The sequence below is a fragment of the Dendrobium catenatum genome, unplaced genomic scaffold (assembly GCF_001605985.2).
Source record: "Dendrobium catenatum unplaced genomic scaffold, ASM160598v2 fragScaff_scaffold_1579, whole genome shotgun sequence".
Lineage (NCBI taxonomy): Eukaryota > Viridiplantae > Streptophyta > Magnoliopsida > Asparagales > Orchidaceae > Dendrobium > Dendrobium catenatum.
In genome coordinates this window covers 854,091-926,179 of record NW_021320041.1, presented here as the reverse complement: position 1 = coordinate 926,179, position 72,089 = coordinate 854,091, and the positions used below count along the sequence as shown (strand labels likewise).

The window sequence follows — 72,089 nt, the reverse complement described above, 5'->3', positions numbered from 1 at the left end:
ATCTATATATATCACATTATTTATAATAATATACCCCAAAAATGTTACAAACTTTAGCTGGAATTCTCATTTTAAAAATTTAACATTTTACTGATATTTCCTTGAGATCTCTAATGCTAACCTTAAATGCATTCCATGAGCTTCATCAATCCATAAATACATTAAGATATCATCAATAAACATAATAATGAATTGATCTAAATATTTCCTAAACATATAATTCATCAAGTCCATAAATATTATCAGTGCATTGTTAACCCATTAGACAACCAAAAACTCAGTGATTGTACCTATATTAAAGGATTTATTCACCACATCTTCCACCTTCACCAATAATTGATGGTAACCAGATCTTAAATCTATCTTTAAAAATACTAATGTGCCTTCAAACTAATTAAACAAGTCATCAATACTAGGCAACTGATGTTTTTTCTTAATTCTCACCTTATTTACTTCTTTGTAATTGATGCACATCATCATTAAACCATCCTTCTTCTTCACAAATAATATTAGTGCACCCCAACGAGAGACACTTTGTAAAATGAATACTTTGTTCAATAACTCCTATAATTAGACTTTTAATTCTTTCATTTCCGTCGGAACCGTCATATAAGGAGCCTTTACAATTGAAGAAGTAACAAGCATTACTACAATACAAAACTCCACCTCCCTTTCAAGATGTAAACTTACCAATTCTTTAGGAAACAAATATAGGAATTCATGTATTACTAGAACATTATCAACACTTGTAGTAGATTTACTTCCATCTTTCACATAAGTAAGAAACATAGAATTCATTTTTACTCCATCATATAATGATAATACGCCTTTGATTCCCTAAAAATAAAAATTTTCTCCCCCATCATATAGGACTACTATCTTCTTACTACAATCATTATGGCCCCATATCAACTCAACAAATCTATTCCTATAATAATATTAAATTTTGTTAAAGACAACACAATCAATTCATATTCATATTTCCTACCTGAGATTTTAACCTCACATATACAAACTTGACTAGCAACTAGAAAAATCTTCAATAGGTAATAAAAAAGATAGACTAGAGGACAAAGGAGAAAGATCAAATTTATAAAATCTAGAAATTTTTAGATAGAAAATATTGTTTGTCTCTTTAATCAAATAGAACTGTACAAGACTACAGAGAAATTAAAGTCATGACTATCACAACATTTAACGCATCCTTTACATCAAGTTGAGTTTGGTTATAGATTATAGGTAAGGATGGACCAGCCTTAATAATAGTATTGAACTCTCTTTGAGTTCCTCTCTAAACTACCTCCCAACAAGTTGACCACTATTCTTACTTGAGGATCTTTCAACAACAACTCTTGACAAGGTTGCCCCTTGGTATCTCTAATTTTCTCTAATAATAAAACTACCTTCCTATATTGTCTAAGGACACTGAGCTATCTTTTGTCCAAATTGGATGTACTTTAAACACTACCAATATATAGATAACAGTGGCCATAATGTCTTCTTCCACATAAACCATATACTGGGGCATTACTCAGATATATAAAAAGGTTTCCTAAGGAAATACAAAATTGCTCCTCCTAAAATCACCTACACCAAGCATGCTCTTCTTTCCTCTAACACCACTCTTAGATGGTTCTTCTCTAAATATCTTCTTTCTTGCATCCCAATGTTGTTGAGTTCATTCACCAAATTATTCTCTATGAATTTAGATCTCTCAATGGGATAAGAATAATCTCGAATACAAAAGGGAATTAAGGGATATCTCAAGGTATCCCTCAAACTTTTCAAAAAATGAGAACACTTTTCCTTAGAGGTATTAACCAATTGAGGAGAAACCTAGCAAGAATAACAAACTCAACCTCATATTATATCACTTTTATGATTCCTAGCACAAAATATAAAACATTGCATATGTTTCTTGGTAGACAGTGGCACAAACCAATCTTTGAACATCTCCAAGGACTTTTTCAAAGAGCTTTAGCATTTGGTTTACTCTAGAACTTTTTCTCTCTACTATCCCAACCACCAGCATTCAACTTCATCATCAAACAAAAAAACTCTGAATGCACTATTTAATTCTTCGTACATTGATGTTATCAAATAATTTTTATAACTCGTTAATGACTCCTCAACTACCTGGGGATCAACCACACCTTAGAAATAAGGAGGCTTCAACCTCAATAATAATTTCCTGTGGCTATCTACTTCATCACCTCTCAATATAGACATCTTAGTATGTGATTTTCCTATCAGCTTGGTAACTAACTTGGCAAATTTCACATTAAGTATGATGTCATTGCTATTAATTTACATTATACTATTGGAACTTCATTGAAACTCTATTCATCAACTACTTACAGGTCCTCAAGGTCCATATCTTTTCAACACTTCCACCTATCACATATACACAAGGTTTATCGAATCACAACTAAAATATAGCTTGGTATGAATAACATAACTTTAAATTCTCCCAAATCTCCCTCAAATATATATAAATTATCTCTATTAGCTTTGGTTATAATTCAATTCTTCAAAACTATTTCTTTGATACCATCTACTATCATGCCTCAAAAATCTAATTAGAATAATTATTCTTATTCCTAATTAATCTCATTATCAATAAGTAAACCCAGGGCCAACTAAATCATTCAATTACAAGAAAATATAAATAACTCATATTTCATCGAAAGTGACCATACATAATAATCTAATATATCTTTCTCTTCGTATCAAATTCACTATGGAAGAGGAGGAGACACTAACAGTGATTAGCAGACAATCACATATCAACCTCCACCATCTTGGCTATGAAAATATTTTTAATGATTTTTATGATAACTTCCTTCTTCCAAATTTAAAAAAAAAAATTCTCCTAACTTAGTAATTCAGTATAATGTGCTCAACTTTAATGTTCAGAGATAATTAAGGGCTATAAGTTCCTCAAGAATGTTGTGGCCCTTGAATACATCAAGGAGGCCTTCGAGAAAGGGAGAAAAAAGAGGAAGTCAGCTCCAGGTGAGGGGGCTATCAAGTTAGCTTTGTTTGTTGAGTTGGACAAAAGGGAGAAGAAAAGGAAAGAGAAGAACAAGGGTACACCTTACAATAAGATAAGAATTGAGAAGGGGAGGCAACTCATCCCAAGTTATCATCCACAAGTAATGTGTCGATACCAAGAAGTAGCGGCCTCTACCCACCAAGAAGATAAAGGAGATGGATCCTCTCCCTATGGCCAGGAGCATCACCATTGAGGAGGAATTGAACAACAAAAGGGTTTAGGTGGAGAACCCCCTGACACTCACCATATTGGGCACAAGCTATAGAGGGATCGTAGTAGGTGAGCAACATTGACGAACTTTTATCAATCTATTGAGAGCCTCATTAAAACTTAGAGAGATTTGAGGAGGAAGTGAGGACTTGTCAATTCTAATAATGATGCTTCAAGCAGAGTTGCAATAGCTTATTACAGAACCTAGAAGATCACATAGAGAGACTCCTAATCATTGAGTTCATGCACTCGATGATGAACGCCATGGGACAAGCTTATTAGAGTAGCTTCTTCCTTGGTTTACACCATCCATGTAGGCTAAGGAATGTTAAAAGTATGAAGCAAATCTATTAGGAGGTTAAGAAATGTGTGAAGAGAAAGCATTCTACAAAAATAGCCACACTAGACAGGGTGAATAAGTAGAAAAAAAAAATATGCCTTGATGAGGGAACAATATTATGGTGAGATGGATATAGAGAGGGTGCTAAAGAACTTGATGCTTGAGGCTAATGAATGGGCTGAGGTGAAATTCATTTAGTTAGAACTTATGACCAAGGATGTGGAGGACAAGTTTCTCAACTTGCAATGAACTCCTAGGTGAGCGCTTCAAATTCTAGATTAAGTACTATCTGAAGAAGCTTAACTCTAAAGGTGTAGTTTCCTAAAGGTTTAATAACCCCAACACCTTCTTTGAGTAGTTCTCTACAATAGAGGAAAGCAATGGCATTAGTAGGATTGGTGATTGAGTTATAATCAACCTTCCATAATTTTATTTCTTATTTTTAACATATCAACTATAGAGGACTCGTGCTCCTCTTACTATAAATATTGTCGCAAAGAGGGGAGTTGGCCTATAAGGCTATTCAAATAGATACTCATTGTTTCCTTTATTGTGTGACTACTAAGAATCATCATCTATATGGGACTTGACCGCTTCTCATTGTGGATCTTATCATAAAGAGAGGAGTTGACTTATACTAGTTGGGTGGTTTATTATAGGAACTTGGTGCATAAGTTTTTGACTTTGGGGTACTTGTGATACATATCAGTTAGCTATGTTATTATTAGTATTATTATTATTATTATTATAATTATTATTATTATTATTATTATTATTATTATTATTATTATTATTATTATTATTATTATTATTATTATTATTATTATATATTTATTTATTAGAAATTTTATCCTTCTTATATTTCTTTTTCTCGTTTTTGTTTCCTTAGCTAGCTGCAAAGATATGTTGGAATTTTTAGGTCTACTCTACAAATAATAAGAAATGGACCTCACTTCAGCAGCAACTTTCCTTATCCTGGTGGTTTTGCTCACTTGAATGTCTTTATGCCTAGGGCCCTAAACTCTCCCATAAGGAGAAGTCGAATTCTCCTTTTAGCATGAGTCTAGATGAGAACTTAGTTGTTTCTTATCTTAATCTATCACACTCAATTATTAAGGATTCAAGTTTTAAATGTTAGTGAATGTTAGTTCTTAGCATATTTAAAGCTCATCCAGATATTACGATGGGATGCATATGCGCCTTAGGTGATTCTCGATCCATTAACTTATCGAGGCAAGTTCCTCGATTATTGGGCGACTATCCTATATGGGCAAGTCCTTATCCTTGACCATAAGGAATTAGAGATCTCCAATTATAAAAATCTCAATTTTCGTTACTCAAGCATGTGTAATGGGGTCACTCATATAGAACAACGAAGATGATATAAAGGTGGGAGACTTTATTAATTCCTTAAAAGAGGATAAAAGTACAAGTGGAAGGACTTACCTTGTGGATATAAAATTTTCAAGTTATCGATGCTCCACATCCTTGGAACTTCCTTTCCATAGTGAGTTTGCAACTTATAGGTATGAAGGCCAACTTGTAGTTTGACAATATAGTCCTCATGAGGTCACCAATTTGCCTAGGATAGAGTGGCAAGTTTCAACATCTATCTTCTTTAAGGAAAATTCATCGAGCTTGAAGGTTTTTTCATTAACATTCATGTTATAGCACTTTTTTATTCTCCTTTTAACCTATTTTTATCTAAGGGTGTTTGTGCTCGAAGTTCCTCTAGTATATATGATGTAGTTTTCAATCCTTCCTAGTTAGTCATCTCCCATTCTCCTAGTTATCTATCTTCGAAATTAGTTATGGTAACTACTCATTGGCTGTGTCAGTCGAGTTCAATAGGTAATACTACTTCAATGACGTGGGAGAGAGAATTCTTTTTGCCTGATTGATGAGGAAGGAGTTGTCCTTAGTGTCCATATGACTAAATGGGGTGCCTCCACCCATGTGCCTTTTGCTCCTCCTACCTTCTTCTATAGAAGGTTGAGGACATGCTTATTGGCAGCTTCAATTTATTTATTTGGTATGCAAGTGGTGCATGTAGTGGAGAGAGGCGAACCTTATAAGTGATATAAATCCTTCTATAACTTGTTGGCAAACAACGAGCTATTATCGATGATAATAATGAGATGCACCTACATATGATATTTTTCATAAATAATTTTATAAAATAATGAGTGGCACACTATAACTTTTGTTGAATCTTTTTCATGGTTAAACTGATAATTTGAAAAGCCAATGATTTTTTTTCATGTTTCAGAATATAATTAACCAACATTTTAATTCATCAATTATGATAAATTGGATCAAATTTTGTAGTTTTTATTCTGCAGTTCCTCGACGTTATAGGAGCATGAAAGAGGTTCAAGAATTGGTTTTCTTTTGATAAGGGCTAAAAATGAATAATATATTTAAGCTTTTTGAGCTCATATTATTAGGTGGATATCAAAAGATATGAAAAATCTCCCTCAAAGTTGTACATATGACTTTCATCGTATATGACTTCCACATAATTCTATATGTATCCATGAGATCGAGTATGAATTTATAACATGGTGAAAAGGAGGTTAGAGTGTCAAACTCCCATTTTCTAGAGTGAGAAACTTCTTGTTTTTAAAAAAAAATTATATTTCCACCTTCTTGGTGGATTTTGGTCATAGCTACTATGGCAGCGGTAGCATCATCTAGTCACCGAAATCCTCCTATTGTGGCTTCATCCTGAACCCTAGGCAGTTTAAAATCTAAGTAAGGTGGTGGCCTCATTCAGAAAAGAAATGGTTTGAATGTTCCCTTGGTAATAAAACAAGCTTCATTTACTCTAATAAAAGTTTCTTGCCCTGTGGTTGATAAAGGCAAGGGTATAGAAATTGATAATGGTTTGGCATTTAAAACTACTTGTTCTGCTTATGGTATATCTTTTAGGGATAGACCTAATGGTTTTGAAGCACGTTCATCTATGAGTATGAAGCTTTTTGTAAATAAGTTAGGTAATTTGAATACCAAATCTGATATGTTGTCAAAGGAGATGTCGCTTGTGAAGGTTGATTGTGATAAGGCTTCAAGCATCAGTCTTAATGTTCACAAAGGAAAACTTGACTTGAATATAGTAGAAAAGCTGTGGATGATGGCATAATAGCTAAAGGAAGTGGAGTGTCAGGGGATAAAGCCACAATGAATACTTGGTCTAAGCACCCAAACATAAAGATTAATTTTTTCTATGAATGAATACTTTCTTTTAGAAGATGGAGTGGTAGTCAAATTGCATCAGCCTAGTGTTGCGGCTAATTAAAAGAAAAATTATAATTTTTTGTAGTTGTAAAAGTTTTTGGGAATGATATCCCTTTTCAAGTGATTACTAAGGAGCTAAGTCATTAATGGATGCAATTTGGGAAGTTCCACCTCACTATTCTTGGATTAAGTTGGGTATTATGCTCATTTTTTTGGTTGAAGCTATGGAGAATGTGTTATCAGGAGGTCCTTGGTATGTGACTGCCCACATAATAGGTATTGATAAGGGGTCTCCTAATTTTTCACCTATATCATTGAAAGGCTTGTCATATCTAATTTGGATTAAAATGCCACTTCTCCCTTTATAATGCTGGATTGAGATCAATGTGACAAGAATTGCTTATTTGGTAGGAATTCCTCTTTTGATTGATGGCAATATGTTTCAATGGGGAAAAAGAGAATATGCAAGAGTTTTTGTTCGTGTTTTGTTAGACAAACAACTTCCTTTGGGTGTTTGGGTAGATGGTTCATCGAGGCAGTTTTTTCAAAAGTTAGAATATGAAAAAAATTTCTACATTTTATTTTAAATGTTGAAAAATTGGTCATATGATCAATGAATGTAATTTGAATGAGAATGATGCTTGTGATATTGATTTAACAAAGTCTAAATTGGAAGATAGGAGTTTATAAAAAGATTTGTCGGAGGGGATGGATACTTGTTCCTCTTATTGTCCTTGGGTACATGTGAATTATGGGAAAAGAAGGAAGTTATTTACTTCTTATAATAGAGGAAGTCAGAAAAGAGTTTGGGAAAACAAAAAGGAAATTTTTTTAAGAGATGATTCGATTATTTCCATAAAATTGAAGTAGAGTGAGGATCCTTCTTGGGTATCTAGCTCAGATATACAGCAAGATAGATGATTTGTTACAAATGTAAATAATCTTGATATGCCCATGATAATTGAAGGTGAAGATTTTCAAGGGGGTGATTAGTGTGAAGTTGTTGAAGGTAGAGAAGAGCTGAACCCGAAGGACCCTATTTCTGGGAATTTTGAAGAAATAGTTACTACTTTCCATATGGAAACTGGTTTGAACTCTATCCCTTGTTCCAAAATATGTTTAATGTGTTAATTTGGAGTTATTGTGATAATGATGATATGGGAGAAGCTTTCAAAGATGAATCAAATTTGGGACTTAATTCTGATAACATGGCTATTTCTTTGAATTAGGATGGTTATGCTTCTGAGGCTAGTTCTGCTGGGGTTAAAGTTAAACTTCAGAAGGAACTAAAATTACTTTGACCAGTCAATTTGTTTCCTCATATTTGGAAAGCTGAAGTGGTTAACAAAGAAAGGGGTGCGGGTCCTTCTCCCTTCATTACTTAATGATGTCGATTGAATTTTAGAATTGTAGAGGGACAAATAAAAGGGAAGCCTCTCTATATTTTAAAAAAATTGTGAAAGATCATAATGTGTTATTTGTTGGGCTTGTGAAAACAAAAAATTATTCTATTGATAGGGTGGAAATTAATAGATTTATGGTTATGGATTGTGATTTTTTTTTCTTTTCCCATCGGATGGCTTATCTGGTGGCATTATGGTGCTTCAAAGAGCTAATCTGGCTTCTATTATTATTAAGGAGACTACTTCTCAAGTTGTAATTGGACAATTAAAGTTCATTAATAAAGTAGTTTGGTAAATATCTACCATTTATAGTAGTAGAAATGTTTATAAAAGGATGGATTTATGGAACAGTTTGGAATTATCATTTTCCAAATATATTCCTTCAGTGATTGGTGGGTACTTCAAATGTATTCTATCTTAAGAAGATAAAAGGGGATGAAAGAAGTTTGTCTTTTCTCAAGGGCCTAAGGAGATGAGGATGTTTATGAATAATAATGATTTTAATGAGGTGGGTCTTTTGGATCCTAAATTTACATGGTGAAACAATAAAAGTGAAAGTGCTCGTATTTTGTAGTGGCTTTATAGATGCTTGCTAAACACTAAAGCCTTATATGTGATTCATCTAGCTACTATTAGACATCTTCTGAGATTGGCTTCAGACCACTTTCCAATTAGTTTGGAGGTATTTCAGATGGATTTCTACTGGAATTGTTGCTAAGACATGGAAGAGCTTGATTAAAGGTGATTCTATCCATATTCTTAATATGAAGTTTATTAGGACTTTAAAAGCATTATTCTTTTGGAGTAAAGCTAAGCTTAAAAATCTCTCAGTTTTGAAAGATTATTTGAAAAAATAATTAAAATTGCAGTTTGAGGAAGCAGAAGGTTGGTTATAGGAGGAAAGGTTGTGGTTGTTGAGGGCAAAGATTCATGAGTTAATGACTTGCTCGCTCGTTTGAATACATGGTGGAGACAAAGGGCTAAAGCTAAGTGGATGGGAGAAGAAGACTCTTACACAAATTTTTTTTCACATTTTTTATAGTGCAAGAAGGAATGCTAATTGGATCAAGCAAATTAAAGATGGTAATGGGGTATTTGTTAAAGATCAGAAGATAATTAAAGGAATCTTCTTTGTTTTGTTCAAAGATAAGTGGAGGGTGTTGACCTCATTTTTATATGAGGTCACTAGGACCTACCCAGGTTTCTCTATAGTGACCTGATGACTAGGAGATGTCCACTCCTCAGCCATATAAGTCCCAGTCAAAACTAAACCCCACTCTAACCAAATCCAATTCTACCCTTCAATCTAATCCCCAGCCCAACTTTCAATCAATCATTAAATGATATCCAAAAAATTTCACTCACTCATTTGATCATCTTTGATGTGGATAACTTAAACTCAACCACTCAAGTCCAAAATCCAATCTAAACCCAACATTCCAAATCAAATCCTTGGGTTAAGGACCAAGGTCCTAAAACCCTTTATAGGCAATTTTTCTATCACCTTGGAAACCCAATCAATTTGCATCTGATTCAGAGTTTATTAAGTGCATATTGATATGACATGTCTTTAGTTCCAACCCTCCAAATTTGATCCTATTTGGAAGACTCCAGCCCCCAAAACTAGGGTAATCTCCAAAGGCTACAAAACATTCAAATATTTACGACCTATGCCATTGGACCTACCACCTAATGGATTCTGGCCTTGGGACCTTTTTAAACCTTCCAACCACACCTATGACCTCCATTAAGACCTATTGATCAATAGTTTACACTTTTCGGCCTCCAATTTGACCCAAGTGTTGACCAATAGTCAAAATGATCAAAATGCCCTTTAAGGGGTTTTTGGTCTTTTCCCCATAATTCCAACATGGCGTTCCCTCCTCAACCCTCAAAACCTATCCCAATAAGTCATGAATATCATTTAGGATCCATTAGACCCAAACCCTGACATTGGGTCAACCTAGTTGACTAAGCCAACCTAAGTTGACCCAAAAGCCCCTTATGAGTCAAAATAGTCATTTGTGTTGAAGTGACCTCCCCAAACCTTGAAACCACCCTAGTGCACTCCAAATATCAATCCAAACTTATGGATCCTTACCCAACCCCTGGGTCAACCTAGGTTGACTAAATCATTACCTAAGCTTTTTCTTCATTAAATTAGACTCCATATGCATTCAAATTCCACCAAATCTATATTGAACACATCCCTCTGCACATCCCTCTATGATGTGGACTTGATTGGACCCCTTGACCCAGTCAATAGTTGACAAAGAAAATTGAACTCAAGTTTGGTCAAACTTGACCCTTTTGGGTCAAATCACTTGAGATATCTAATTCAAACCATCCAGATCTCCAAAACCTTTCAAATGCATGACCTAAACATCTCCAAAACCCCTTTGAGTCAAATCATGTGGTTTTGACTTGATCAAACTTAGATCATGATTAAATCCTTGATCATGATTAAACCTCAATCAATTCAAGACACCCAACCTATATCAATTCTCAAATCAATGTTCAAATCATGGCCTAATCATATTCTAATCCTTGGATGATCAAACCCAGGTCAAGTTAAACAAGTCAATTCTTCAAGACTTGGTCAAACTTTCTTAAACTCCATCCCATTTCTTCAAGCCTAACTCCAAGGCATCAAACCCTCTTCAACTTAATACTCCAGTAGCTCAAAGCTCTCTCCAAGCCACCTCAGTATCCACATGGCATGGAGACTAATCAAATGGTCAAACCAAGCATTCAAATGGGCATTCATGGCCAAAATTTCCTTCCAACTCCAACTCCATGCTCCATAGCCCTTGGGGTTCACCTAACCAGCTTCCCACACTCCTCCCATGAAACCTCATCAACCTTGACTAGGTTGGTTGGTCAAGGAAGTCAACACATTCTAGAAAGCCCTTTTCATGATTAACCTCCTACCTCCATCCCATCTCTCTCTATCTTAGGCTACTAGAGGGTTTCTTTTTAAGTGCAAAAGCACTCCTTAAGCCCTCCAAATTGATCCCAAAGATAGGTTTAGCCTTAAGTAGCAATGGTCCCCCCCTCACCCCTAAACCATCCAATGGGAGAATGGCTCAACCCATGCTTTGGCTCAGCCTTCCAACCATCAGAGACACTTGCCTAGCATCCAGTTGAGAATTCATATGCATCAGGACCGCCCATTTAGCCCCATACCATTTGAATATGGTAAACTCTCCAAAATGACTATTATTCAACCTTCTGCATTCTCTCACTCCCTCTAGCCTCCCAGAGACTCATTCCACTTCGTTTGAACTCTCCTCACCGTCCTATTCCCTTCCTAAGTAAAACCCCACTGTTAAAGCCCCACCAGTGACCAAATCTTCGGTGAACTAGGGAGCCTTCCATCCAAAGCCTTAACAGCTCGATCTGGTGTGTTTTGGACTATGGATTCAAGAGTGAAAAAATATGTGGAATGTCTACAAGCTCAATTGTATCAAGACCTCAAAGATCCAACGGTAAAAATACTTAAAAACCTTAGCCCTAGGTCACTACACTTAGATTGAAATAACTTTATGTAAAGTGTGTTTTAAACTACATTTTTTGCTCCCCATTATTTCTGTTTATGTGTGGTAGCTAGGTTTAAGATTTCAAGTTAAGTGATCATTCTGATCTAGAGAATGAGGAGAAATAGTGATCCTAGGGTGTTTTTTTAGTCTTCGTTAGTTGTACTTTTTTGTACTATTATTCATGCGATCAATGGCCTAGATCTTGTTATTCCATAGTTTCGTTTGATGGCTCATTCATTACAGCGGTCAATGCCTCCAGCCAGCTCTATCTTAGCTATTGAATCAAATCACGGAAGATCTAATGACCTCCGAGCTCTACTAATTCAGATAAGTGGCTTGCACCATCGTGGCGTCGTGTCCCGCATTAATGGTCAATGATTGTCATGGAGAAATCATTGGCCATTAATGCTCATCAGTTAATATGGTTTTGAACTTGCGGTCTAGATGATGCCATGTAGCCCTACATTACAATGGAATTGATTTGATATTCTAGATCATGCCACGTGGCTCATCGTTACGCTAGATGCCGTCACCATTAATCTAATTAACATAATTATAATTTTGAAGGTTTTTAATTATAGAATTTTATAAAATTAATTTTAAAAAAATATAGATCCAAAAATTAAATATTTTATTTCAAAATTTTTATAATTTCATAAACCTTAATTTAAAATTAATTTTCAAATTAAAATATTTAATGTATTTTTCGTAATTTTATATAATTTAATTATTTTTAAATTAAGATTTTATTTCAATATTTTTAATAACTTAATCAACTTAATTAACTCAAATATTTAAATATTTCATTAATATTAAATTTAATCCAACCCCTTTTTTATATATATAAATCTTTGTTCATATGTCAAATTATTTTTAAATTAAAAAAATATTTTCCAAAATCATTTTAATACTATTTTGAAATTATTTTGGATTTATTTTTACAACTATTTTGAATTATCTCAAATTTTCTAAAAATTCTTAAATTAACCTATTTTCTATTATTAAAATTAATTTTAAAACTGTATTTATTAAATCTTGAGAGTTTTGAGAGATCCCTTGAAATTTAGACCTAGGTTAAACATTCTTGAGTAGAATTAGTGGGGATTAGTGATTAATCAATGGACAATTACCTTGCTAATTGCCCATTGATTAATCTACAAATTTATTAAACTCTATTTTGATTTGCATAATTAGGATGCACAAATACACTTAGCTAAGGCTCTCCTAGTTCTAAGGACTTGGATGTGATGTTTGCACATTTATTTGTGTTAAGTCCAAGGGTTAGTAGAACCTTGATTCAAACCTACTTAACTTAGTGACATCATTAAGGACAATAACTAAGGACTTGTGTAAGGAACTTAAGAAAATTTTAATAATTAGGATACATATTCTTTTGACTTGAAGTTTTAAACAAACAAACATAATGGAATTGCATATCAATAGAAAATTTCCTACTAATTTTTGAAGTCATTAAGCCCCTTAATTAATTTACTTAAATTTAAACCTTTAATTAAACATTAAAATTTCTAAAAATTTTAATAAATAAAAATTAAATCTAAAAAATACATATAATACCCCTAACTGAAAAAAATTAAACTCTTAATCGGAGAAAATTAAAACCCGTTTGATTTGACATCTAATTCAACCTTAATTTAATTTTAATTAAAAATTAATATTTTACTAATTTAATTAATTAAAATTAATTAAATATTCCAAAGAAAATCCCCAAATGTTTGGAAACATCCCGTTAAGTTATTTTGGACCTTTGGGGGTGATTCCAAGAGGTTTAAGGCTGATTTGGATCACAATCATTAAAATATCCTTAATTAAAACAATTTAAAAATTCAATAAATTCTCAAACTTCTAAAAATCATAACTAATTTTAAAAAATTCTAAATTAATCAAACTCAAAGGCATTAAACTCAAATCAAAATCCAATATTTTACAAAAATTTTAAACCTTCAAAAATCAGTCAAAGTCAAAAATCCAAAAATCTGGTCAAACTTAAATCAAAATCAAGTCAAAACATAAAAAATTCATAACTTTTTATAGGAAACTCCAAATTGAGCATACTAATAGTTTAATTACTCATTAAAATTCCTAATATTTTTAAAAAATTTTGAACTTTCAAAATTAACTTTAATTTTAAAAGTTAACTTCTTGTCCATTAATTAATGCTTTAAATCATTCTAATAACTCTAAAATATTCAACAATTCATTAAAATGCTAAAAATTCTAATTTAATTAATAAAACTACTTAACCAGCATCCTAATAAACAAAAACCACTCCAAAGATAAAGTTTATTGGATAGACTACTCAGAGGTATGGGGCTACATGTGCTGAGGAGGCCTGGTTCCTCGAGCCTGGTGGCACAACGTCACCGATGGATTCAATGGAGTATAAAACATCAAAATAAAATCACTTTTAATTGCTTAACTAAATTAAAATCTTTAATTCAACTACATCAATAAGGTTTTTAGGAAGGATTACTCCGGGCTACAGAGCTATGTGTCCTAAGAAGGCATGGTTCCTCGAGCCTTGTGACACAATACCACAAATTTGTTGATGGAAAACATAAATTAATTTAACTCTTAAAATCAATAATTAATTAATATTAATCAACCCCTAATTCATAACCAACTAAATCAACCCTGATTGCTACTAGGTAAACCATGCATACAAGGCTACTAACATAACCCCAAGCAAGGTGAAATAAATTTCACTGCCTTAGTGAGCAACAAAAGTGGAAATCATCTAATAATTAAAATACATCCAAATCAAGATTTAACACATTAATAATTAAACTTAAACATAAAGTTCTCCTTCAACTTTTAACAAACTTAAACATTATATAATCTTAACAAACAACCCAATTTAGGATCTACTCCAGCCACACGACCTTCTACACATAATTTAGATGATTTACTATGAAAAGCTAACTCTAGACCTAAACTAGGTCGATATTTACTTTTCTGCTGTGTGCCACTTTTTTTAAATTTCATTGCATGTTATGATTGAAATTTCTTTATGTGTTTGTTTACTTTTACTACACTATGTGGATTGATATAGTGGGCGATTAGATTACCCTTATGTTAGGAATGATTTTGATGCTCAATGAAATTTTTACAGGTGGCCACACTCACGTAGGGTAATAAATAAGGTTAAATAAATAAAAAACATAATTATTATAGGTGCTTCAGCTGCTTAGCCCCCCAAATAAAAAAAAAAAGAAGCGTGGTCAAGTGTTTTTACTTTTCTGTGCATATATATAACTACTTGGGAATTAATTTGATTATTAAATGCTTAGGATAACTCTGCATAAGAGTTTAAAATTTTCATTTTTATATTAATGTAATTTATTCAAGTATTGAGTTGTGAAAGTTGCACTTTGAGTTTATTATACATAGATCCAAAGTTGGATTCCAAAGAGGAAAGGATACCCCTAAGGGGGTTAGTCCTTTTCCATTTGGGAGCCCAAGTTTGGATTACTTTCATACCCAAAGTAAAAAGAATAACCTCCCCTTCAGGGGAAGAGTTTTCTTTTTTATTTGGGTATCCAACTATGAAGAATCCAAGGAGTCCAAAAAGGAGAAGAGATAGGAGCTGAAGGCAAAGAGTATCCCACTCAAAGGAACTTGCGTTTGTACTAGGATTACTGGATACTTTTAATTTCTACATTTTTGGGTTATAATAAGTAAAGTAGTTTACTTATATACATTTATTAATTAGTTTGATTATATTGATATATTTGAGTTGACTTACTTGCATATAGGACGGCTTGATTTTTGTAGTTTTTTTACGATTATGAACCATTTTTTTATTTAGCTTGGATACGTGGGGCTCATGAGGTTGTGTAAAAAAGTTTTCTACTCAAATTTTTTTAAAAAAATTAGGATAACGTAGAAACTCTAATGGCTTAAGAAGTAAGACCAAGATTGCCGGGAGTTTGCATAACATCTTTGTTGTAGTCTTATTTTTCTTTTATTAGGTACCTCCCTACCTGTAAGTTTTGGCAGACCACTTGGCCTATGAGGGTGCAGGTATATCAAGGGGAATATGTGCAATATACTATAGCAAAATCATTAATTACCGATGGCTTTTTTACGACGAAAAGTGATAATTTTCCAACGGTTTCAGAATTTACTAGCGGATTTCGGTGCTCTTTGGCTGCCGGTAAAACACACGCCAGAAAATTTTTTTCAGCGGTAAAATATTCTGGCGGCTTTTCGGCGCTCTTTAATTTTGCCACCGGACAATTAAAAAAATTCAAAAAAAATTCTTTGGCCACATGGGTGGCTGTCCGGCGCTCTTTGGCCGCCGCTGACCGCCTGCTGTCTGCTGATCGCCAAGCTGCCTAAGCACCCTGCCAGCCTACCCAGAAGAAATCCCACACTGCCAGTTGCATTCTTGCGCTGACCGACTGCCCGGACGCCGTGTTTTGCCTGCCGCTCGTCTCTCTGATGCCCACTGCCCGCTAGTCTACCCGCCTACCCGTGTGCAGTCGGTGGGATTCGAACTCTATTCAATTTAAATTCATATCAAACACTCAATCATTTTGCTGTAATCTTTTTTTGTTAAATCATTTAAATAAATAATTTTTTTAATATTTTATTTAAATTATTTAAAAGTAGCTGGAAACGTCGTCGGAAAATTGATTGCCGAAATCCATCGGAAAATAGACGGAAAGCCGCCGGAAAATTGACCACCGGAAAGCCGCCGAAAAATTCTGCCGGTAATGGGTGATTTTCCTATAGTGATCTCTAGGATAAAAACTATTTTTATGTCTTTTTAAAAAAATTGTTTCATTCCAATTTCAAGTATTAATTGAGTTGATCGGTATGCATTGCGTTAGAAACACACTTAAAAAGAGTCTAAATCTTAATTGCTTTTTTGTCTTTAGCATTTTCATCCAACATAAGTCAAGGGACCACTTAAGACAACAACTAGATGTTGAACCCAGCTCTCTAGAACCTTAATACAAGTGTCCCTACCACTCTTTCATAAAATGATCGGACTCATGGATTTAAAATTGACTAGGTGGTTAGCTGGCTCCCAAAACCAGGCTAGGGTAAGTCCATATTTTGTATTACATTAGTTAGGTTTGGGACACCATTATTTGGTGCCCACTTTAGATTTAGGATTTGGAGCATATTTTGAATTATAAGACCCCAACCTCTAGGAATACAATCCTAAACTTTTAATAAAACGTTCAACTCAAACTAAATCTTTTTTCAATCCAAAACTTAAAGTCCAACACATAGATTAGGTCGGGATACTTATGAATTATTTCATATTCTCCAAGTGTCTCCTACCCTTCTTCTGTTGACTCCAAAATAAGTGCTCCAATTTCAATCCATTCCTAGTTGAAATTTCAAAATCCAATTACTTTGATATCACTCGTAGAAAATCATTAAATAAAATGTTGTAGTTATTTTAATAAAGAGTATTCGTAGAAAATTTTGATTTTTATGATGTAATTAACTATGAAGGCTTGCACTTGTAGGAGATTTAGAACTCACATCTATTTTTAAAATCAAATTTCAAAACTTAATTGATATTTCTTTTGGGAAATCAAATTTATAATAATTGTCATCATCATGTTTGAATGATTGCTAACGGATGATATTTTCTTTCTCCGTGGAGATATATCATGTATTAATATAAATTAGAATATGAAATTAGCGATCACATATCTTGATTACCATAGTTCAATATTTGGCTAAACTTCATTTTGACCCTCTAGGGTCATATGTGGTCTTACCTTAAATTAGGCTATGATATTCAAGACAAAATCTACAATTTTGGATCTGAATCAGTTAAGGGATTTCATTTTCACCTTCTGAGGTAATAAATCACCCTTAATGGTTAATTCGATTTCAAAATTAAAATCTAAACTTAATCCCAAATTTCCCAAAAAAAATTTTCAAAATTCAAATTAGTCTTCTTTGAAAAAATTGAACCAATGACAATCGTTATCGTTATGTTTGAATAATTACTAATCAATGATATCTTATTCCTTATAGGAGATATATCCTTTGTTAATAAGGCTCTAGGCATGAAATTAATGATAATTAACCTAGAATATCATAGTTAGAAATTAAATCAAACTCTATTTTGACCTTTTGATGTCATACACAGTTCTTTCTTGAATCTAGTTATGATATTCAAGGTACGATTTGCAATTCTAAATTTGAACCCCTTTTTGAAATCTTATTTCCACCCCTCCAGGTGGTATGACTTTTCTAATGGGATGTTCGACCTTAGAATTTGAATCCAAAGTCAATTTCAAAATTCCAAAGAAAACTAACACTTTTTAAAACCCGCTTTCAAACTTCCACCAATAGAGGGAGAGGAAGTGTGTTCTACAAAGTTAGCTAAAAACTATGTATACTCTTAGAGATGGTGAAATATCATTTTTGGATAAGGATTTTTCTAAAGATGAACTTCAGTTGGTGGTTAATAAACTTGGGAGTAATGTTTCTGCAGACATTGATGGGATTACTCTCTTTTACTAAATATTATTAAGGAATCATTAGTGAAGATGTTTGGAAGGCCATTAATCAGTTCTTTTCATTTGGTAAGATGTCTCCCACTTGGAAAGAAACTCTCATTATTCTCATTTCAAAAATTAGTAATCCGGTTATTCCTTTGAATTATCGTCCAATTAGTTTTTGCTTGTCTATTTATAAATTGGTGGCAAATTTTTTTTAAATAAACTATAGATGGTTATTCATAAAATCATATTAGAGGAACAAGCGGCTTTTATTAAAGGCCAGTCTTTATCTGACCATATTTTGTTGGCTCAAGAAGTGTTCAATAAATTCATGTTTTCTAAAGCTAAGAAAGGATTGGTGGCTTTTAAGGTAGATATGGAGCAATCGTATGATAGCATTAGGTGGTCTACTTTAAGGTAAGATCTAGAGTATTTTAATTTTCCTTTAAAATTTTTTGAGCTTCTTTTGGAGTGTGTGGTGGATCCAAGATTTTCTATATTGGTGAATGGAAATAATTCTACTTGGATCGAAGCAAGGAATGGCTTTAGACAAGGATATCCCTTGTCTCCTTATTTGTTTATTATTTGCTCCCAGCTTTTGACAAATGCTTTTATACAAAAAGGAGGTAATCTTGGAATTAAAATTGATACTAATACCCCTAAGATTTTGCACTTACTATATGCATATGATATTCTTGTTTTTTATGAAGCTAATTATAAAAGTGTGAAAAAATTAAAAGATATTCTTTTTAACTACAACAAGTGGTCGAGACAAATTATTAATATGCAGAAATCTTTCGTTATATTTGGAAAATCTATTAACATGAAGAAGAAGAAAGCTATTTCTCACTTGTTGAAATTCAAAGTTGTGAAGGAGTTGAATTATTTTGGAGTAAAGATTACTTTGAGGAGGCTTGTTGTTTCATAATTTCACAATATGATGGAAAAAGCATGGAGTAAATTGAATTCTTGGTCTAACAAATTTATTTCATTAGAAGGAAGGATGGTTCTTGTTAAATTTGTTTTTCTTTCTCTTCCCATATTTTTGGCTACGTATTCTCTTGTACCTATGGGAATTTTAAATAAATTTGATAAAATGTGTAGATGTTTTATCTTGCATAAGAACAATGATAAATTTTGTCTTCAATATGTTGCTTAGGAGGTTTTATGCAAACCAAAAAACAAAGGTGGACATGGGTTTCATCTGCAGTTTCTAAAGCAGGCCCTCTTCGTACTATATTTGCTTGGAATCTTATAGGTAAACCCAACTCTCTTCTGAACCGTAACTTGATTGCAAAGTATGGTAGTGATATTTGGAATGCTGAAGTCAAGAGAGGATGTTCAGCCACTTGGAGAATTATTGTGAATGGTGCTCTGTCCCTTCGTCAGATTGTTAGATGTGAAGTTGCAAATGGAGAGTCTATAAATGTGCTAAAGGATGTCTAGATTCTTGATAGGAGTGTGCTGAAATGGCCAACTTTTGTTGCTAATCTGGAAGAGGTGGGTTATGGCCTTAATAATTTTATTTCTGATGGCTCGTGGAATGTTGCTCAATTGGGAAAATATTTTGGTAAGCAGTTGGTTGATTTATTCTTCAAACTCCTATAAATACTTCATTGTAATGGATCATATAGAGCTAAATGCGAGGATGTCTGGGAAAACTATTGCTGGAATGGTTACTAAATATTTGATTGAGGATTCAGTTGAAGAAAATTATTGGAACTGGATTACAAAACTTAAACTTATACCTTGTGTGGAACTCTTTTAGCGGCGTATTTTTAATGATGTGATACCATCTAAGGCTTTTTTACTACATAGGAGGCTACCGAATCAGAATACTTGTTCTAGAGGATGTGCTGCGGTGGAAGATGAGAATCATATAGTTGTTGGATGATCTTTACTTATCCCTGTGTTAAAACTTCTGAATAAATGGGTTTTCAAGTTCTGACCTTTTCTTCTGTTGTAAATTGCATTTATAAGTTGAAAAGGCTTTCCCATAATAATCCTTTTATTGGAACCTTATACTGTACAATAGTTTTCTTTTCTTGGAAATTTAGGAATAAGGTTATACATGGTGAGAAAGAGGATGGTTTGGTGTTTATTGTTGCAAATGCTTTATGTTTTGCTTCGGCTTCTTCCCTTCCTCATATTCATTCGGGAATTTGGGATGCTAATCAGTTATTTCAGTTGTCATCTTCTTCTTAGCATCCTTCTCCACCCGAATGGCTAAAGGTGAATACAGATGCTTGTCTTTTAAGATCTAATAGAGCTGGTGTTGGTGGTGTATTTAGAGATCATAAAGGGAGGTTTTTGTTTGCTTTTGATTTTATGTGTTTACATTGGGATGTAGCTCAGTTGGAATTGATGACAATCAGTTCATTGGAGAAGGTTATTGAAGATTGAATGATGGAAGCAAAATGTATAATTAATTAATGGGACAATTTCAATATTATTAAACTTCTTCAAGGTTCTTATAGATGTTCCAAGTTAAAGTACAACCATTTCTTGGAGGGAGATTTTTCTTTTCTAAAGGAGTTTAATCAAGTTATTTTTAATTTTTCCAAAAGAAGTTGTAATAAGTTAGGTGATTTATGTGCTAACTATGCTTTACTTAGTGATTTTATTTCGGATTACATTAGTAGTGTTGACATTCCTCCATTTTTGCCTTTGTTAAAGGAGGAATGTGATGATTTAGTTTCTTTTCATTAGATTGTAATTTCTTTTTCTTTTTAATGCTATTGCCATTTTCTTCAAAAAAAAAAAAAGAGCATTCTTAATAAATTTTATTTAGAGAGATTTACATACATACCACTTAATACTATGCTATTTACATTGTTATAAGAGCTCCAATTCTTTTCTCTATACAGGTCTATAAATTCTTATGTCGCCGAACTCCAATTTGAAACCCTAAGGAGCGGAGCTGCTGGGAGAACCACAGTTTTGTTGGCTTAGGTTCCCGGAGGTGGAGGCGGCAATGGAGAATCCTCAGTAATACAGCTATTTTTACATGATCTGATGTATTCTGTCTATTTTTTAATCATATAATTTCCTTCTCATCCACAGGCCTTCAAGCGCACAAAATGGTGGCCTTAACAAGCACGGCCACAGCCACCTTAATGTCATCCGCTCCTTCAGCTTGGGGAGGTGCTGTACCAAAGTGCTTGGGTCTTTTCTAAGCTGTTATTTTTTGAAAATCTCGTGCGTCCATAAAACCTGGGCAACATGATACTACCAGATATGAGGAAAATAGTATTTCATTTTTGGAGGGAGTTTGTAGGGGTGTGATCGTGAAAATTTAATCATTTATTCTAAAATGAGTATTATTATGCTGCATATTTACTATAGCTTTGCTGGTTGAAGTCCATACCATTGTGAGGAGGGATTTACATACCTAGAACTCAAAACATTAGGTTTTAGATACATGAACTTTATTATTTACATTACCTAACACTTGGAGTTAATGGACCTAGCCAAGGAGGAGGGAAGAGGTAGATTGCCTTTGTTGACCAAGCTCCTGTACTTGGTGACTCGTCAGAAATGGTGGACGTGTTGGACGGAGCTATAAATATGGCAATGGTGGCGGCTGGGAGGGGAAAACATGGCTAAGGAAGTCATGATGGGCAATTAGGGCCACTAGACCGATGGCTATAAAGGATGATGAATTGATGGGGAAGTGAAGGGATTGGGCAACGCCGTGGGATGGTTAGGGGAGGTTTTTTTTTTTGATATTTGGATTGATTTGCATGTGAATAGTGAAGTTTTATGTTAAATATATAAATCTTAATATTTTGAGTGTTATATATTATATGTAAATTCATTTGTTTCCTCATGTTATGAAAATTGAGCAATTGGGCTTACACGTTTATTTATTTATTTATTTTGGCTCCTTGTGATAAGGCTATCAACGTGTTTATAGGGAGGAACATATTGGAACAAGCTGCCATGAGGTTTGTTCTAGAGGCATGTGTCAATGATGACATTGCTACAATCCTGATTTTCTTAGTTTTTAACTGATTGAATTCTCTAATTTCAGTTTATACCCTCCTAAATATGCATGTTAATTTGCAAAACTGTTTTTCTAGTACCATCCACATATGTTGTTATTTCGCACTCCTACTATAGGGTCTATGAGCCTTCCTGGTGATTTAGGCACAGGGTATTTCATCCATAACTGTAATTCATGCCTTGGTTTGTTTGGTGAAACCATTTGCAAATTCAACATTTATTAATATCTTATTTTACAGATGACTTGTCTTTCAAAAAGAGGTCATCCTGCACTAATTTTTAATTTTCTAAAGAACTTCTTTGAATGATCAGCACATCCAAAAGCAAGCATTGATCAATATGTATACTAACTACTGCCTACTTGGATCTTAAAGAGGCTTAAATAGATCCGTGATTGCTACCATTTCATGGAAATTGGATCCCTTATGTTATATATTTTCTTTTTTTTTGGTCTTTTTGGGCTTATTTTTCTTGGCTTAAGCTAAGCCAAGCCTGGCTAAATCTGCTAAGTTGTTAATCAAGGTTAAGTTGTTTGTTTGGTGAAAAGAATGAGATGCTCTAAGCTAACAGGTTAAGAAAATTGTTTAGCTGGTTTCAGGCTTAGCTTATGTTATATTTGACAAATCATCATGATAAATTATTAATTAATGTGTCTGCTTCAATTTGTTAGTTGTTTGATTAATTATGATTATGCTGTTGGTGATCATTCTTTTCCATGAGTAAAATTTAATAAAAATTTGGGTTTCACCTCCTAATAATTAACATATAAAAATTCATAAACATTGCATTTAATTCGTGCTAGCAGTTATCAAAGAAAAAATTTAATATAGATTCAAAATTTAGTACAATGCTCCAACAATACTCTTCAATTGCTGTCAAACAATATAGAATTTAATGTTGAGTCATAAATTACATTATTCTAGCAATGATTTCTATTATCACATTAGAACATTAATTATAGTAATTAGTTACATGAATTTGAAGAAGTATAATATTAATATACAACAACAACAAAAACATCAAGCCTTTATCCCACTACGTGGGGTCGGCTACATGAATCCTTTTTCTCCATTGTGTTCTATTAAAAATCAAATTCTCATTTAAATCTAATAGAGAAAGATCATTTCTAATATTTTCTAACCAAGTCTTTTTAGGTCTACCTCTACCTTTCTTAACATAAGTCAAATCTAATACCTATACTTTCCCAACCGGGTCATCAGAATGCCGCCGTTTTATGTGACCAAACCATCTAAGTCGGCTCTCTCTAATATTATCAAGCATAATATTAATATGAATGCGATATCACTTTCCAACAATGCAAATAATTTAAAGCTTCTTGAGAATATCTTTCATAATTTTTGGTCAATTACTTTGTTGGCTCAGTGAGGGTTCATCTAATAAGTATGGAGGAGGTGCACTGCTTTTTCATAACTTCTACTTCATGAAAACAAGATCCATTGCAACTATTAACTTGAGTTGACGTTCCACACAAATATTATGTATCCAAGTTATTACTGATTCATTTCATGATTATTCAACAAGTTTTATGCTATTTATCGACTACCTAACACAATCCTCTACTGTTATCATCCATGGCTTGTTTCATTGCAACGACAGTGTTGATGAAACTAATTTGACTAATGAGTATGAATGAAAATTGATATGAGCAGATTATTTAGAATGAATACTATCTTCCAAAAGGCAATAAATTAAGGAAAGGGAATAAGAGCCATGTGAAATACAGAAGATTGAAGACTACCATATGCATTATGTATAATCTATGCATCCCAATTGAAGGAAGAGGACATCAACACAAGAAGCCATAATACCAAAAATAGGATATATTGTCATGTTATCATAGTTAATTAATGCCATGATAAGATACGTAAAAATAAATAAGCCTTGGAAGTACATTTTTGCATCTAAAGGGACAAAAGATATTCTTACATGTCACATGCAAGATATGTAAAGGATAAACACCCACCAGCATAGTTTCAACTCATTGACGAATAACTTAAAACATATAATGCAAACTACAAATGGAATTGAAATCATTCACCTAGCAATATGGAGTGTGGGTTACATTTCCTTCATTTAATCGAACGGAATCACTAATGAAACAAGTGACAGTTACTAAATGCAATCATGACTGCACCCAAACATTAAATTACATCATTAAAACTCATCAAAATGATCAATACAATAACTCCTAACATAAAATAATGAGTTTGACCATCAACATCATGCAATTTGATTGATTTAATATTAGCATGGATTTGATAAATTAATTGTCATTTAACTTTTTTTTTGTTATGGTCATTATTGCCATTACAACAAACTGTGAAGAAGGTCGTCAAACCAATGTAAGAATGGAAATTAAAGAAGCTTTAGCAGACAGAAAATTTCTACTGCTGTAACTTATTGTAAATCAATAAGCTTTAATGTATGGGGCAAATTATTAGGCACAACTGGATTCCCCTTTTTTTTTTTTTGGAAAAAGGATTCCCTTTTTAGAGGGTGCTCTTTAGAAAAACCAAAATTATCTGATGGCAGCTTTGATCTTGAGAATAACTGGTGCTTTGGTAGAGTAACGGAGAAAATTTTCTGTGTTCAATAATATATGGTCCTTGAGTAAAGCGGTAAACTTCTATTTTTAGAGGAGCTTTAAGAAAAGTTTGACTTGATTGTGAAGTCCATCAAATCCAAAAGCAAGCATTGATCAATATGTATACTAACTACTGCCTACTTGGATCTTAAAGAGGCTTAAATAGTCCTTGATTGCTACCAATTCAATGTATCTGCTTCAATTTGTTAGTTGTTTGATTAATTATTATTATGCTGTTGGTGATAATTCTTTTTCATGAGTAAAATTTAATAAAAATTTGGGTATCACCTCTTAAAAATCAACATATAACATTTCATTAACATTGCATTTAATTCGTGCTAGCAGTTATCAAACAAAGATTATAATATAGAATCAAAATTTAGTACAATGCTCCAACAATACTCTTCAATTGCTGTCAAACAATATAGAATTTAATGTTGAGTCATACATTACATTATTCTAACAAATGATTTCTAATATCATATTAGAACGTTAATTATATTAATTAGTTACATAAATTTGAAGCATAATATTAATATGAATGAGATAAAACAATCCAACAATGCAAATAATTTGAAGCTTCTTGAGAATTTCTTTCATAATTTTTGGTCAGTTACTTTGTTGGCTCAGTGAGGGTTCATCTAGTAAGTCTGGAGAAGGTGCACTGCTTTTTCATAGGTTCTATTTCACGAAAACAAGCTTCATTGTAACTATTAACTCGAGATGACATTCCACACATGTTATGTATCCAGGTAAATTCATTTCATGATTATTCGACAAGTTTTATGATGGTTGTCGATTACATAACACAATCCTCTACTTTTATCATCCAGGGCTTGTCTCATGGCAACAATAGTGTTGATGAAAGTAATGTGACTAATGAGTATGAATGAAAATTTGATATGAGCAGATTGTTTAGAGTTGAATATTATCTTCCAAAAGATAATACATTTAGGTAAGAGAATAAGAGCCATGTGAAATATAGAAAATTGATGACTACCATATACATTATATATGATCAATGCATCCCAATTGAAGGAAGAGGACATCAACAGTAGAAGCCATAATACCAAAAATCGGATATATTGTCATGTATCCATAGTTAATTTATGCCATGATAAGATACCATAAAACTAAATAAGCCTTGGAAGTTAATTTTTGCATCTAAATGGACAAATTATAATATTACATGTCACATCAAGATATTTAAAGGATAACAACAGCCACCACCATAGTTTCAACTCATTGATGAATAACTTAAAACATATAATACAAACTACAAATGGAATTGAAATCATTCTCCTAGCAATATGGAGTGTGGGTTACATTTCCTTCATTTAATCAAGTACCTGTTGGATTCAGAATCTGATAGGAAACACTTGTAGATCTCAAGTATTTCCTGTCAATATTCAGAAAACAACAAGAATTCTCCATAAAAATCCACACAAAACCACCAAAACAATAGAGAATTTGTATTATTTGATGAAATAGAAACGAAAAATAGCATGATATAGTTGATCCTCAATTCGAGAGGAGGATCAATCTCCCAAATCTCTGGACGCCGCTATAGCCCAAAAACCTAAACCTAAGAGATCTCAAATTTCAGCCAAATTCAAGATGTCATAACCCTAAAAAATTAAACTATTTAATGCATACAATTCAAAAAGAAATCTCTAAACAGTCCCTACATTCAATTTCTCTCCTAAAGTTCATCAAAAATCCTTCAAAAATTGCTCTGTTTGAATTGGCGGTTTGATCGACATGCAGGAGGCCAAGATTGGCGGAGAGTTCCGCCTCTATTGTTCATAAGTCGGTCTGATATGGACCGGCTGAACCGGTCTAATAATACTCCCCTCACAAAGATCCACCTTGTATGTAAGGTGGAAAAACGACACCCTCCATTTCTTCTTCATCATGAATGGTAAGAACCTGAAGAGTTATGTTCTTACATCTGTGCCCCGGCATATAACTCTTGTCACATCTGAAGCAGAGCCCCTTTACCCTTTTTTCCTATAATTCCATTTATGTGAGCTTTTTGAAGTTGCCCCCCCGGTCTTACTCCTATTGTCTTCTCCTTCGAAGTCTCCCTAAGAGTACCCAGTGTCACCTCTTTGGGTGCTAGAAAGGTGGTGGTCCTTTGGTTTTGACCTCCTGAGTTACCGCCTCTCGTATCTCTTTACAGGTGTCTCTGATCCTCCACCAATTGAACTAGTTTTATAGTCTCTCCCGATTCACGAGGTCTTATTACTCTAACCACTGCTCGGATCTCTGGCGTTAGTCACTTCATGAAATTTTCCTCTAGAACTATCTCAGGAAGACGGTCCAATCGACTAGCAAGGTACTCAATCGCTTTCGATACTCAATCACTGCACCATCCTGTGTCAAGGCGAAGAATTGCTCGTAGGAGTCTCCTCCTCTGCTGGTTTGAAAACATTCCAACAGGCAGTCCTTAAACTCCCTCCAGGTCCTTAGGCGTATCCCTCCATTGGTACCAAGCTAAAGCTTTCCCTTCCAAGTACATTATGGTTGTCGTCAGCTTCTCCTCTTGTCAACCTGTTGACAATAAAGTACCTTTCCATCCTGTAGATCCACCCATGTGCATGCTCTTCCTCAAAAATAGGCATCTTTAATTTCCTCACCCTCAGAACGCCTACTTTCCCTTTGTTCCCTTCATAATTTTCCCTTCCCCAGGGGGTGGTTATCCCCAAGTGTCCCAATCATCCCTTCTACGTTCATACCTCAGCCTTTCATCAAATTTTCACATTCTCTTCTCAAATTCAGCACCCATTGGATCATAACAAACCCCTCCCTTTTCAAATTCAGCCTCCTTTGGTCATAATTATCCATTTCTCTTTTCAATCTCGCCCCTCTCCTCTCCAAATCAACACATTCGTTCTTGCCCTACCTCCTTATGCCTCTCCTCATACCCTCTGCTTGACTCTTCCTTAGGAATAGGCTCTAGGAGAGGTATTCTCTCTTCTCCCTTTCGAGTCTCCACCTCCTGATCTCCCCTTTGCCTGATTGGCTCAGGATTTTTCCCATCTCCCTGCCTGTCGATGCCTTCTCTCCCCTCCGACGGTAATATTTTGGTTTGGCTCTCAAGCATTTTCTTCAACATCTCCCCTAGGCTGGAAACATTCTCATCCATCTTCTCGTGGATGGCTAAAATGTCTTTCTTTAAATCTAAAACTTGAATTTATAGATCTGAAATTTTTGATTTCATTTGTCTGATCTCCATTTCAAGGCGATCCTCCAACACATCCAGTTTCTTGGCTGCAATCAATACCCGGATATTTGTAGACTCAAAAATCTTGAATTTGACCCTTGAAAACAACAAATAACCGCTCTTCCAGTTGAAAAACAACAGCTGGTTTCACAGAAAAAACCCCAAAACAATCCCAAAATCTGCCACGATACCAATTTGATAGGAAACACTCGTAGATCTCAAGTATTTCCTGTCAATATTCGGAAAACAACGAGAATTCACAACAAAAATCCACAGAAAGCCATGAAAACAGTAGATAATTTGTATTATTTGATGAAATAGAAATGGAAAATAGCAAGATACAGTTGATCCTCAATTCTAGAGGAGATTCAATCTCTCCCAAATCTCTAGACGCCGCTAGAGCCCAAAAACCTAAACCTAAGATATCTCAAAATTCAGCCAAATTCAATATGCCCTAACCCTAGGAAAACAAACTATTTAATGCGTACAATTCAAAATGAAATCTCTAGACAGTCCCTACATTCAATTTCTTTCCTAAACTTCATAAAAAATCCTTCTAAAACCACTCTTTTTGAATTGGCAGTTTGATCGACATGCAGGAGGCGGAGATTGGCGGAGAGTTTTGCCTCTGTTGTTCGTAAGCCAGTCTGATATGGACTGGTTGGACCGGTCCAGTCTAACATAATACTAATGAAACAAGTGAAAGTTACTCAATGCAATCATGACTGTACCCAAACTTTAAATTTCATCATTAAAACTGATCAAAATGATCAATACAATATATCATAACATAAAATAATGAGTTTAACCATCAACATCATGCAATTTGATTGATTATATATTAACATAGATTTGATAAATTAATAGTCATTTAACATTTTTTTTTTTGTATGGTCATTGCCATTACAACAAACTTTGAGGAAAGTCATCAAACCCATGTAACAGTGGAAATGAAAGAAGCTTTAGCAGACAGAAAATTTCTACTGTTGTAACTTATTGTAAATTAATAAGCTTTATTGTATGAGACAAATTATTAGGCACAACTGCATTCCCTTTTTAGAGGTTGCTCTTTAGAAAAACCTAAATTATCTGATGACAGCTTTGATCTTGAGAAGAACTGGTGCTTTGGTAGAGTAACGGAGAAAATTTTCTGTGTTCAATAATATATAGTCCTTGAGCAAAGCGGTAAACTTCTATTTTGAGAGGAGCTTTAACAAAAGTTTGACTTGATTGTGAAGTCCATCAAATCCTCTTTCTAGGGATATAAATATTCACTCAGATTTGTTTATTATGTTTATCTCCCCTTTCATAATAAACAAACTTTGGCAGAGCAATTTGTTTTACCGCTAGTTTTTGGAAATGGAGGTTTAGTTCCAAAAGTTAATCACCAAAGTTTCAATGATATTTATTTATTTCCTATGAACTCTTTTTTTTGCGAATTTGATTTAGTGTTTCTTTGAACTGCAGTGAGTTTCATTTTAACCCAACATCCCATTCATTTTATATTATTTTGTTACAAGTATGAATTAAATAAGCCTCAACATTGTTTTATGTTATTGTATTATTGTTTTTTTTCTAGAAGGGGGAAAAAAATGAAGGTGACCTTCAAGCTCTCATAAGTGGATTTTTCTTATCACCTGCAGGAAGATGTGTTCAAGTTTTGGAACTCATTTTCATTAACTTTCTACTAAATATTGGAACTTGATTCCTATCATTTTTGTCCCTCACATTGAAAAAAGATTGGACTAAATCCCAAAGTGAGATTTTAGGGTGGTAGTGGAATGGTTTCGAGAGCCAACTTCATTAAGAGTGGGGATTACTCAGGAAACCAAGCAGTTAATATTCAAGAAACCAAGCCTCTGAAGTTAAATGATGGAGATGCCTAAATGCAATAGCCATCACTGTACATATTGCTCAAGGGAGTAGAGACTCCTTTTGATCTCTTTCAGGGTGCAATTGCTAGAATAATTGGTGTTCTTCAAGCATTTAGTATGTTTCAAGTATTTCAAGGTTAGCTTTGAATTTTTTGCTTAATGAAATTTTTCTTCTGGTCTATTTAGTGACCACTTATGTTGATTATGCTTAAGCTTTAGATGAAAATCTTTGTTAATTCTGTTTCCATGTGAACTGAAGCTGTTAACTATCTCATATAGAATGGCTATAGTCTATAAGCTAACAATGATTATCTTTGTTAATTCTGTTTCCATGTGACGAAAGTTAACCATAGCTTATTTTGAGCAAAATTTCTTGCACTTTCGATGCTTTTTTATGAGCTTTGGATCCAACCCCAATATTTTTGCACCAAATGCTATATTTTACATTTTTTTATCGCTTTTGCAAGGCGTTACGTACATTGATAATTTTTTAACTATGTATGTGTCAACGAAAGCGCAAATCAACATTCATATTGGCACAACGTTGGGACTCTGCTTGATGGCTAGCTTATTTTGTGGTCATCAATTCCTGCTTGTGCTCATTTGTTCGTTTTTCTTTTCTTTGTTCAGGTTAGTCTTTTTCCCCACGGAAATTATTTACTTATTTTAAGTGGAACTTTCATGCTATTTAGCAATAGCAGAATTATTATAATTCATGCTAAATAAAATAATTTTATTGAAGGGGTTATAGAGTTCTTGACCTTTAAATAGGAGAATAATAACAAATGTCATCAAGCCATTTGATTGGTGACACAACGGATTCATTTTCTTTTCATATTCAGGCTTCATTTGGGATGATTTTCTTTCTGCTTCTTAAAGCAGATTTCTTGTATAAAAATTTTAGAAAGAAAGTCGTCCATTTTGCATCTTGTAGCGATTATCTTTTTTCTGCTGTACCGTATAAGGTTACGTTCAGCCTTTTGTTTTCATTAGTGAACATAATCTATTTTAGAGCTTGATTTATGGGACTGGTTATCTTGTCCGGTGGTATTTGACCTTACTAATGCTGCTGGGATAATCTTGTCCTAATATAATGCCATTTGAATCACTTTGTCAGCTTAATGAAACTGGTTTAAGTTGATCATATAAGATGGAATATGCCCGATTTTATTCTTTGTAAATGTATCTACATGTGTTGTTCTTTGGGTACTGGTTAGAAGAGAAATGGCAACTTAAGATTTAGGCTTCATTTGAGACAGTTTTTTTGAAATTTTTGTACTAAAAATTTACTTTAGAAAACATTAAGAAAGGCATCTCGAACGATGCCTTTAGTTTACCCAATTAGGCATTGTGTATAGATGACTGGAACATGACTTATTATTGCAAGACCTGGGTAAATCAGGTCCTCGTTAGAAACGAAAAAATGGAGCTCTTCCTCTTGGTTGATATAATGCACACATAAATTGTTGGGAGTGATGCCATAAGGAAATGCAGATATGTTGAGCTAAAGTTAAAGAGCAATGAAAGGTTTCAGCATTAATCTGTAGCCTCAAGCAACCATTAATAATAAATGAAAAAATATGATTTAATTGTCAAAAAATCTTCTTTACGACAATCCTACCTCACAGAATAATTAAATCCACAACAGATGATAAATAGCAGGTGAAATCAATTTTTTCAGTTTATTTATCGAGGCCTCATTTAAGGACATTTTTATACGGCCAAAAAGGGGCTGAGAATGAAGCAATCGACTTCAGCAGAAGCAGCAAAAAGAGCTTATTAACAAAAATTTTAAGAACTTCCAACCGAGATTATTGAGCCAATATAAAAAATATCAATTGAGCTAATTCTTAAGCTCAATTGTGATGATTATCTGATAGACTCATCATGGGTCTTATTTAACAGTTGCGTCTAATTAAGATTGATACCTAACTGTGCTATAATTGGGGTACATTTGGGTCTAATTAAAATTGATATCCAACTTGGCAATAATTGAGGTTGATTGATATCAATTCATTGACAATTGGATCTTATTAAGATTGATACAATTGGGTGATGATTGGGGTGCAAAAAGATGTTGCATTTATAATCACGTGTACATGATAGTATATTTGAATTGATTGATAGTGTACTTTAAATCGTACTAGCATCAATATTGATATAATATGATATAAAATGTTAACATAATTCATTGTATGAGTACGCTTTATTGTATGTCTTATAGTTTAATAGATTTATTTTGACTTCATTGATAATATTAATTTTTGATATTTTTATTGCTCATATTAAGTGATGATTGATATTGACTAGAATTTAAATATACATATTGATTATTTTGCTTTGCATTGAAAGCAGTGACAGAGATTTGATTATCTATTAGGCTTGTTAGCTCATTTTGTAGACTTTAATAATTTTAGGTCAAAAAAGGGGTTAAGATTGCAAGTAGTGACACTGGACGATCTTCATATTCTTCTTTATATTTTGTTATGCATTTTCTTTTTATTTTTTTGTAGTATGAAGTTTGTGATAGATTAGGAATTATAAAGATCTCTTAGCTAGTATAAATGATATTTTTGTGAATGAATAGTTAAAATATTTTGATTCATATGATGTAGATTTATTGATGATTCATAAATCTGTTATATTTTTAAAATGATAAGTAAATAATTCTTCTAAATTTAATCTTTTGGGCATTACAATTGATATGTTAAATAATGAATTTAGGCTAACTACTTGAAAAAAAGATGTATGAACTTACCATATAATTTTTTTTTTAATGATTATGTAAATCTTGTTATGAATGTTTGTTACCTTTGAAATGATCATTATGTTGCATTGAAAACAGTAACATGTTTACTCCATGATTATTGTGGTTTTTTTTTATGGTCTATAATTTAGAGAAGATCTCATATTGGGGATAAATTGATTTTTGAGCTACTCAATGGACATCATTTGAGATTTCACAACATGTTTAGAATGTCAAAATATATTTTTATGGATTCACTTGCTTTGTTTGAATCAACTTATAGATTACATGGGTTACAAAGGATAAGTAGCGGGGAAAATGTTGTTTATACATTTAAGCACATAATGAGTCTATTTCGAGTAACATATGAATGTCTTCATCACTCTACAGTGACTATTTGCAGATATTTATCTATTAGTCTTAAAGCATTAATTAAGCTAGCAATTGAGATTATAACGCCAATTAAAAAACAATTTCATGATATTCCACCAAAAATTTTAACTAATGGGTATTATTTTATAAAAAAGGAGAAAAATCTATGGGAATATAGATTTCTTTTAAAAATTCATTTCTAATTTCAAATATATTTGAAAGTTATTATTGTTTTTTCGCCTTAGATGGTTTGGTCACATAAACGGCGGCCTTCCAATGACCCGGTTAGGAGAGTAGAGGTATTAGATTTGATTTATGTTAAGATAGGTAGCGGCAGACTTAAAAAGACTTGGTTAGAAAATATTAAGAATGACCTTTCTTTATTAGATTTAAACGATAATTTGACCTTTAATAGGACACAATGGAGAAAAATGATTCATGTAGCCGACCCCACGTAGTGAATTGCATGCTCATCTTTTGAGATGATATGTTATTCTTTGAATTATGTTTAATCATAGAAATATTATTTTTTAAAACTCTGTTTTGATATTGAATTTATTGTAGATTATTATGTTAGTCTCCCAAGACTGTATTTTATTCTCAATTCAATATTTGATTATAATATAGGAGAACACGGAATCAGTGTGGTGACGTTAAATATTTCCCCACAAATTTTTCTGGCGACTTTGCTAGGGATTACGTTTTTATATCAAATCATCATATGTGAAGAAAACAAAAGGAGAAAGAGGGTGAGTAGTTCAATTATCTTTGATAAATAAAAGTTTTCAAAGCGTCTCGATCACTGGAGGAGGAATGCAAGATCTAAATTAAAAATTTATTCCATAATTGAATTTGTCTTGAGTAACTCAAAGAAAATAATCTAAATTTTCTAGAGTTTTTATTTGCATGTTCCAAGAGAACTAAATTTTCTTAGAAAAATTTTGACTTTTGCATGAGTTGTTGAAGAACAATGAGCATATTTGAGCATCTTTTATGGTGAAAGCACCAAGAAATATGAAATACTAACAATGAGAAAAGATAGTGAAAGCTTTATTTTTCATTTGATAAATTTCTTATAACATTTTAAAGAGATTGATTAAGTTTTAATCATCTTAATCCAATGAAAATAATAGGTGGGAAAATATTTAAAAAATTAGTAAATGATGGATTGACTCCCTCTAAATTAAATAGTTTGAATATGACCAAAATAAATTTTAATTAAATAGTCAAAATTTAACAACTTTCTTTAAAGAAAATTATAATTTCAAATATTTTGAATTTCAATGTAATGGAAAGATTATTTAACAACGATAGAGTTTTTTTACACTCTAACATCTAATTTTTAGTTTATGATAAAGTGAAGATATACCTTGAATTGAGTTTTATATCTATTCTTTGAAGAATAGGATAAAGCTAAAAAAAAAAAAAGAAAAAATGCATATTATTTAAGTGTTTAGAGGAGTCAACTACAATGAATTTTTTATTATAATTTAAAGAAAATATATGTAAATTTATTTTAAGAGAAATCAACATGCTATTTTCTCTAATAAAATTATTTTTATAAACTTGAATTATATTTGAATCTTCAAAATTTTTTCAAATTAAATTGACTTTAATCTTGAAAATCTTGCATATATCAGATTATGAACCCTTTCGTGTCAAACATATAAAGCTATAGATGACATGTAACTATAATATATTATTAAGATAAGCAGAAAATTTTGATTTGAAGGTTTAAGCTTTTGGACCCTATCGTACCACACATATTAAGTTATGTTGCGTGCTAGAAAATATGCGGCGGTAGAGTTTGTAAATTCATGTCCGAGCGTTGCACATAAATTTAACACACAAACAGTAAGAGAATATGAATACCGGGATTTATACGTGGAAAACCCAAAAAGGGAAAAAACCACGGGGCCTTGCCTAGTTGTAAAATTCCACTAGTGTTTTTGTAAATTACAAGAAACTGATTCGTCTCACAAATCGGGATGATCAGATTACAATTTGAAGCCAATTTACAAAGTTTTGCTGAATCCTGTCGTTTCCCGAAAATTCGGCAGAGTTCCGGCAATTCAGGCGGTAGGAAGAGCTCCGGTGGTGGTCGAGGAGGAGAGGAATCCCCTTTTCCCCTTTTCCTTCTTTTTATCTTCTTTTTCTCTCTTTACTTGAGTCCCTTTGGTGTAGAATGAGGGCTCTATTTATAGTTTTTCTGGAGTGGCATAGCCCGTAAATAGGCGTGAGATCAGGGGCGAATTAGGAGTGTTTTTAATGGACGGTCGATATCGAATCCTTTGTTCATGCACCGTTTGTTGGGCAATATTGAAGGGCCTTTAATGTGTGGAATTCCGGCGATCTTTGGCTCGTTTTGGATTCGTATCCGTTGAGCCCAGTTCGATTGTCGAGTATAAGCTCGTCAAATCGGAGACCGTTTGGTACTCAAATTTGCTGGTTTTTAAACCTTCTAACAGCGCTTTGAGCCCTTGATTCGGACTCATTTGGGCTCGGATTCGGTTGATCTTGGTGTCATTGGGTTCGTATTTCCGAGACGCTCGATTCGACAATAAGCTTGCTGAAATCGGAGTTTGGGGGCTCCAAAATTAATTTTTGAAACTTTCATACTAGCTTTCTGTCTCAAGATTCGTGCCGATCAAGAAAAATAATTTTTTGGAGCATGTATAGTTGCCCCATTTTTGGACGTTGTAGCTTCAAGGAGTTTTGAAATATGCGTCGACAAAAATTTTTAAAGAATTTTCTCAGCGAGCCAAAAATTTATTCTTGCGTGTGGGGGCCTCGGATGACCTTAGAAAGTGCCCAAAATTGAGTCCGGGACATCGAAAAATGGTTCCGGGGACCCAAAAACATCGAACTTTGGAGTTGTCGGGGCGAGAAAAAAGTGGCCCAAAACGGATCGGCGCGGGCGACGGATGGGACAGGCCGGCGGCGCGGGGCCGGCGCGGAACAGCGATCGCCGACCACTCCCACGCGGAACTGCAGACCGCTCGCGCTGTCCGCTTGCGCGGGTGCACGCGAAGCCTTGCGCGGTCCGCTCCCGCGGTCCGCTCCGCGGCATTGCCACCGCAGCCGCTCACCCTTGCGCGCGTTTCGTGCGCTGCTGCATGGCTGGCTGCGATCCTCATTAATTGCTCGCGGATCTGTGCGTTGTCCGCGCTGTTCGAGGAGAGAGAAGAGGTGGTTCGGCCCATCGCCTTTATGGGCCCCACAAACGCGAAAATAGCTATTTTTGAGTCCAAAAATTCCCAAAAAATTCAGAAAAAATTTAGAAAAATAGGGAAATCCGAAAATTGTCTAACTCATCTCTATTCTTTCCAAAACCTATAAATCGGCCTCCTAGGCCTTTAGAAAATTTGCAAGTTCTCTTTCTTTCTCCCTCTGGCTCTTTGGCGGCTGAGGCTTATGCTATTTTGAGTGAGAAATTTCCCATGCTCGAATTAGCGCCCCTCCTCACGCGCAGGAGTTACGGGATTTCTCTCTCGCGTGCAGGAGTTACTGGATTTTTCTTTCTCCCCCCACGGCTTTCTAACAGTTGAGGCTTTCGCTATTTGCGAGCGGGAAATTTCCCCTGCTCGAATTAGCACCCCTCCTCGCGTGCAGGAGTTATGAGATTTTTCGTCATTGTGGATTCTTGTGAGGTAATCAAAATGGGTGATCGCACTTCTACCAAAGATGTTTTTGTCGTGGAAGATCGTCCTACTGTGCGTTCAGAGGGTTCGAAGAAGGCTCCTAAGGCGAAAAAAGCTGACGACGTTATTTCTATAATTACCGAAGAATCTTTCATCTCTTTTAGGAAAAAGTTTCATTTTCCTAATGACTTGGTGATGAAGGTGCCGGTGAGATCTGAGCGCGCCTGCTTTCCTCCCCGAGGATACGTGACAGTGTATGAGTTTAGTTTGTGAGCGGGGTTGCGATTCCCGCCGCCGCCTGAACTGGTTGATATCCTTACAGCTTGTAGATTTAGTTTGTCTCAATTCTCCTACAGGGCTATGTCGGTGGTAGTGGGTCTGAGCGGTATTATCTGTAGAATGCCTATCCCAGATGGGGCGTATCTATACTGATCCACAGGGTCGAATTTCCTTTAGATCCAAGTGGTTGGAAATTCGTACTTGGGATCCATCCAAAGATTGGATTAGCGATTATTTCTTTGTGTAGAATGATTGGGGCCTCCAAGAAAGATGGGGAGGGTTGAGGGAGCTACCTATTCCCCTTCATGTAGGAGCAGAAGACTTGTTGAGTATGTTGAAGCTTGCTGATACCGAAGCTCTTCGTTACGAAATGCGCTCTCTTAGCAGATGCTTAGACGAGGAATATTTATTCAAGGTGGGGCTATCCACTCATGCAGGGAGGTCGCATGCACAGAAGTTGAAGATATCCGCAAAAGTCCCGGAGGTCTAAAAAACTCAACACAGGCGACCTGAGGGCGAGGGAGATTCACATACGCCTAAGAAGAAGAAGTCGAACGAAGTTTTTGTAATTGCTGGCAAGGGCTCTCGCTTTTCTCCATCCAGGATATACATTCCAGAGGATGTTCTGAAAATAAGTGCATCGGTCGTCGACGAGCCGAAGAGTTGGTGAGTTCACATTCTCTCCATTTTCATTGTATTTGTGCTTAATTTCAAGGATATACTTTTCACTTATTGATTCTTTTTTCGAACAGTTCCTTGAGGTGAACAAAATCTTGGATGACTGGAATGATGAGTTTGTGAAGGTCAAATACCTCCAGGGAGAATACAAGTAGAAATACGACGGCAGAGTGAAGGAAATGGAGACGGTGGAGAGTCAACTCGACCAATGCAGAGCAGAATTGGCGAACAAGATTGCTTCAACTTCTTCTCAAAATGAGCAGATGGATCGTTTGCATATACAGTTGGTGGAGGCAGAGGCAACAAACAACCAACAACTGAAAAATATGCGAATCCTTGAGGCCGAGAATAAGAAGCTCCTGAACAAATTGTCGGAGAAGGTAGCTCAATTGTCACCATCTGCAGACATAGAGGAGTTCAAAAAAATCTTATGCTTTTAAGATTTTTATCGAGGATCAAGTCCAGGAAGCTCGCGATTATTTTTATGACGTAGAGGTAAAGGCTTTAGAAGCAAAGCTTATGCATGATGGCTTCATTAAAGGCTTTATGAAGGGCGTTCGTGCTGTGAAACGCAAGATTGGAGGGGAGATCGAGGGGTTGACCTCAAGCCAAGCATCTGGTGATCCTTCTCCAGATTCTGACGGCAAAGAATTGGAGAGTGATTTGCAAAAGATCTTCGCGTTGGAAGAGGACAACGATGATGATCTTGAGATTCTGTAGAACTATTTTGATGCTTTCTGTGTTGATTTTGTTTTTGTTGCGATGATTGTTCGTATGTTCATGCTGTTCGTGTGTTGTTATTTTTGGACGATGTACCTGTTGTTTGTGGGTTTTTTATATATAAAAAAGACATTTTTTTTCTTTTTTATATATGTTAACTCATATATTAAGGAAGTCTTTTTGACTTGCACGAATGTAAGAGATATCCGCTTTGGGACACTCTGACCTATCCGAGGTTGTTAATCAAAGCACTTGCTTGATGATTTTAACCTGTGTGGAAGAGGTCGGACTAGACCCCCCTGGGATTAGTTGTCTATTGATTGAGATACAACATAAGTTGTGTATTTCTCGAATCATAGGAGAAAGCTCAAATATAAGAGACAGTGCAATGACAAAGCAAACATCACATTACTGTATTATATAAAACAGTAAGACAATTCCCTAGTAAACTTAGGGATACAAACATGAGTTCTTATGCAACAACGTGCAAAGAGTAAAAAAACTCAAAGAAAATACAAGGCACAGCTACAAAGCAAAACAAACTTCTTGAACGACATCACACATGACATATAGTAACATCAATATTCTACTGATAGTACTTGCGAAGGTTCCCCACATTCCAAGTTCGGGGAAGCATTCTTCCGTTGGCATCTTTCAATTTGAAGGTCCCAGGCTTGACCATAGCCGCCACCAAATAAGGCCTTCCCATAAGGGGGAGAGCTTATTGCGTTGAGGTCCTTTTCCTGCAGCTTCAATGCTTCGCAGAACTAAATTCCCAATGGAAATAGTTTGAGGCTTTATCCTTCGATTGTAGTGACGAGCGATCCGTTGATGGTATGCAGCGACCTTAAGTGAGGCTTTATCTCTTGCTTCAGGGAGGAGATCTAGATTTGTCCTGAGTTTCTCCTCGTTGTTATCGAAGTTAAAAGTCTGAACTCTGCTACTCGGGACTCCGATATCTACCGGTATGACCGCTTCTGTACCAAAACAGAGGTTAAATGGAGTCTCTCCTGTAGGGGTTCTGGCCGTGGTATGGTAAGCCCAAAGGACATTCGGGAGTTCTTCAACCCATTGCCCCCCAGCCTTCCCTAGGCATGTCTTCAGTCCTTTCAAGATTGTTCGATTTGTAACCTCTGTTTGCCCATTCGCTTGAGGATGGGCGACAGCTATGTGGACGAGCTGAATCTGGAAATCTTTACAGAATTGAGTTCAATTGTCGGTGATGACCTTTGCTGGAATCCTGAAGTGACAATTTATATTCTTCCATAAGAATTGTTTGGCATTTGCTTCGGTAATTTTTGCCAAGGGTTCTGCTTCCACCCACTTTGTGAAGTAATCTATAGCTAGGATGATGAATTTTCGTTGTCCTGTAGCTATAGGGAAGGGTCCCATTATGTCGATTCCCCACTAGGAGAAAGGCCAGAGGCTTTGAAGAGATGCAAGTTCTAAGGCTGGAGTATAGGTGAGATTGGAATGCAATTAGCAGTTTATGCACTTTCGTGTAAAATCAAGTGCGTCTTGTTTCATTGTAGACCAATAGAACCCCTGTCTCATGATCTTATAAGCCAAAGCTCTTCCTCCCAGATGCTCGCCACACACTCCTGAATGAACTTCTCAGAGGGCATACTGAAGGTGGGAGACACTTCAGATATGGCTCGGTGAAAGAGCGCTTGTATAATTCACCACCAATGATGGTGATTTGCTGCTCGTCTTCGAAGTCTTGTTGCGGCCATGGGTTCTTCAAGCAGTACCCCATCTTGTAAGAAAGACAAAATGGAATTGATCCAAGACTCATCCCTTGTTTCGTTGATCGATTGTATGACCCATGGACCTTGAATGCTGGGAAAGTGGATCTCCTCAACGCACTTCCTCTTGTAGATGTCTCCTGTTGTTGATGTTACAAGCTTTGAAAGAGCATCTGCTCTTACATTTTGCTCTCGGAGAATATGTATGATCTGATATTCTCCTATTCTCCTATTCGGGTTAAAAGCAGTTTTGCAATCTTACAATATTGAGCAAGTTGCAGATTATGGATATCGAATTCTCCCTCTACTTGGGAAGCAACTAGTTGTGAATCAGTGTGGACTACCAAGTTCTACACTTCACAATCAATTGCTAGTTTTAGCCCAGCGATAAGAGCTTCATATTCTGCCATGTTATTTGTTGCCGGGAACTTGAGTCGGAGCCCATACTCAAGAGTACTCTCCTGCGGAGATATTAATAGAATTCCAGCCCCCTTGCCAGAACTTCTAGAGGATCCATCAACATACAACGTCCAACGCAGAGGAGAAGGAAAAGTACTTGGTTGAACATCAGATGCTGGGACGGTGCATTCAACTACAAAATCTATGAGTGCTTGAGATTTTATATCGGGTCTAGGCAAGTAGTGAATGTCGAATTCGCCAAGTTCCACATACCACTTGACGAGTTTACCCGATGCTTCCGATTTTGGAGAATACTTTTTAGCGGCAGATTTGTGTAAACTCCTATTGAGTGGGCTTGGAAGTAAGGACGTAATTTCCTGGCAGAATAAACTAACGCCAATGCTGTCTTATCTGCTAAGGGATAACGCCCCTCCGTCTCAGATAGGATTTTACTGACATAGTATACGGGGCGTTGCGTAGCACTTTCTTCCAGTACCAAGATCGAACTGATGGCTTGGGCCGAAACAGCTATGTATAAATACAACTTTTCTCCGGACGTCGGTTTAGAAAGTTGTGGTGGGGAAGCCAAATACTTTCGTAGCTGTTGGAAGGCTTCTTGGCATTCGTCCATCCATTGGAAACCAGAGTTGTGGGCACCTCTGAGTATTTTGAAGAAAGACAGATATTTGTCTCCTGAACGCGTCAGGAAACGTGACAATGCTTCAATTCTCCCGTTCAGTCTTTGGAATTCCTTGATGTTCTTAGGGGGCACCATATCTCTTAACGTCTTGATCTTTTCGGGATTGGCTTCAATTCCTCTGTGGGTTACCATAAAACCCAGAAATTTTTCAGAAGCAACTCCGAAGGCACATTTGGCGGGGTTGAGTCGCATATTGTAACGCCTCAGCAGACGGAAGCACTGCTCCAAGTCGGAGATATGTTGAGACTTATCGAGACTCTTCACCAACATGTCGTCGACGTATACCTCCATGTTATGCCCAATAAAGGTTTTGAAAACCTTATTCATGAGGTGTTGGTAAGTTGCTCCAGCATTCTTGAGCCCGAAGGGCATTACCCGATAACAGTACAGTCCTCTGTCTATTTGAAATGCTGTTGCTTCTTCATCAGTCGAATTCATCTTGATTTGATTGTAACCGGATTATGCGTCCATGAAACTCAAGATTTGATGCCCAAAAGTGGTATCGACTAACTGGTCGATGCACGGAAGGGGAAAGCTGTCTTTTGGGCAGGCCTTGTTGAGATCAGTATAATCTATGCACATTCTCCATGCACCGCTCCCCTTCGAACCAAGACGACATTTGCCATCCAATTAGGATGATGCACTTCTCGTATGAATCCAGCTTTCAGAAGTTTGTCTACCTCTTGTTCGATCTCCTGCTGACGATCTGGTGCAAAATTCTGTTTCTTCTGGATGATTGGCTTTTTTGCTGGATTGACCTTAAGGGAATGTACAATTACTTCAGGGTCAATTCTGGGCATATCCGCCGGACTCCATGCAAAGATATCCCTGATTTTCCCGTAGAAAATCTGTGAATATTTTCTTTTCGTCTTCTAAAAGAAGTGACCCAATTTGCACTGTCTTTAGAGGATGTTCTTCAGATATGGATACAGTGGTGAGTTCTTCTACTGGAGAGGCTCTCTGAGGTATGTCCTCGCTCCGGAGATCAAAATCCTCAATGTTTAGAGTATCGGTCGGGTGTATTTTGACCTACCTGAGATAGCAGGTTTGTGCTGCTTGTTGATCTCTGCACACCACACTAACTCCTGTTGGAGTGTGGAACTTCAGCTTGAGGTGAGGGATTGAGGTGACAATCCCAAAAATTGATTGGAGTGGCCTTCCAAAGATAGCGTTGTAAGCCGATTCAGACTTTACAACAATGAACTGAACAGAGTGTGTGGATTGCCGGGGGAATTCTCCAAGTACAACTGGAAGACTAATTATCCCTTCCGCTCGTACAGGTCGGTTATCAAACCCGTACAGAAGGCCTGCAGCGAGCTGAAGCTTTTTCTCTTGTGAGACCCATATTGAGGAAGGTAGAGTAGAAAAGGACATCCACAGAGCTGTCGTTGTCCACATGGATTCTCTTGACATTGTAGCATGGGTCGCCTATGCCTGCATTGATAACAAGCGGATCTTGGTGAGGGGTTTTTACTCCCTCCAAGTCGAAATCATCAAAGGTGATGGAGTGATCTACACGAGCTTTCTTTGGAGTTAGAATTTTTTCCACAGCCAAAAATACTTTATCGAATAGCAGGGGGCCTCCATCTATTATCTCAATTTCTCCAACTGCTATTCGATTGTTTACCGGTGGCCTCTGCTGTCGTTCTTGCCGCCCAGCAGGACGAGTTTCCTCTCGGGGAGGAGGATTCTGAATAAACTGGCGAAGATAACCTTGGCGGATAAGCCTTTCAATCTCCTCCTTCAGTTGTCTGCAAGCTTCGGTAGTGTGGACACGACTACGATGGAAATGACAATATTGGTCCTGATTTCCTGTGTTCGGCTTCAAGGGATGTGGCCACTTTACCGTATCCTGATCTCGAACAGCCATTAGCACATTTGCTCGAGATGTATTGAGAGGAGTGTATTCTTTCTCTTGTCGAGATTCTCGCCGTGGCAATGGAGGCCTCACGGGTAGATTGTTCTTCCCTTGCTTCTTTCGTTGCGAGGAAGAATTATTTGTTCCCGGCGCTCCCTTGCGCTTTCCAATAGATTGTTCAAACTGCTTCCTATTGGCGTTTATAGCCTCATCCGTCGAGATTTGAGCTTCTACCCGGTGAATTAAATCGGCATATGATGGAACGGTGTCGCGCATAAGTGTCGAATAGAAGGGGCCAGGGCGAAGGCCTCCAAGGAAGACTCCCCTCAACAGTTCAGGATCTACTCATGGGTCGAGCTTCAGTGGAGAATCGCTGAAAATACTCCTTTAAAGATTCTCATTCGTTTTGGCGGATTCTAGAGAGGTGAGAGGAATCCTTAGCAATCCTTCGGTTGGCTACGAATTGCTCGACAAAAGCTTTTGCTAATTTCACAAATGAAGGGATCGTCCCTGATGGAAGTGAGTAGAACCATGTGCGAGTTTGTCCTTTGAGAGTGGCAAGAAAGACTTGGCAGAGGAGAGCGTCCGAGGCTCGCTGAATGTGCATAATGATTCTGTAGTTGTCGATATGCTCGTACGGGTCGGACATTCTGTCGTAAGACTCGATGTTGGGTAGATTAAATCTATCCGGAATGGGATGTTGTAGTATGGCCTCAGTTAGAGGTGATGATTCCTGAAAGTCTCTCTGTCGGAGAGTTTGTCTCGCATCCCCTTGGTGGAATTCTTCCCTTACTAATTTTCGCAGTTCGTGACGCAGGGCGTCGTGAGGGAGCTTCGCTCCATGTGGTTGAGCAGAGTCTTCAGGTAGATCTGGGAGGATGCGAGGCTGTCGAATTGAAGGTGGAGGATGTGTAACTTGTCGATAATCGGCAAGTTCATTATCCTGTCGAGACTGAGGAAATCTTCTAAGTGGGGGGAGATGAACTTCTGCTTGAAGATGTCCAAATTTGACATCCTCAACCTTTGGTGGATTCTGGGGGAGGAAAACTTTCTCCTGTTGTGCTAATGCCGGCTGTCGATTCTCCCGCAGGAGTTGAAGAATCTCGTTCTGAGATTCTTCTATTTTCCAGATTCTTTCTTCCAAAGAAGGTCCTGAAATCCTTTCGCAGGCAGCATTTTGCCCCCCAGGATGCAAAGATGCTGACATTGGTCGTCTATGGTTAATAGACGAATTTCTGGACTAACGAGAGTTGGAGCGAGAAGCTCCAACCAAATGACTATTGCGCCTATTTACCATCGTAGCAGTACTCGAAGTAGTGGGATAGTGTTTTCCACACACGACGCCAAACTGTTGCGTGCTAGAAAATATGCGGCGGTAAATTCGCGTCCGAGCATTGCACGTAAATTTAACACACAAACAGTAAAGAGAATATGAACACCGGGATTTATACGTGGAAAACCCAAAAAGGGAAAAAACCACGGGGCCTTGCCTAGTTGTAAAATTCCACTAGTGTTTTTGTAAATTACAAGAAACTGATTCGTCTCATAAATCGGGACGATCATATTACAATTTGAAGCCAATTTACAAAATTTTGCTGAATCCCATCGTTTCCCGAATATCCGGCAGAGTTTTGGCGTATTCAAGTGATAGGAAGAGCTCCGGCGGTGGTCGAAGAGGAGAGGAATCGTCTTTTCCCCTTTTCCTTCTTCTCTTCTTCTTCTCTCTCTTTACTTGAGTCCCTTTGTTGTAGAATGAGGGCTCTATTTATAGTTTTTCTGAAGTGGCATAACCCGTAAATAGGCGTGAAATCAGGGGCGAATTGGGAGTGTTTTGAATGGACGCCCGATATCGAATCCTTTGATCATGCACCGTTCGTTGGGCATTTGAAGGCCTTAATGATGTTGGAATTCGTCGATCTTGGTCTCGTTAGATTCGTATCGTCGAGCCGTTCGATTTGAGTATAAGCTCGTCAAAATCGGAAACCGTTTGATAACTCAAATTGCGGTTTCAACCTTCTAACAGCGCTTTGAGCCCTTGATTCGGACACATTTGGGCTAGGATTGGGTTGATCTTGGTGTCGTTGGGTTCGTATTTTCGAGACGCTCGATTCAACTATAATATTGCTGAAATCGGAGTTCAGGGGCTCCCAAAATTATTTTTTGAAGTTTCCAACTAGCTTTTGCCTCGAGATTCGTGCCCGATCAAGATAATTTTTGGAGCATGTATCAAGTTATATAAAAATATATAATTGTAACATGTTGGTCTTTATAAAGATAAAACTTTGATTTAGAAGCACTAATTTTCTTAAGTTTTATCCTGCCACATATCGAGTTACAAAAAATATATAATTGCAACAATGTTAGCTAGGATAATAAGAAGTTTAAAATTTTGAAGAAATTTTTTTAGACCCAATCCAAATAATACGATGATCTACTAAAAGAAGTAACTGGACATACTATAAAAGACTGGACAAAGAGATTTTTTTAAGGTAGTTGTATGAAGAGGCATAAACAATATCGCATCAATAATTAATGGGGGTTCTAAAAGATCTCATATTATGAATTTAAGAATTGTCGATCAAATTATCCAAAAATGAAATGAATAAAATAATCGACAGAAGAAGGATGGTTACAACTTATGGAAAGTACAAGTATACTATCGATGTAAGGGTATGAATCACTGCTAAAGATGGAGAGGATTGATCGCCAGTGGAGTTGCTAGAAAACCTGTGGGGGAAAATTTATGCTGCCACACAAATTCATTGTTCTCAATTTTTGTAATCGAATATTATATTGAGAATAAAGTATAGTCTCGAAATACTAACACAATATTCTACAATGAATTCAATATCAAAATAGGGTTTTAGAAAATAATATTTTATGATCAAACACAATTCAAAGAATAACATATCACCTCAGAAAGTTAACTTCGAATTTTATAGTGTGTTTAAAAATAGAAATAAGGTTTTGAAAGTCCATCCATCCTTTTGATTAAATGTAATAAGGAGAACATTATATCATCTTAAAAGACAAACATAACATTCTTCAAAATGTCTAAAAACAAGAATAAGCTTTATAAAATTCATCATTTTTAAAATTAAATATAACAAGTGAAATGTTATATTATCTGAAAATGTAATAATAATATTCTATGAGTATATTTAAAACTAAACATGTGTTTTAAAAGACACCTACGTTCTCAGATATTTTTTTTCTTATTTTATAGGAATAAAATAAGGTTTATTTTAATATGAAATTCTCAAATCCCTAAGAGGCAAACCCTTATAGTTAATTACATCTTATGAGAAATACTCTTAAGAAAACTCTTGATTAAAATATTAATTTTGTACCCTTTGATTACAAAGTAGAAGATAAGAAAAGAGGTAGAAATTTTTCAAAGAGAAAGCTCGACGTTAAACGATTCTTAGTGAGTTAAATGAGAAAAAGTAGGAGGTGCCAGATTCTTAGAATCTCAGAAGCAACCTCATTTTACCCTATATCGGGCTTTAGATTTTAAGAGAGAATTTCATGTTTAAATTGATATTTTTATATATATGTATGTATGATGATTTGGTCGTCAAAGTTTTCTCCTTCATAATAAATGATATTTATAACTTGCAAATATTCCAGTGGGGGTTATATTTTTATATCAAATCATTTTTCATGAAGAAAGAAAACTAATAAGAGAGCAATTCTACAGTAGTACTATAGAACATCTCAATTACTTCAAATTTTGAAGTCTTTCCATTTTGATTTTTAAAAGTATACAACTGCTTGGACCCAATACAACATGTCACATTTATGAACTTGAGAATAACATGTATGTTGAGAAATTTGTAATTTTATTGCAACTTTTCATAACAACATCATTACACATTGTATTTTTTAAGATGCCGCTCATTTATGGGCAACATAAGACGATCACTCTTACAATCCACCAATTTGTAAGATCCTCCTTGGTAGACTTTTTTCACCACAAAAGGACCTTCCCAAGTAGGTTCAAATTTACCCTAAACCTTCAATGAGTATGGATATGTCTACGTAGAACTAATACCAGCTCTCTTACTCGAAAGGTTTTAGGATGAACCATTTTTTCATGTGCTTGAGTCATACAGGATTTATAAAGCTCGAGGTTCTGTTGAGCTTGCAACCGCTTCTCTTCTAAACCTTTGAGTTCTTCTAGTTGAAGTCGGGCATTCTGTTTTGATGTGATATGATTGTTAATTATAACTCTTAGAGAGAGAAGTTGTAATTCTAAAGGGATAATAACCTCAGCCCCGAAGATTTAAAGCAAACAGTAGAGAATGAGTTGGGGTTCTATATGAGGTTCCATAAGCCCACAAAGACTCATTCAACTTTTCATGCCACTATCGCTTATTGTTCTCTAAGATCTTCTTTAGAATTCCTACCAACATCTTATTGAAGGCCTCCGTCAATCCATTCGCCTGTGGGTAATAGCTTCTGTAGTATTGCCAATCAATATTATGATGTTTAACAAAATTGTTCATTTTGGTGCTCTTGAAGGAGGAACCATTATCGGATATTATTCGACGATGAATGCCGAATTGATATACAATATAGTCTCGAAAGAATTGGAGTGCATTGTGATTTTTAACTTCTCGCAACGAAACAGCTTCTACTCATTTTGAGAAATAATATATTGCTGCTAAAATGAACCAGTGACCTTTAAAAGAGAGAGGATCGATAGGACCAATGATATCAAATAATATCCATGAACCAACTTTCAAAAGGCCATGAAGCGATTGTTGAATGTAGGGCATTAGGAGGTTGGTGTAGGACTACATCATATACTTGGCACTGGTGACAACAATGAACAATAGACATACAGTCGTCAATCATTTATAGCCAATAATATACAAGTTACTTAATTTTCAACTTCATTTTAGGGATAAATTGGTGAGCACCACACAATCTAGCATGTATCTTTATTACGATCTTTTGGGCTTCTTGCTTACTAAGATAATATAGCCATAATTAATCAAAAGACCAATGTTATAAAATGTCCTTTATTAGTGTATAAGAGAGCCTTTCTCCTAATTTGATCTAAAACAGATCTCTCTTGAGGGTGTTTACTTTCTTGCAAATAGTCAATGAAAGATTGTCTCCAGTTAACTGTTTCATCATCAATAACAAGAACAATCTCACCCTCAGAAGAAAAATTTTTATTGATATATTCCGAGTCTATAGGAGATAGGATCTTGCAAACTTATACTTTTATCAATCAAGTTGTTGGTATTTACAAAGTCTTAAAACCTAAACTTCTTCCATACCTCAAGTAACCATTAATAATAAATTAAAAAATATGATTTAATTGTCAAAAAATCTTCTTTACGACAAAAGAGAGGGGACTCAGTAGGGATCGGGTGTGCTGCTAAGAAGTCAGCTATGACTTGGCTTTTCACAGCACACAATGGTATAAATGTGATGTCAAATTAGAGTAAGAACATTGATCATTTTGCCAAATGCCCTAACAATGTTAGATGAGTCATTAGGTATTAGAATGGGTTTACTCTAGAAATGAGAATGATCTTATGAGCAAACATGTAATGCCTTAATTTTGGGCATCAAAAATCAAAGCTAAATAATGTTTCTCAATAGGTGGATAATTAGCTTCAATTGATAGGAGTCATATACTCAAGTAGTAAAGTGTGTTCTCTTTTCCTTCTTCATTAGTCCAGACAAACAAGAGCCAAGAGAACTGCCCAAAAATGCGGTGTAAAGTATTAAAGCTTTTCCCGATATATGAGCCGCTAGAACTGGTGGTGTCAACAAATACTGTTTCATGCTTTCAAAGACATTTTGACACTTTTTATCCCAATGGAATTAGGCATCTTTTTTACATAAAGCGGCAAATGGTTGACACCTACCATACAAGTTGAAATGAATCTTCATAGATATGACAACCTACCTTGAAAAGATCTTAATTGGGTAAGGCTTTTAAGAGGTGGCATATCTAAGATAGCTTTTATTTTGGAAGGATTAATTTCTATACCTCGGTGCTCACTACGAATCCTCAGAATTTACCTGAAGTAAGTTCAAAAGCACACTTCAAGGGGCTCACCTTTAGATCATAGCAGTGCAACCTTTCAAAAATGATTCTCAAATCATGTAGGTAATCTTCCCTTCAATGATTTTTGACGACCAAATCATTGATATAACATTCCACATGTTAGTGTATTAGATCGTCAAAGATTTGATTCATAACTTACTAGTAAGTTGCATAAGCATTCTTAAGTCCAAAGAGTATGACTTAGTAACAAAAGACCCTTTTATGTGTTTTGAAGGTAGTGAATTTTTTATCTTCAGGAGTCATCTTGATTTGGTTATATCCAAATGAATCATCCATAAAAGAGAAAATTGCATGTCGAGAAGTAATGTCTACCATGAGTTTCGATATGGATAATGGAAATTCATTTTTTGGACAAGCCTTATTCGATTCCTATAATCAATACATGCATAAATTTAATAATTTTTCTTCTTTATTTGGACGATGCAAGTCAACCAAGAGGGATATTTCTCCTCCCGAATAAAGCCTAGATCGATCAATTTTAAAACTTCAATCACAATTTGTTATTTAATTTCTAAGCGCATGCGTCGTAGGGCTTGCTTGATAGGGATTATGTCAGGTTGAATTTCAAGTTTATGAACTTCTATCTCTGGATATAATTCAAACATTTCGTCATAACTCCAAGCAAAGCAATCCTTAAACTCTTAAAGTAACTTGACTAAGTTAGTTGATTCACCCTCATTAAATAAGGTACTTATGAACGTTGAACATGGATTTTCTTCCTCACCAAGGTTGATTTTTTTTCGTTCATTAATAGTTGATTGGATTTTCTCCCCAAGTTCAGGAGGTGCCTCCTTAACTTGAAAGTCATTCGATTCATCTGAAGTTTCTAGGCAAAATTCATTAAGAATTTTAATGTCCTTTACAAAAAGACAATCGAATCCTAAATTATTAATTATCACCAAGAAATAATCATCATCAAATGGACAAATAGGGCTAAAGCCTAGTCTTGCTCTTGACTTTGGTTTATAGTATTCTGTATTCCAAAGACTTTCAAAGGACTGAGCCTGACGTTTGGTCCAAGTAGATTGGGTTAGACATCGTTCAATTAAATATTTAACACAATAAGGATGCCAATCAAAAGAGAGTTCCAGTATTTCATTTGCAAAGGATCATTAATATGTACATCAGTTTTAATATTTTTGCTAGTAGAAGGAATAAACTTAGCAGTTTTATAATCATTGATTAAAGCAGGTGAAACCTTAACCGCCAACCCGGCTATGATATCTTGCAATAGTGGGGTTAGAGCTAAAGTCTTCACATATCTTTTAAGCTTTTCATAGGTAGATAAATTTGAATCATCATATATATTTGCCTGAACTTTATCTTCATCACTATCGTGTTCCAAAGATATCTCAAATTTTTGCCTTTTGCAACTATTTTCAGCCTTCGATACACTTGATTCATCTTTTGAACTAGATTCTAAATCAATGTATATCATAGAGGTTTGCAATTGTATGGTTTCATACGTTGCACTTTCATAATTTTTCCATCGTCTACCTCTACGTCGTCCTCGTTGGATCATCCTACCACCTCTTTATGGGGGTAGAGTAGGATGCAAACAATTATCATTTTCAAGGCAAGGATATTCTTTATTTCTTTTTTCTTCCTTTTATTTTTTATTTTCCTTTTCTAGTGCAACTTCACTTTTGTCTAATTTGAGATCTTCAAAACCAAATGTTTGCTTTTTAGGCAAATAATAAACAACATCTTAATAAATTCCTACTTTATGAATCAGGAATGATTACAAATCTCCCTTAATGTAGTGCTCAATGTCATCTAGGATGTACTTAATATATTGATACAGGGATGAAGCAACCATACTATAGTCATAAAGCTAGAACTTACTTAGAAGAGCATCAAAAGATGTTGGAGAGTCTACAATATGAAATTTTGTTTCAGTTTAAAATTCTTCAATATCCAACAAAAGAGTAACTGAACTCAAAGCCCTCTCGTCACTTTCATTAAAACGTCGTAAGATCATCTTATTTAAACTTAGCTTTCGGATGTTTATTCTTAAAGAGGAAAGAGTTATAAGAGTTATAAGATTAACTGATGCACTAAGATCAATAAGGATATGTGACAATCTGAAGTTATTTATGTTTACTATTATGTATAGTGTATAGTGGACGGTTATGATCAGCCGTCCCCAAACATAAATCCTCATCAGGAAAAGAAATTTCAGGAACTTCTTTAGACCAAAATGCTTTTTCAGGTTGTGCAGCTGCTAAGTGGGCCATGCAAATATCCAGATCTAGCAGAGCTTTGATTAACACTTTCTTCATTTCTTTTGAAGGATCAATGCATCATAAATACTCAATTTGACAGGCAGTTTCCTGAGATAAGCTAGGACATTATAAATGACCTTGGGTATTCTACTATCAACTAGATCCTAGAGAGGAACAGACTGAGGTGGAAGAGAAGATTCTGGTTCTTCAACAACTTACTTGCCTTTATCTTCAGAAGAAGCGTGATGTGGTAGCACTTTGCCATTACGAAGTTTAATTTGCATTTCAGAAGAAGTGGCGGGCTGGTTATCTATTGAACTCAGCTAACTCTAGTTTAATTTTTGTTAAATTTTTAGAATCCGACATCTCTGCTTCAAAACAGATAAGTGTACCATGCAAATCAAGAACTATGGCATCACTGTCTAAATAACATCCAAGAGAATGTTTTAATTCTTTAAAATTAAGTTGATCATCGGGAGAATCATTTTTAGATATATTTTTCAAGTCATATGTAACATTCATATTAGAAATAAACAAGATATACATAGAATTATTTTTCATTCATTTCACATCATCACATGAAACAAAATAAAAGTCATCTAGAGTAAGAGGATTGAGGATTATAACTTCCTCATTCGCAAAAAAACACAACTTTACTAGATACAACACAGTCAATACTACTAAAAGAAACAAAATAATCTATAGTATCCTCCTCCTGAATTATAAGAGCGTGACTAATTTCGGCTTCCTTGAGCTCTAAAGGTGGATTCACTCTACATCACCTTTTGAAACTTTTAGAGGGGATTTTGAGCTCCTGATGACTCCTAAAGAAAAAAAAAAGTAAAGCTTGTTTTGAAATTTCTTTGAAGAACAGGATAAAGATATATCCCAAGTAGGGTTAGAATTTGAAGTAGGAACAATAATCCCACTAGTCACAAACTTAGCAAATCTCTGCCCTTGATCCATTAAATATTCTTTAGGAATCACTGTAGCTCCTAATTTCATATTTATGTCAAGTCATTTTTTAAAGGTATACAAGCTTCAAGTTGATGACCCAACATTTAATGGTAGGGGCAAACATTAGGCCGGTCTGGCTTACCCTCTTCTTCTGGCCTTCTAAGAGAAGGCAGTTTGATATCTAGCTTTTTTAGAAGATTTTTTAATATCCTCTTTAAGAAGAATTATTCTGTGCGGAGTGCGGAGGGCATCTAGAGCCCAATAAAAATGCGCCATGTCACCCCATTGGTGGATACCTAGCTCGGTACCGCTGGGTACCATTAGGTACCCAATGCTTGAGCGGACGGTTCCCCCCTCCGCACAGATAATGCCTGCTTTTTGAATGGGTAAATCTTACTAATCATTGCATTGAATTTCTCCCAATTTTCTCTTCTTTCTTTTGAAGTAAGGAAAGGTCGTTGCTGACTAAACTATGATTGAAACTACAGTGATAGATATTATGGTGACAAATACTGGGGCATCTAATACTATTGATTATAAAACTCTGAAAGAGAATTTTTTGACTGAACTTTCATTTGTTGCTTTACCTTATCAACAGCTGAAATTGTCCCAGATTTATTTTCAAATACCTTATGGGTTTCAACTTATTGAATATGAAGTGGACTCATCAACAAGGAATATAAGTTGTGAAAGTTCTTCTTATAGATTGGAAGCTTTATTGAAAACTTTTCAAATGTTTTAATGTAAAACCTTTCAAAAGAAAGACTATCGTCCATGAATATTCTTAAGTAGAATCTCAATCGCATTATGCTCCTACAATTGAGATTCACACTTCATGCTCAAATTCTCCATCGAAGCATGTAATCAACTAGTTCTCCTCAGGCTTCTACTTTTCTATCACAAGATCTCCAACTGTGACAAAGTGATAACTACCTATAAATCTCCTAACAAACATGCTTTTTAACTATGTTAAATTGTGCACTAAGCCTTTCGATAGATTTGAATACTAATTAAATGCCACCCCTAATAGGCTAATGATAAACAATCTAAAAAGTAAAGCATCACTTCCCCCAATATTAAAACCACTGGCTCTGAAATATACTGTGCTGCCTCGTTTTTCTAGTACCATCAAAGATCTTGAAGGATAGATGCACAAACGCTTTTGGGTAAGGAACTGCATTAATTCTTCTGTGTATGATCTACCCTTCAGAGTATATAACGCATTCTATGACTCTACTAATGCCTCCCTTAATTTTCTACCATCTATTTAATCTCTTTTGATTAAGAAGCCTTAATTTTTTTGATATTTTTCTAAGGCCTTAGTCGCTTCTTTCTTTCCTACCATCTTAACATACTAGAGTTGAGAAGACTCAATATGTGCTTGTTGTGGTAAATGATCGAGGCATTCAAAAGATGTTATAGTGATTATCATTTTTTTTTAATTTTCTTTCTCATATTTGAGATCTGCTTATCCTTTTATTTTAATTATTATAATAGACCTTGAGTTAAGTCTAATACTATGTCTTCCTTAACTACAACGTCATATACCTCAGCATCATCAATTAGCTCATCATGAAATGATTTTTTTTCTATCATAAAAACATCGGTCACTGTATCATCCAATATATCATCTTGCTCAGCTTCAAAGTCTAAGGCCTCTTCACCATTCATATTTTTAATACAGATTTTCAGTTCACCTAACATATCTTCTAAAGACCTTCCAAAAAACTAGTCAGGATTAACGAGTATATCTTTCACGATGCATATGATCGAGAGTATTAGTCTTAAACCTCTCCTTTTTAAGATCACCTTCAATAAGCTTCATGGGTCTCCAAACCTTTTTCTCATCATATATCGGAGGGGATTAATTTGATTATTCCAATCGCTCCACATGAGAATAAGAAGATGGAGGACCCATAGAATAGTGCCTATCTACTCGAGGAGAAGAGTGAGTTTGAAAATAACACTAAACTTTACCAGGCCCCTATGATGGTGTAGAAGGCGATAACTGACGACTGGCTTTGTGTGAAATCTTCTTGGTTTCCTAGGGTATTCATCAGGAACTGTAAAGAATGCAACCAGCTTGAATGTTCTTTTAATATATTTTGCCTTCGATAGACCTACTACCCGGTTTCTAGTATTCTTATGTATTGAGGTTTCAGCTTTGATCCTTTCATTGATCATTCTTTTCATATTCATGAAAAATTATTCTTTAGTTTATTAGTGGTTATCTGCACATTCTTGTACTATTGCACTCACCATGTTTTAAATATGTATTCTTATTTTTGGTGGCTTAATGGCAGACTTTCTAATAACATTGAAAATTGAATGAGCAATCATCCTCACATCTTCCTCACCGTCAGCAGTGGAGTGGATGTAAAACCTGTAACTATTAAGGTGTGGAGAGGTAAGAGGAATATGCTTAATTTTTACTGACATTCTCAACTTTTTTATTCTTCTCTTTACATGACTATTCATACTTCTTCTCTGAGTTTTAGTCATAATCATTGATAGATTAGAAGAGAAATTCATTTAAAACTGACATGAGGCACTAAAAGGAGCAAATTGTCCACCACAACAACTGATAGTTTGAAATAAATTCCTTTCAGTATTTGTGGTAGACAGTTTTGCTCCTTTTTAGTGCCCCTAGTCAGTTTGAAATTGATTCCTCTTATAATCGGTCAATAATCATGACTAAAACTCAGATAAAAAATAAGAATCAATGTGTAAAGACAAGAATTGAAAAGTTAGTAATGTCAGAAAAAAGCAATCATATTCCTCCTACCTCTATACACTTTAGTGGTTGCAGATTCCACCTCCTCTACACTACTAATAGAGAGAAAGATATTAGGATGATCGCTTATTCAACTCCTAATATTGTTAGAAAGTCTACTACCATAATATAATGAGAAAAATAGTACAAAAATTTGCATATGAGAGCAAAAAATATTGTTAGAAACTAAAAAGGGATTTTTTAAGAAAATGAAAAGATCGAAGCTGAAACCTCAATACATAAGAATATTGAAACCTAGGTAGTGAGTCAATTGAGGGCAAAAAATAGTAAAAGAACATTCAAGCCAACTGTAATCTCTGCATTCACTGATGGATACCCTAGGAAACTAAGAAGATCCCATAGAAATACAAACATCATTGTTTTGACTAATGTGTTAGTAAAGTTCAAAGATATTCAGCATACTCTACAAAAAGCCAATCATGAGTTATCTTGTTCTTCTACACCATCATAGGGGCTTGGAAAAGTTTAGCATTATTCTCATACCCACTATTCTCCCCGAGTAAATAAGCACTACTCTACGGGTCGTCCATCTTTTTATCCTAATGTGGAGTGGTTGGAATCATCAAACCAACCCCTCTGAATTCTGATAAGAAGAGGAATTGAAGACCCAAGGAAAAAGTTGTTTCTCATATAACAACTTCACCTAAGAAGCCTATAAAAGGTGAACTTAAAAATGAAGAGAGTTTTGAGACTAACACTCTAGATCATATGGATTGTGAAAGATATATTCTCGTTGATACCCACTATCTTTCTGGAAGGTCTATAAACAAGATGCTAGGTGAACTGAAAAATAACATTAAAAATCTAGATGGTGCAAAGGCCTTAGACTTCAAGCAAGATGATATGCTGAAAGATACAGTAGCTAATATTCTTATGATAAAAATAAGAAGATCATCCCATGATAAGCAAATTGAGGATACTGGGGTACAAAATGTTGTAGTTGAGGAAGGCATAACACTGAACTTAACTCAACGTCTGTTACAATAATTAAAATAAAATGATAAGCAGATCTCAAATATGAAGAAAAAAATAAAAAAAAAATGATGGCCACTATGGCATCTTTCCAATGTCAAGGTCTTTTACCACCACGAGCACAAGTTGAGTCTTCTCAACCTAAGTCTGTTCAGGTGGTAAGAAATAAATGAATGATTGAGGACATAGAAGAGCACCAACAATATCTAAAAAACTAAGACTTCTCAATCAAAAGAAATAAATAGGTGGTAGAAAAACAAATAAGGGAGGCACTAGTAGAGTTACAGAGTGCATCATATACTTTAAAGGATAACCCTACCTAAAGAAATTTGATGTGATTCCTTACCAAAAGGACATTTTTTCCTTCATCCTTCAAGATCTTTTAATAGTACTAGAAACCTGAGGTAGCACATAATATACTTCAGAACCAGTTATTGCAATGTTGAAGAAAGTGATGCTTTATTTTTCAAATAATTTGTTGGCAACCTATCAAGAGTGGCATTTGATTGGTATGTAGATCTACCAAATGACTCAGTATACAGTTTCACAGAATTAGAAAGCATATTTATTATGAGATTTGTAAGTAGTCAACATTATGTCACAGTTAAAGACCTTGTGATAGAAAAATAAGTCTAAGAAGAAACTAGTTAATCATATACTTCAATCGAAGAATTTAAGAATTAAGTGTGAACCTCAATTACAGGAGCTGCATGCGATTAAGATTCTACTTAAGAATATTCATGAACCAGCAACATTTCTTTTGAAAGGTTTTACCTTTAAAACATTTAAAAAGTATCTTAATAAACTCTCCAGTTTATCAAGAAGAAGCTTCGCAGCTTACTTTTCTTGTTGATAAGTCCACTTCATATTCGAAGAAGTTGAAACCCCAAAATGTATTTGAAAATAAATTTAGGACAATTTCAGCTATTGATAAGGGAAAGCAATCATTGAAAGTTCAATCAAAAAATCCTCCTTCACAGTTTTATAATTAACGGTATTAAAGGTGTTAGTATCTGCCACCATAGTATTCATCACCGTGATTTCAACCACAGTTTAATCAACAACAACCTTACCTTACTCTAGCAGTATTAATTCAATGATTGATAAAACTTACCCATTCAAGAAGGAGACTTTATAGAAGATATTAAAAAATCTTCTAAATAGCTAGAATTGAAATTATCTGTACATAGAATGTCAGAAGAATTAGATAAGTCAGACCAACCTAAGTATTGCCCCTATCATCAAATGTTAGGCCATCAACTTAAAAATTACATCATTTTTAAAGAATGGCTTGACAGAAACATGAAATTATAACCTATAGTAATTCCCAAATAATACTTAGTGAATCCGAGGCATGGATCAATTAAGTGTGTGATCAGGAAGCCTATTGTTCCTACTACTTATTCAAATTCTGATCCTACTTGGGATATAACATTATCTCATTCTTCAAAGAAATTTCTAAACAAGCTTTATTTTTTTCACTTCAAGAGTCCTCAGGAGCTCAAAAGCCCCTCCAGATTAATCTGATAGTTCCAGAAGGTGATGTAGAGATGACTACACCTTTAGAGTCAAGGAAGCCCAAGTCAGCCAAGTTCTTATAATTCAGGAGAAAAAGAATACTAAAAATTACTTTATTTCTTTTAGTAGTATTAATCATGTTATATCTAGTAAAATTGTGTTTTCTATGGATGAGGAAGCTATAATCATCTATCTTTTTACTCTAAATGACTTTTATTTTGTTCTATTTGATAATGTAAAATCAATAAAAAAGATTTTGGTGTATATCTTATTTATTAAAAAATTTAATTTAGTAATTGAAGAATTTCTAGATTTTATTTGGGATTTATTTATTTAGTTTGTTATAAAATTTTATCAATTTTTTAATTCTTATTTAATCATTTATGATTTTTAATATTTTAATATTTATATTTAACTTTTATGTTAGTGTTATTGTATGTTATTATTATTTATGTAAAAAAATTATTTGAATTTATTATTTAATTTGTGTATGTAATTTTATTTTAATTTGGATGTTTATTTATTTTTATTTAATAGATGAATTTTATTTATTTTAGTATTGTGCATGTCTTATAATTGGTTGGAGTTTTTACATTAAAATTTAAAAGGTCCTAAGTGATTTAAAATATGCTAGTCTAATAGGAGGATAAACTAAGGGCTATTAAAATCAAGTTCTAGTGCTCTTAATCACTAGTGCGGTCCTCAAACATGCAATCAATTAGGTTTAGGTTCAAAAAAATCAAATAAAAATTAAATAACAAAATAAAATCTAAATAATAAAATAAAACTAATTTGCAATAAAATTTGAATTTAAAACATATGAAAAAATAAAAAAAAATTAGGGTTTCTACAGGACCCTATGATTGACAGATCGCAAAAAATAATAAGGATTTTGGGCCTTAAGGCTATCTAAGTTTTCAGAATATTCACATACACCAAAGCTAATGTATGGTGATATCCAGTCATAGCAACTACACCCGATTAGATATAGGCGACTAACACCTTTATTCCATTTCTTTTTGTTTACTTGATCGATATCATTCCTCGCAGTTCATGCAAATAAAGAAAATAAAACATGGATTAAAAAAAAATTTAATAATTAGAGTTGAAATAATTAGAAAATATTATATAAATCTAAATGTACCTTTTTTTTAGCTGGCACACCAGTTCGGTTTATTGCCTTTTGAACTTTTCACGTTCTAAAGCATACTTTGAATTTTTCCGACATTCAACCCAAGGCATAAGAAAGGGGAAAAAGAAGAAGAGAGAGAGAAAAAGAGACATTGCTTTTCGATAATCACCCAAACCCATCATTCTCTGCCACAAATATTTTCGCTTTCCAACATATACTTTTATTTTTGCACATTTACACATTCCACTTTCACAATCCATAAACTTCCCAACACATACTTTTCACAAGCACTTCAATTTTCGACAATCATATATTTTAAAATAACATTCAAATGATACATCTCGCTTTCAATATAAGCGCTTTTCAAACAATTTCATTTTCCAACACAATCACTTTTAAAAACCATTTTCTTTTAACACAAGCACTTTTCAAAACATTTTTTTTTTTATGTTAACACTTTTACTTCTCACAAAACACACATTTTTTTTTACTTTTCATAACATACAAATCACATTTCAAAATCCAAACACTTTGCTTTTCGAACTCACATACCTCACTTTCCAACACATTTTACTTTCCAACTTATATGCATTTCACTTTTCATGTCAAACTTGACACACTTCCCAACACGCACACTTTTCCACTTTTCAACACAAACACACTTTTCAAAATACTTAATTTTTTACTTTCCAAAATCTACACATCTCATCACTCAAAGTTCACACGCTTTACCTTTCAAAGCATACACATGTGATTGTCCAAAAAATGCATTTAATTTTCCAACATATACACTTTCTAAAATCACTAGCTTCATTTGAGCACAACAAAGCAAAGTCACTTTCCAACCCCCTTTCCTTTTCCCAAAATATGAAGAGATATCGTGTATTTATAGCAAGATACACAACCTTGCATAACATCTACCATCAAATATTTTTCCACCATAATTCCACATATGTCTACCTCCCAACTCAAAAGAAATAGAAGATTTATTGTAACTTTACTCTTTCCAAAATTTCAAGAGAGTATTCCAACCATCATGAAGCAATATCATATTTAGGTTTATGCAAAAAAAAGCTTATATTTGAAGCACATGAAAATTCTCTAACTCTTCTACAATTTAAAACAAGCCTTATAACTTTTCTTTCAAATAAGATCCTCAAAACAAACATGAAGACATGGTCATCTAAAGCAAGAGGTAGAAACCCACATATTAAAAAATAAATCAGTAAATCTCAAGGATAGGAGAATGAGATTCTCAAATCCTCATTAGTAAAAAATCACACATTTTACTCTTAACACTCACATTCGCAAATCACCTCTCAAAACATACACCTTTCACCTTTCCAAACCATAAGAAGGAAATACATATGAATTAAAGAGAAGCATAATTTACATGTATAAATCCTTACCCATCATGCTCCACCAAATGCTTATATACATTTACTTTCCATTTCAAAGTTTCTCCAAAAGAAATTTGGGAAGGAAAGAAGATTCTGAATGTAAGCTCATTCTATCCCAAAAAGAATAACTTTAGAAACCTTCCAACACAATGCTCACAATTCTTGCCAAAGCTTAAAGAAGATTATCCAACATAAAGCATGTGACCTTGCATTGGAACTACTCATTCTCAACATTGGAACATAAAAACATATGAAGAAAAAAAATTCCAATAAACTCATATAAATCTCATTTTAATATCAAATGAATGCAATCATTACTTGCCATGAATTCAATATGGCCATCTCCTTTCATTTTTGCAAGAAACTTAATTTGAGCAAAATGGCTATTGATTATGGTATTCTTAATCAAGAGAATATGGTTCCAATTCTCCACTAAACAATAGCTAGTAAAGGAAGCCATCGAGCTATCCTAAAAAAAATCTGAAAGCCACTACTCTTCCAACCATGCTTGGAAAATTCTCTAATTATAAAGCACATAGAACCTTGACTTGTGACTAATTTAGTCGAACATATTCAAATCCGATCAAGACATCAAAATAGAGATTATTCTTTACTCGACAGAAGAGAACAATTTATGTCAAGAAAATTAAAAAAAAAATTCTTCATGATCACACATCTTATTTACTGTACAGGAATATAGCACAAGAAATCAAGAATCCTTAAAACTCCCAAAGCCTTAAAGTAGAGAAATAATCTCAACAAAAGCATCATATTATTACTTAAAGCTGAAAGAAAGAAAGATAAACTCAACGTTATCTTCATACATAGATGCCATCTTGATGCAAAGAAAACTAAAAGGAAACTTCAAACAATGGTTCTTGATTTCAACATTTCAGAAAGAACATGCTAGCATTATTCTCTCTTAAAATAGAATCCCCATCACTTCTTTTGCCAAATAGAGAAGGGGAAGAATATTTAAATTAAATGAAATTAATGAATATTTTAAATTAGATTATTGATCATACGTGCAAAATTGTATTTCATCTATACGATCATGTTGTCAGTTTCTATGGGGAACAAACCTAACCACCTTTAAAACTATCTTTAATATTTTGATCATCCCGGAGAAACACCTATTTATCTGTACAATCATGCGGTCAAAAACTCTGTATGAAATGATGCCTCATAAATGACATTTTATGATAAGTCGTTTCATTTTTTGTCGTTTACATTCGTACATATGAAAATATTTTCAACCCATATGATTTTAAAATTTTACGTATGAGACAAATTTTATACTGTACAATGGGTCATTTTCCTTTAAATAGAAGGGTCGTTGAAGTCATTTTCATTTTGTTTCTAAACCCTCTAGAGCTCTTGTCTTAGGAATGGCTAGCTCAAGCAAACATCCATGTGTTTCCATGGGTTCTTCATCTAGAAGTGGTGGGGATGAAAACTTTCTGTCCAAGGAAAATGAGGATGCCTTCTTTAGCTATTATACTGCCAAAATCATTCCTTCCCGCCTTCTAATTTAGGGTGATCTCCATTATTCTGTAATGCCACTATTTGCTTCAACCTAATTCTCTTTCATTCTGAGACTCATTTATGCTTATAAAAAAGAAACCTTCCAGTATTTCTTAGCTAATATGAGAGTTAGTTAGTACCATACTAGGATCACTTCTTTTGTCCAGAAACAAAGAGTAGAGATTACCAAAGAAAATTTAGGCAACTACCTCCACTTGAGAACCCAAGGGATTAGAGCCCACAGTTTGACCTTTAGATCCGACTTTGATTGGTCTGAAATTAATAAAGTTCTTAGATGTGTCTCTCAAGTGTGTCATTTAGCAAGAGTCTACACATTGAACCAAAATGCCTGGATCATCTAGCATATCTTAAGAAACTCAATTATTCCTATGGCTGATGATCGCATAAATATGACTGCTCTCCTGTGAAAGTGCTCAGATGCCACTAGAAAGTGCTTTGATACCACTTGAAAGTTCATTAGGGATGTTAGGCCCTATGAACTAGTCCCAAGGCTAATAAAAAGAAAGGTGAATTGGTAAAGAAGAATCTTTAAGCAAAACACAAACCAAAATCACCACAATAAAAAAACAAATGCGGAAATTAAATGCGAAAGCCAATAATAAGAAAAGAACACACCGGATTTATAGTGGTTTGGTCAAACCTTGACTTACGTCCACTCCTTGGAGACACCCTCCAAGTATTGCACTAAAACAAGTGTCTCTCCTTTAGCCCCCACAATTTTTTTAAGCCCTTACAAAATCACTTTCACCTTCCCCGGTGCGGCGGAGACGTCGGGTCCTTTGACACCAAAGCGAACTTCTTCTTTGGTGAACTTCCCTCGAGACAAGCCTTGAATCCGATGGTATTAAGATGCAAGCCTGCCGGAGCAACCGTGTGGAATCCTCTCCACACTCCCTTGAGACCCCCCTCACAGGATCTTCTCCCTCTCAGACTTCACCCGTTCCTCACTCCCTTTCAAGCTCTCTCTTCAAGTCTTCCCCATAAGAACGAAGCTACAATGGCTGCCAAAGACACTTACAAAAGTGTCTTGACAAAGCTTAAATAGAAGCTCTCAAAACAATCTCATTAATGCAAGTTGCCGACATTATCGTTCAGGACGATAGGCATATCGTCCTGTACGATCAGTACAATTTAAGCCCAATCAGCCGGGATGATTTGAGACGATCATAAGAAATTTATTCGTATCGTCCTGGACGATAATATATCGTCCTGGATGATAATATATCGTCCTGAACGATCAGTACAAATTGTGGAATATCGTCCTCGACATCGCCCAGAAAAATAACTATCCGATGACCAATCGTCCAGCATATCGGCCAGGACGATCTGGTGATCGTCTAGGCCGATTTGATCGTGAAATCAAGTCATAATTGCTTTCCTTAAATTTCAGAGAAATTTTGAAAAAATTGACCTGGTTCATCCTGGATGATATTTTATAGTCCTGGACGATGTCCAAATATAGGTTATTTCTAAATAGATCTAGCGACAGATTCTTTCTGAATTGAGCCTATCGTCATGGCCGATACAAAATCGTCTAGGACGATGTGTTTTCTATAATGACGACTACTTTAATGAGTATGCCCTAATTAGTGTTTCTGCTTTTGGACAGATCGTCTAGGATGATATAAATATCGTCCCGGATGATGTTACAGAAAAAAAAATCTTTAGGGGGCAACAAAAAAACTTCCAAGTTATAAAACATCAAGAGCCACACCAAATACAATAGACTCAAGAAAGGAAAAAATGTACAAACAGACTCAGACCTAGTCTACCCAATCTTGAGCTGATTCCAAATTGCAGTCCGATCATGTGAACCTGAAATGTTAGTACATAAGGCAATCGTAGAGAAATAAGAATGTTTGCTATCATCAAAATCATAAACAATTGATCCGCAACAATCTCCCCCTTTTTGATGATGACAAACAATTCAATTTGAATTTTCAAAAAAAAATAATTTCTCCTAATCTCCCACTCACTAGAATAAACCCTTTTAAAAAATAGGGGAGATAAAAAATATTTTTGTTGTTTTATAGAGGAGACATAAAAAACAAAATGAACAAAAGAAAAAAAAATATTCCCTGATCTAGTGAAAATGTAAATATTCTTAAAATAAGAAAGTTACCTCTTAGTTTTAATCAAAAAACTTAGTATAATTGGATTGACAACGCATAGCCCAGAAAATGTTAGAAATTCAGAATTTGATAATTCAAACTCAAGTTCTTTTAAAAAGGCTAAAAAAACTTTTTAATTCAATATCAAAATCAAGGAATAAATTAGAGAAAGAAACAATCATTTTACAAAAACTCCTTCCATAAAATATATCTAATAAAAGATCAATGCACGATTTGTTGAATCAGGAATCATGATTTTCAAATTCAAGTATCGAAAGAATCAAGAGTTTTCTTAAGCTTTAAGAAGTATAAGAATGGTAAGCATTAAAATTTTGTAGGCTCATTTTATGCCTCTTGACAATTGGTTGACGCACTGCGCATCTTTTGATTCTATATTTTTCAATTTGGCACTTTGCGCATCTTTTATTTTTGGCATCATTGGCCAATTTTTTTTTACTATGCTACCTTTCTAAAATCTTAAATACCAAAAGTAAACCCATACTATTGATGAAGCGGATTTCTTGATTAAGAAAATTTTGAATTAGATTCAACAACTTGCAAAAAGAATTCTATGCGATAAATAAAATGTATGGAGAGAAAGAAAAAAAATGTTTCAAAAATAAATTTAAAAGATGAAAAAGATTTTAAATCAAAAGTAGAATAACCTCTTTGACTATTTTTAGAGAAGTCAATCGCAACTTATGAAAGATTTCAAGAAAAAATAGGAAGTAGATTTTTCATTTTTGGAAAAGTGAATGTGTGTGTTGATCAGAAAATCAATTTTCATGAAATAAGAGAAAAAAATAAATAAATTAAAATAAAAAAATAAAAACAAATTACAACAAAGAAGACTTTTGAACCATTATCTCTCTCATGGTCCGATGCTTCAGAAACCAGGTCTGCCCATGAGATTTTTTGCTTTTCATTATTTTTCCAATTTAAATTTAGCTTTGCCTTACCCTTTTCTTTTGTAGCAAGAATTCTTAAATCAGGGTATTGATTTTTCATATGTTTAGGCTTCCTACAATGAAAGCAAATAACATTAGTAGAAATATGAATGTCCTTACCATTTTTACCTTTTTTCTACTTTTGCTTATGCTTTGGTGAGCTTTGTGATTTGTTTGACAAGTCATCACCAACTAAGCTATCTTCTTCTCTATATTCTATTTTTAAAACAATCGTTTCACCTGCATCCAAAAGTCTTTGACCCAACCCTTGCTCGTAGACAATGAGTGAGCCAATCAAATTATCAATAGAATATACATTCAAATCTTTAGATTCACAAATAGCAATAACTTTAGCATCAAATTTATCTAATAGACAACGAAGAATTTAGTTAATTTTTTCAAAATTTAAAAAATCTTTTCCTAAGGCATGCAATGATGTTACAATTTGAATGAACCGAGTATACATGCTAAGATCGTCTCATAAGGTTTCATGGAAAACAGTTCAAAATCATGCATTAACATATTCAATTTGGATTGCTTGATTTCATTAGTGCCTTCATATATGGTGGTAGTTTATCCCAAACTTTCTTACCAGTAGTGCACGTGGATATTAACATAAAGTATTCAGAATTTAAAGCATAGAAAAAAAAATTAAAAGATTTGCATTCAATTGAGCATTGATTTGTTCTTCCCTATTCCATTGGTTAAAAGGAATATCAATTTTTACTCCATATATGATACGTGACGATGATGAATAACCAGTTAAAATCATATGCCACATGCGAAAATCAATCGATTGCAAGAAAATAGACATGCGAGTTTTCCAAAAATCAAATGACATATTTTCAAATAAAGGTGGTCTGGTGATTGAATAACCTTTCGCAGCATTACGATTCCCAAAATTAGCCATGGATCAAAATTCAAAAGTTTTCAAAAATTTATTTTTATGAATCTCGCTCTGATACCACTTGAAAGTGCTCAGATGTAGTGCTCTGATACCACTTGAAAGTTCGTTAGGGATGTTAGGCCCTATAAACTAGTCCCAAGGCTAATAAAAAGAGAGGTGAATTGGTAAAGAAGAATTTTTAAGCAAAGTACAAACCAAAATCACCACAATAAAAAACAAATGCGGAAATTAAATGCGGAAGCAAATAATAAGAAAAGAACACACCGGATTTATAGTGGTTCGGTCAAACCTTAACCTACGTCCACTCCTTAGAGACACCCTCTAAGTATTGCACTAAAATAAGTGTCTCTCATTTAGCCCCCACAGCTAGGCGTAGAAGCCCTTACAAAATCACTTCCATCTTCCCCGGTGCGGCGGAGTCGCCGGGTCCTTTGACACCAAAGTGAACTTCTTCTTTGGTGAACTTCCCTCGAGACAAGCCTTGAATCCGACGGTATTAAGATGCAAGCGTGCCGGAGCAACTGTGTGGAATCCCCTCCACACTCCCTTGAGTCCCCCTCACAGGATCTTCTCCCTCTTAGACTTCACCAGTTTCTCACTATCTTTCAAGCTCTCTCTTCAAGTCTCCCCCACAAGAATGAAGCTACAATGGCTGCCAAAGACACTTACAAAAGTGTCTTGACAATACTTAAATAGAAGCTCTCAAAACAAGCTCATTAATGCAAGTTGTCAACATTATCATCCAAGACGATAGACATATCGTCCTGTATGATTAGTACAATTTAAGCCCAATCAGCCGGGACGATTTGAGTCGATCATAAGAAATTTATTCATATCGTCCATGATGATAATATATCATCTTGGACGATTAGTATAAATTATGGAATATCATCCTCAACATCACCCTAAAAAATAGCTATCTGATGACCAATCGTCCAGCATATCGGCCAGGTCGATCTGGCGATCGTCCAGGCCGATTTGATCGTGAAATCAAGTTATAATTGCTTTCCTTAAATTTTAGAGAAATTTTGGAAAAATTGACCTGGATCGTCCTGGACGATATTTTATAGTTCTGGACGATCCACCTGGACGATGTCCAAATATAGGTTATTTCTAAATAGATCTGGCGGTAGATTCTTTCTGAATTAAGCCTATCGTCCTAGCCGATATGTTATGCATAATGACAGCTACTTTAATGAGGATGCCCTAATTAGGGTTTCTTCTTTTAGACAGATCATCCAGGATGATATAAATATCATCCCGGACGATGTTACCAAAAATAGAAATCTTTAGGGAGTAACAGAAAATCTTACAAGTTACAAAACATCAGGAGCCACACCAAATACAATATACTCAAGAAGGAAAAAATGTACAAACAGACTCAGACCTAGTCTACCCAATCTTGAGCTGATTCCAAATTGTAGTCCGATCGTGTGAACCTGAAATGTCAATACATAAGGCAGTCATAGAGAAATAAGAATGTTTTCTATCATCAAAATCATAAACCATTGATCTGCAACATCCTGTACCTAACATATACCTGATTATGAATGAAAAACTCTTTAATGAGGCCCAACTCATCATGGACTACATTTTTAGTCTTTATAAAATTTGGCTTCCTCAGCATAAGAGGAAAAAGAATGTGGTTTTAGGACACTTAGGTTCATATATCCTACATAAGAAGTATAACCTAATACATCATGATCCTCCCACTAAACTACCAATTTACTTCATCGATGCTTCTTTTCGATCTCTGTTTGGGAGAGATCAAAGTTCTAGTGATGATTATTATGAAGAAGGGAGAGCTCTTGCACCTACACCTGGACCCAACCAAAATTACTTTTAGGAAATGGTTCAGCGGTTTGATCGTTTGGAGACTCATTTTGATCAACGCTTTGATTAAATTGAGGCTCACCTAAATCAACAGGATACAATATATTAGGAGGATATGGGTTGGATTTGTGGTCAGTTCAACACAGTCAATTTGAATGTAGTTATGATGAATAGCTATTTTTTAGTGTTCAATCAGCCTCCTCCTCCAGATCAGGGCCCCTCCGAATTCTATATGTACTTCATTGTTGTTCTTTCTACTGAGCTTTTGTGATTGATGTTATGTTTTTTTTTTTCATCTATGAGTGTTGTGATTTTGTATGTTATTTAGTTTTTTAGTTAATGATGAAAAGTGTTGTTATGAATGATATCATTTGAAATGAATGCATGTGACATTTACGATATCAATAAAAAAATGTCAAGTTTTGGTGACATATTTTGATTCTTGCTTCTTGAAATATTCGTATCTGTAATAAGAAAAACTTTTTGAAATTGATCTAAAATGGGTTATAAATTATTTTGGATTTATAGATTAATTTCCTTACAAAATCTAATTTTTCAAAAATTTAAATTAAATTATAACTAGATTTAGATGAAAAGAATAATTTCATATTCTTTTAGACAAACATATCGAAAATATAATTATTGCTAGATTGATGTCTTATTTTATTTATTTCTTTTTTAATATATTTATTTTTGTTATTAGTGAAATTTTCATTTAGATTACTGATATTGGAAATACCTAAAAAGTATATCAAAAGAAATGCAAAATATGTGCTAAAATTGAAAGGATGCAAAATGATTCACAAAATAAAAAAGGCACAAAATTAGCCAAAATAAAAATGATGCATAAAGTGTACCACAAATATTGGAAAAGATGTGCAATATCACCAATTGAAATTTTTGTTGTGTTCTTTCCACTATCATTTAATCTCTACTCCAAATCAATCTAATTAACAATAATATCCTATGTTGATTTTAAAGTTAACTAATCTTCATTTTGTCATTTTTATAATAATCATCTTTATTTAACTTGTCTAGCATAAATCATGATTTTGATTGACTTTTCTTATCTTAATTATTCTTTAATTTAAATTTTTTATTTTTTTTCCTTTTTAGTGTTATAGATTTAATATTGTATTTATAATTGGTTTAAAACCATTTTCTAGTTCAATTTTTTTATTTATCTATTGAAACCTTTCATTTCAAGTTCTACTTCCCTTTTGTTAATGTTAAAAGGGGAAGTAATAATATTGTTTGATTAATTGATAATTATTGTTTGATTTATTATTTAATTTTTGCATGTTTTATATGTGTATGTTTTGAATGCATGTTTGTGAATGTTTTAAATGTTTAAATGTTGTTCGTGTTTATATTTTTGTTTGAATTATTTTTAATTTCGTGTCTTATTTTTTATCTTCATGGGAATCCCTTGATTTACATTGGGCATTCATTTAGGGGTTGATTTACATTGGGCATTCATTTAGGGGGAGCTAAGGAGAATTTTTTGCTTTAAATGTTAACTCAAACAATAATTATTTTGCCATCATTAAAAAGAGAGAGATTGTTATAACTTAGTTTTCGTAACTACGTTTTCATATCATGTGTTTTTTTTATGATTCCAACTATTATTTTTTTATTATTGTTTCTCCTAATATATATTGGATATATTATATATGTTATTTGTGTGTACTAAAATTTCAGGGAAATCATACTCCAGACTGTTAAAAACTTCAAGAGAGATTAGATTAGGGTTTATTGTAAATGGAATATGCATTTTACACTTTTATTGAGTTTGAGAGAGTGTGATTGTAATTGGGTAACCATGCACACCTATACTAGGGGAGTGTTAAAACTCATAAATTTTATAAACTAATTGTATTGTATGATTTTGGATCGTACGAGACGATTTGTCCAGGTAGTTCGTCCAGAAAGAAGTTAATCGAACCATGTGAGGAAAATTTTCTAAATCATTTTTGTACTATACGAAGTAATATTCATATAAATGACATCTAAAGTATGAAATAGATACGTAAAGTTCATCCTAACGATCATCAAAATTTTTTTGAATTGATCGACTATATAAAGTACTCTTTGTATAGACGACGTCTAGAGTATGAAAAGATTACGTCTCTTTTCTTCCTGATGAGCATCCTTATTTTTCTAAACTGATTGTACTGTTCGAAGTCCCCTTCATACATACAACATCCAAAGTACAAAAAAATTGTGCCTCTTTTCATCCTGACGAACAACAAATTTTTTTGAAGTATTCGTGTTGTACAATCTCATATTCATACAGACGACATCTAAAGTACGAATTTATGGCATATCTTTTCATCTCGTTGAATATGAAAATTTTTTTAATTGTTCATACTGTACGATATATAGTTCGTACTGTACGATCAGCATGTATAAAAATGTTTCATACAAGATCATTCGAGCAAATTTTAAAATGTTCGTACATACGATTGTCATCGTATTGTATGATCATGGATGGTGAAATTTGTAATTTCCAGTTTTCAGGATGATTTTTCATGCTTTTCATATAAAAAGTCCTTAGAAATTGATTTGGACGAATTCTTCTTCATTTTTCTTGAGAGCAAAAATATGAGAGTGATTTGGGAAGAGCTTTTGAGAGAGAGTTCTTGCAAATTGAGAGTGTGAAAGGTTCACAAGATTACTCAAAGGTGAGAATCTCTTTGTGTTTGTAGCAAATTTTTTCCTTACTTCTTTAAAGGTGCTAGAGGGAAGATCTTTGAAGAAGATCTGGTTCTCTACGAACACTTAGAGAGTGTGAAAGGATGTTGGTTCTATGCTGACACTAGGAGGGTGTGAAAGGATGAATTTTTTCTCTGCCAACACTTGGAGAGTATGAAAGGATGATGGTACTATGTGGACACTTAGAGAATATGAAAGGACAATGGTACTCTATCGCACTGGGGATTGGTGGAAGAGAGGAAAAATTATAAAGGCTTCTCCGCCATGCTGTGGGTGGAAAATAAGATTCACTTTGGTAATAGTGCAATACCTAAAGAGGGGGTCTTCAAGGAGTAGACATAGGTATTGTTGGACCGAATCACTATAAATTATTGTATTCTTTATCTATTTTTGTATTTTTATTTTCCTGCAATTTTTATTTTTATGGTTGAATTTTTTTTTTGTATTAAAAATATATAAAATAGTTTTCATAAATTTCAAAGAGAATTTTAAAAAAACAAACTACTCCCCTCTTGATTAGCATTGGGACAATTGCTATATGTCTAACAACCTATACATACTTATCAATATATATTTATGTCAATTAGGGATTCATCCTACTTGCGATATATCCTCTATTATTATCCATGACTGAATCATATTAACCATCACTGCTCAAAGGGAATGGTCATGTTCATATTGTAAGTGAATCGATATTAACATTGATATCAACATTCACTATAGGATGTTTGTACTTCACCATGCATTACAACTATCACACATCTTCCACAAGCATGAACATTCTAAATCAATTAATTATTATTCATGGATGGTTATTTCTTCACTTGCGTGTTGATGTAGGCTACCAATTACGAACTAGATTTATTATTGGTTCCTCGTGTATGTTGGTTGGCAAGTTGTCATTTAATGCATATCTATACCATCTGCTCACAATGTGCTATTGATGTGGATATTATACCTTGACCATGTAATCCTTTATTAGGGGGGGGGGGGGGGGGGGGGGGGGGGGGGGGCAGTGCATTATTCTTGGTTCATCGAATAATTGATGGGATGTTTGAAACGCTCCAACCATTCGCTGTACATGTTTTCCCCGTTCTACCCATATATGGACAATTGTAGCTTGATGGGTCTCTTATAGTCACTTTTAGGTGTTTACACTCACAATAGACTGTTGATACAAACTTACACATGAATCATCACTTCATAGGTTCCCTATTTACATATCTACTATAATCTTATTAGATATGCTTATGGGGAGTCACTATACTTGCGTCGTATCCACCATCATCATTGACTAATGGTTTTAGTATGCTTGTTGGTAGTGGAAAGTTGCATGAAATCTATTGGCATTGACTTCATAGGGTTGCTACGTTCATTGCCTCTTTAATCAAAAGATTGATTGTTGTTAGCATAGTAAGTTCCTTATTATTGCAAGTGGGTGGTCTTAAAGCATTTTACAGTTGATTAGTTTTGCTTGAAAATTAAAAGTTTCCCTTTAATTTTCATTGTTGTGTATGCTTGCAATGAGTGCTAATGTTGACTTAAAATCGTGCAAGTTGTCTACTTGCATTGACTGCATCATTCACAAGCACTGAGGATTTTCTTCAGCTTGAGCCCCTTCCTTATTAATTCACATTCATTTGAATGTATTGGATTATTATTTGACATATGCATTTTTTATTTAATTATGTATTTTATGATTTAGGGCTATATTCCCTAATTTTCAATGTACAAGTCATATTCCCTTCGTTCAGCTTCAATAAAGTCCCCTATATTATTGTTCAAGTTAGGTCATCTTATTTTTCAAATTTAGTGA

At 34.5% G+C, this 72,089-nt stretch overlaps 1 protein-coding gene, 1 long non-coding RNA gene and 1 other non-coding gene across 3 annotated transcripts; 2 read left to right on the top strand and 1 right to left on the bottom strand.

Moving 5' to 3' along the window:
• The first annotated feature begins 21,141 nt into the window (after positions 1 to 21,141).
• Positions 21,142 to 30,366, top strand: LOC110112815. Its single transcript, XR_002305085.2, has 3 exons — positions 21,142 to 21,266; positions 21,342 to 21,422; positions 29,758 to 30,366. It is a non-coding gene; the product is annotated as an uncharacterized LOC110112815 (long non-coding RNA).
• Positions 30,367 to 31,051: 685 nt separating this feature from the next.
• LOC114581180 lies at positions 31,052 to 31,149 on the top strand. Its single transcript, XR_003703044.1, has one exon. It is a non-coding gene; the product is annotated as a small nucleolar RNA snoR99 (small nucleolar RNA).
• A 10,691-nt stretch (positions 31,150 to 41,840) lies between these two features.
• LOC110112814 lies at positions 41,841 to 43,402 on the bottom strand. Its single transcript, XM_028700714.1, has 3 exons — positions 42,563 to 43,402; positions 42,302 to 42,471; positions 41,841 to 42,096 (listed from the first exon to the last, which is right to left on the bottom strand). Exons 1-3 carry the CDS (start codon positions 43,400 to 43,402, stop codon positions 41,841 to 41,843), a joined length of 1,266 nt encoding a protein of 421 aa, XP_028556547.1.
• Positions 43,403 to 72,089: the final 28,687 nt, after the last annotated feature.

Excerpts from the sequence above, each read along its gene's own strand:
- LOC110112814 (XM_028700714.1), bottom strand. The coding sequence starts at position 43,402 with ATGCGCGACACCGTTCCATCATATGCCGATTTAATTCACCGGGTAGAA. Across the intron at positions 42,472-42,562 it reads GCTGCAGGCCTTCTGTACGG|TTCATTGTTGTAAAGTCTGA; the intron begins GTTTGATAACCG and ends CACTCTGTTCAG. Across the intron at positions 42,097-42,301 it reads GCACAAACCTGCTATCTCAG|GGATATCTTTGCATGGAGTC; the intron begins GTAGGTCAAAAT and ends CGGGAAAATCAG.